The sequence below is a fragment of the Amborella trichopoda genome, chromosome 10, assembly GCF_054954075.1.
Source record: "Amborella trichopoda isolate Santa Cruz 75 chromosome 10, AtrichopodaSantaCruz75HAP2 v2.0, whole genome shotgun sequence".
Taxonomy (NCBI): domain Eukaryota; kingdom Viridiplantae; phylum Streptophyta; class Magnoliopsida; order Amborellales; family Amborellaceae; genus Amborella; species Amborella trichopoda.
This window is the reverse complement of record NC_142345.1, coordinates 13469630-13541718: the sequence shown is the minus strand read 5'-3', so window position 1 is coordinate 13541718 and position 72089 is coordinate 13469630. Positions and strand designations below refer to the sequence as shown.

Genomic DNA, 72089 nt, shown 5'->3' with positions numbered 1-72089 from the left:
GGGAGTTGGTCTTTTATAATATGGACGAGCATTTATTGGTTGCCAATTCTTATTATAATTGATTCGATTAATACTTTCTGGGGTTAATTGTATTTCTGAAAATGCCTTTTGCATATTTTGTATTGTATTGGCAATTGATGGTCCTATAGATGGTTCTATAGCTTCATTGGTTTGAAAAAGCACTTCCTCTTGTAAAGTCATATTATCATGTTCAGGAATTTTTGCTTTTCCTTTATCATTATCTGGGAGAATAGGAGTGGATATTACTATTGTTGGCTTGGGTTCTTTTATCTCTAATTTAGATAATTTAGAAATTAGTTGTCCCATGAGGGTAGTATTATCTTCTCCTATAAGAAATTTTTCTTTATTTAAATCAGGAGGTGGTTTGAAAAATAATTGTTTTTTCTCTTTGTGACTGGGCGGTTGTAATAAATTTTCTATTCTATTAGATTGTTTTCCAAGTGTATGGAGATAAAGATTGGTATAGTTATTTTGTTCAATTATGTGCGGGAGTAATTCTATACGAGGTATATTAGCATTATTGAGTTTGTACGGTGTAGCTACTGTTTCGTATACAACTATTTGAGTGGATGGCTCAGTTTGATCCGAAGATTTTGGTACTGTGGTTGCCATTCCTTGTATTTTTAAACTTTGTTCAGGAGGGTGTATGGATTTAATAGTTTTTCCCTCTGTTGTATTGAATGTAGCGTATTGGGTTTCTACTGTATTTATTTTTTTATCAAACTCAGGAATTGGGATATTATGTTTTTTAAGAGTATCTCTTAACCAATCAAAAAAGCATTTCCCTTTATTACCATTTTGTCTCCATTTATTGAATTGAGAATGAAATAATTCCACTAACCTAGGTTTGAATTCTTTAACATACCATTTTCTAATATTATCATTTTCTGGAGATAGAAAATCATTTATAATATCATCTCGTGTATATGTTTCTTCAAGCTGTAATACTTGGATAAATCCTGATTCAGCTTGTTCATATTGAGGTATGATAATATTATCAGATGTACGTAGGAATCCATCCATCTGTGGTTTTGGAGCTGGAGTAGTTGGTATGTGAGAACTCCGATCATAAGTTGCAATGGATTTTCGTGGGGGTTCTAGATCTCTGAAAGAATGGTTGCCTATGGTTTCTGATATGGATGCCTTATCGAGAAATCTATTATTTGTAGTAAATTGGATTTCAACATTTCCATCCGTATATTCTGAAATTCTGTCTGGGATGTTTTGAATAGGATTTTGTGATGATGGTTGGTTGTTATTGTGAATAGCCCAGGTATGGGGTAGGACTATATCTGACCATGATATTGTCTTTGGTATAATTGTATTTGATTTTTCTATATTAGTTTGAAAAAATATTGTTTGTCCCTTATTATCTATTTGGAGTATATTTGGACATAATGTGTTCATTACCTTATAATATATTCTATAAACAATGGCTATGTTTTGAGAACCTGCCATCATATCAAAACCTTGCGTTTTAAGATTTAAAGATAAAACATTTAATATATTAGGGTCTGTTAATGATACGGAATAATTTGGAAAGCAATTGAAGTATATTGGTCCACTACATAAACTAGTTTCAACCATTCCTAATAACGAATCTGAAAATTTGTTATGCCTAGTATCTCTTAAACAAACTAGAATAGAGTTATTTAATCCTAGCCTAGTCAGAGGTTTAACTGCTACTTGTATTAAACCTATATGTAGATATTTATAATTCTTATTTTGATGAACTTGTAATATTTTTTTAGATAATAATTGAAAATCTTCTTGATTACTAGTAACAGAGAGAGTTTCTTCTACTGTTTTTATGGCATATCCGACTTTGAGGTCGAACGTACCTTTTTTGTAAATATCAGATATGGGAACCTTGGGTATGTTCCAATTCTGGATTTGATTTTCAATATCATTAATAACAAGTTCTTCCTTGTTTTTGATTCTTAGAGTTCTATTAGTTTTACTAGTTGTGGTATCTGTTAGATTCTTAACAAATTTTTCCATTATTAGGTTGCGGATAATGACAACTCAGGACGACCAAAAGTCCAGCGTTTTCCCTAGCGGCTCTTCCTCGGCCTTGGCGGTACTTTGCATAAGACTTTTTCGTCTCGTGTCTTAACACTCGGACCAACTTTCTCTAATGGATAAATTTCTTAAGTTTCTTTGGATAACAAAACTGGTAATACTATGAGATCTCTAAAACAGGGTTGGCTCTGATACCATTTTAGCCCAAGAATCTACCCTTAGGAAATAACTCGTTAAGTACTACAATAAATAAGAAAAGATTGCGGAATTATAAACTATCAATTGTTGAAGTACAGAAATATAATAAAGAAATACAAATAAAATAACAATTATTGGTAATACAGAAATGTCAAAGACAATCCATGAAGTATGAGTATAATCAAAGATTTTAAAAGTAAAGACAAACTTAAATTGCATAACTCACTGATTACATATACAGAGGCTTGCGAATTCCCTCCACTCAGAAGGTAAAAATGAAGGTAAAGAAGAAAGATTACAGTCACACATATTACTCTAAAAAATCATGGAGGTTACCGACTTTAGCAGTGTACTGATGTCGATGTCCTTATGTACTAAATACAGAGTGAAAAGAGAAGAAGGTAAGAAGAGAAAAGATCTTATGAGAAAGTATGAGAAGCTTTATGAAGCTATGCTGCTGATGAAGCTATGCTGCTGCTGAAGGCTATCCTTGATGCTCTGCCTTTCTGTTTGTGAGGAAGAAGTATTTATAGGGGGCTTCGTCTCGGATGAGTGGCTGGAATCGATTACTTGCTGATGAAGGAAGCGTAGGATTGGTGGAAGGAGGTTGTGGCTCAGAATTGATAGCTTGCTGGAGAAGGAATCGTCAGGATAAGGGAGTAGTACGAAAGGGAGACGTGGCGTTCTCTGGCACGCTGGTGGCTGTCGAGGAATCTTGCATAGTAATGGTGCGTGCGATCGATGGTAGGAATATCTCGTTGGTGTTGGAGGAGAAGGAAGGCGGACCGTTGATTATTGATTGATGTGACCTTATGTCGGTGCGGAGCATTCGGTGAAGAGGCGATGTTGTCTTTTGTGCATCGTGGCTTTTGTCCTTTATGGAAAAGGAATCTTTCCTGTATAATGACGCGTCTTCTTTTTTGTCTTTTGTGAAAAGAGGATACTTTATGCTGTAGTAGTCATATCGATGTTGTAGCGGTCATGTCGATGCTGAAGAAGGGAAGTGAACCATCGGGTCGGGTCAGTCTGTGGGCCTTTGGCTGAAATCATCCAACAGGGGATTTCCTGATTGGACTGTTTCTTTTGAAGTTGCTGGTACAGTTATATTGGGGGTGAAAACATGAAGTAATGTTTGCTCTATCTCCTCGAAAGTAGCATTGGGATTTGATTGTTTCAACCTTTTGAGATAGGCTGAGAAAGTAGGGAGACTGACTGTATTATGTGTTGCAGAGTTGAAGGTTGCAGGTTGTGGAGGTATTCTTTTCAAAGGTAAAGTAGCAGGATTAGTACTGAAGATATCCCACCATTTAACCTTTACTGTTTTGCCAAGTTGGGGAATATAGGTATAGTCATGAGTATTATTTTCAGAGATTGAGTATTCCCATTTGAGGATCCAGGGAATCTGGTAAATGGCCATGAAATAAAGATGATAATCATCGGATTCGGTGCAAGGATTATATTCAACAAATTTAGTCTGTAAGGCTTGAAAGGGTTGAGGCATTATTTGGGTTGAAGATCCCCATATTAAAAACCAATGACGGAACCAACTAGGGAATCTTTCAAGGATAGGGAATTTGAATTGGATATACCAGGAGTGTGTATTATTTGGATTTTGGTAAGCAAAGACTTTATGCCATGCTTCAACATATTCACTATATTTATATGATTTGTATTGAAATCCTGGATTGAGCAGCTTTTTTCCCTGGTTGGGATTACAGCCCCAATCTTCATATGAAAGTAATTTTTTGATTTGCAATTTGGAATATGCAAATACCTTAGTATTTTCTTGGTAGAAGTGAACTATGGAAACTGAACCAGTTTCCATGAGTATAGCCTCATACCATTCACGAGTCTTGATTCCATAGGAAGAATTCATATGGTTGGATAAGTATAGGGGAGCTATTTTATGTGGGTCCAGGTCAGTATGATTGTCTGAGATAATAACTTCTGGTAAGAAAGCAGTATCAGTATAAATTGACTTGGGAGAGTTTGAGGTCTGTTTATTTGGATATGATGCTGGAGTAAATGCTGGACTTGGGGTAACAAATGGACTTTGGGGAGGAGATTGTATTATATACTCTGGTACATTTGTGGATCTCAAGGGTGACATTGGGGTTAAGTCAAGAGGAGAATGGCTGGGCATGAGAGGCCCATATCTATTGCTTTGAATGAGATCCATTGGTTGTTTGCCTTTGGAATGAGGATTCATATTTGTATTAGTATGTTTATTTGAAGAAAAGAGTTGCAAACCGTGAGGGAAGCCGTAGGACGAGATGGTCGGGTCATTTTAGCCCAGGTATGGGGTAGGACTATATCTGACCATGATATTGTCTTTGGTATAATTGTATTTGATTTTTCTATATTAGTTTGAAAAAATATTGTTTGTCCCTTATTATCTATTTGGAGTATATTTGGACATAATGTGTTCATTACCTTATAATATATTCTATAAACAATGGCTATGTTTTGAGAACCTGCCATCATATCAAAACCTTGCGTTTTAAGATTTAAAGATAAAACATTTAATATATTAGGGTCTGTTAATGATACGGAATAATTTGGAAAGCAATTGAAGTATATTGGTCCACTACATAAACTAGTTTCAACCATTCCTAATAACGAATCTGAAAATTTGTTATGCCTAGTATCTCTTAAACAAACTAGAATAGAGTTATTTAATCCTAGCCTAGTCAGAGGTTTAACTGCTACTTGTATTAAACCTATATGTAGATATTTATAATTCTTATTTTGATGAACTTGTAATATTTTTTTAGATAATAATTGAAAATCTTCTTGATTACTAGTAACAGAGAGAGTTTCTTCTACTGTTTTTATGGCATATCCGACTTTGAGGTCGAACGTACCTTTTTTGTAAATATCAGATATGGGAACCTTGGGTATGTTCCAATTCTGGATTTGATTTTCAATATCATTAATAACAAGTTCTTCCTTGTTTTTGATTCTTAGAGTTCTATTAGTTTTACTAGTTGTGGTATCTGTTAGATTCTTAACAAATTTTTCCATTATTAGGTTGCGGATAATGACAACTCAGGACGACCAAAAGTCCAGCGTTTTCCCTAGCGGCTCTTCCTCGGCCTTGGCGGTACTTTGCATAAGACTTTTTCGTCTCGTGTCTTAACACTCGGACCAACTTTCTCTAATGGATAAATTTCTTAAGTTTCTTTGGATAACAAAACTGGTAATACTATGAGATCTCTAAAACAGGGTTGGCTCTGATACCATTTTAGCCCAAGAATCTACCCTTAGGAAATAACTCGTTAAGTACTACAATAAATAAGAAAAGATTGCGGAATTATAAACTATCAATTGTTGAAGTACAGAAATATAATAAAGAAATACAAATAAAATAACAATTATTGGTAATACAGAAATGTCAAAGACAATCCATGAAGTATGAGTATAATCAAAGATTTTAAAAGTAAAGACAAACTTAAATTGCATAACTCACTGATTACATATACAGAGGCTTGCGAATTCCCTCCACTCAGAAGGTAAAAATGAAGGTAAAGAAGAAAGATTACAGTCACACATATTACTCTAAAAAATCATGGAGGTTACCGACTTTAGCAGTGTACTGATGTCGATGTCCTTATGTACTAAATACAGAGTGAAAAGAGAAGAAGGTAAGAAGAGAAAAGATCTTATGAGAAAGTATGAGAAGCTTTATGAAGCTATGCTGCTGATGAAGCTATGCTGCTGCTGAAGGCTATCCTTGATGCTCTGCCTTTCTGTTTGTGAGGAAGAAGTATTTATAGGGGGCTTCGTCTCGGATGAGTGGCTGGAATCGATTACTTGCTGATGAAGGAAGCGTAGGATTGGTGGAAGGAGGTTGTGGCTCAGAATTGATAGCTTGCTGGAGAAGGAATCGTCAGGATAAGGGAGTAGTACGAAAGGGAGACGTGGCGTTCTCTGGCACGCTGGTGGCTGTCGAGGAATCTTGCATAGTAATGGTGCGTGCGATCGATGGTAGGAATATCTCGTTGGTGTTGGAGGAGAAGGAAGGCGGACCGTTGATTATTGATTGATGTGACCTTATGTCGGTGCGGAGCATTCGGTGAAGAGGCGATGTTGTCTTTTGTGCATCGTGGCTTTTGTCCTTTATGGAAAAGGAATCTTTCCTGTATAATGACGCGTCTTCTTTTTTGTCTTTTGTGAAAAGAGGATACTTTATGCTGTAGTAGTCATATCGATGTTGTAGCGGTCATGTCGATGCTGAAGAAGGGAAGTGAACCATCGGGTCGGGTCAGTCTGTGGGCCTTTGGCTGAAATCATCCAACAGGGGATTTCCTGATTGGACTGTTTCTTTTGAAGTTGCTGGTACAGTTATATTGGGGGTGAAAACATGAAGTAATGTTTGCTCTATCTCCTCGAAAGTAGCATTGGGATTTGATTGTTTCAACCTTTTGAGATAGGCTGAGAAAGTAGGGAGACTGACTGTATTATGTGTTGCAGAGTTGAAGGTTGCAGGTTGTGGAGGTATTCTTTTCAAAGGTAAAGTAGCAGGATTAGTACTGAAGATATCCCACCATTTAACCTTTACTGTTTTGCCAAGTTGGGGAATATAGGTATAGTCATGAGTATTATTTTCAGAGATTGAGTATTCCCATTTGAGGATCCAGGGAATCTGGTAAATGGCCATGAAATAAAGATGATAATCATCGGATTCGGTGCAAGGATTATATTCAACAAATTTAGTCTGTAAGGCTTGAAAGGGTTGAGGCATTATTTGGGTTGAAGATCCCCATATTAAAAACCAATGACGGAACCAACTAGGGAATCTTTCAAGGATAGGGAATTTGAATTGGATATACCAGGAGTGTGTATTATTTGGATTTTGGTAAGCAAAGACTTTATGCCATGCTTCAACATATTCACTATATTTATATGATTTGTATTGAAATCCTGGATTGAGCAGCTTTTTTCCCTGGTTGGGATTACAGCCCCAATCTTCATATGAAAGTAATTTTTTGATTTGCAATTTGGAATATGCAAATACCTTAGTATTTTCTTGGTAGAAGTGAACTATGGAAACTGAACCAGTTTCCATGAGTATAGCCTCATACCATTCACGAGTCTTGATTCCATAGGAAGAATTCATATGGTTGGATAAGTATAGGGGAGCTATTTTATGTGGGTCCAGGTCAGTATGATTGTCTGAGATAATAACTTCTGGTAAGAAAGCAGTATCAGTATAAATTGACTTGGGAGAGTTTGAGGTCTGTTTATTTGGATATGATGCTGGAGTAAATGCTGGACTTGGGGTAACATATGGACTTTGGGGAGGAGATTGTATTATATACTCTGGTACATTTGTGGATCTCAAGGGTGACATTGGGGTTAAGTCAAGAGGAGAATGGCTGGGCATGAGAGGCCCATATCTATTGCTTTGAATGAGATCCATTGGTTGTTTGCCTTTGGAATGAGGATTCATATTTGTATTAGTATGTTTATTTGAAGAAAAGAGTTGCAAACCGTGAGGGAAGCCGTAGGACGAGATGGTCGGGTCATTTTAGCCCAGGTATGGGGTAGGACTATATCTGACCATGATATTGTCTTTGGTATAATTGTATTTGATTTTTCTATATTAGTTTGAAAAAATATTGTTTGTCCCTTATTATCTATTTGGAGTATATTTGGACATAATGTGTTCATTACCTTATAATATATTCTATAAACAATGGCTATGTTTTGAGAACCTGCCATCATATCAAAACCTTGCGTTTTAAGATTTAAAGATAAAACATTTAATATATTAGGGTCTGTTAATGATACGGAATAATTTGGAAAGCAATTGAAGTATATTGGTCCACTACATAAACTAGTTTCAACCATTCCTAATAACGAATCTGAAAATTTGTTATGCCTAGTATCTCTTAAACAAACTAGAATAGAGTTATTTAATCCTAGCCTAGTCAGAGGTTTAACTGCTACTTGTATTAAACCTATATGTAGATATTTATAATTCTTATTTTGATGAACTTGTAATATTTTTTTAGATAATAATTGAAAATCTTCTTGATTACTAGTAACAGAGAGAGTTTCTTCTACTGTTTTTATGGCATATCCGACTTTGAGGTCGAACGTACCTTTTTTGTAAATATCAGATATGGGAACCTTGGGTATGTTCCAATTCTGGATTTGATTTTCAATATCATTAATAACAAGTTCAACCCTGTTTTAGAGATCTCATAGTATTACCAGTTTTGTTATCCAAAGAAACTTAAGAAATTTATCCATTAGAGAAAGTTGGTCCGAGTGTTAAGACACGAGACGAAAAAGTCTTATGCAAAGTACCGCCAAGGCCGAGGAAGAGCCGCTAGGGAAAACGCTGGACTTTTGGTCGTCCTGAGTTGTCATTATCCGCAACCTAATAATGGAAAAATTTATTAAGAATCTAACAGATACCACAACTAGTAAAACTAATAGAACTCTAAGAATATATATATATATATATATATATTACTGATAATAAATTTATTATTATTGTTATTGCTTATGTTGTTTTTATTATTGTTGTTGTTATTGTTTTTTGTTTGAAAAAATATGGGGGCTGAAACCATTTAAAATATCCCTAAAATGTGAACGATTACAAATTACACTTGAGCTTATGTGGTGCAAAACCACCAAAAAGTATAAATCCCATGCTGATTGTGCAACAAATGACCCAACTTCCTTGATCTCAATAAAGGGAATGAAGAGTAAGGAATTTTTAACCGTAACTATTGCCACTCAAGGTACTCACAATACATAATGATGGCTTTCCAACTCAAGGTGCACAAGGATAAGAACTCTCTCTCTTTATAGTAAGTAAAAAGAAGAAGTTTTTATTTCATTAATACGATTAACAAGAAAGCTAGCCAACTATTACAACAATGTCTCATACATGTAAACCAGTTTTCTTGAACTAAAAAATAACTCAAATACCCGTAACAAAATTTGAAATTAACTAGATTACCCTTGTGCCCCATTTCCCATACTTCCATGCAACCTCCGTACATCCAAGTTCCTATGAATGAAGTCAAATTCCTACCTATTGAAACTACTCAAGTTTGATATTTGGACTTATGAAAACTTTCACACAATAAATTACTTGTTTCTATACCAAATTCCCTAGACTTTAACAAATCCCAAAATGATTAACTAATAGAGAGAAAATGAGAAACTCATCAATGGGGACCCAAAACAAAGAAACAATGAAAGTATAGGGTTGTCTGTATTTTGTTAGTCTAGGTTTGGTCATTTTTTGAAGTAGAATTTGGAGCTTTGCTCCCTCTTTTAATGAAAGTAACCAATTAACATTATATATATATATATATATATATATATATATATATATATATATATATATATATATATATATATATATATATATATATATATATATATATATATATATATATATAATAGTTTAAAATATAAAATATACTAAAAAAATTGTCCAACTTCATTTAGTTGATCGAACCGGTTAAAACCAGTTTATCTAATCAACCAAAACCAATCATATATTGGTTTTGACTGCTCAATTCTTCACCATTTTTTTTTCTAATTTAATTTTTACTTTGGACCAGACCGGCCAAAGTACTAGTCAGACTACCTATTCAATCCACTCATAATCATGTTACAAACTATTATGCAAAGTGATTGCCAACATCCATTTTGCATAAACCAATTCATTTGGAAACGCCACAAATAAACCTCTTTGTGGTGAAAAAAGGAACAACTACTTCCATGAGACTTCAAAACTTTATTACTACAGATTTTGGATCTCTCCTCCTCTCTTTCTATTTCTTTTGTTCATGTTTACAATGAGGCTAATGTAGTGGCAGACTCTCTTGCCAAAGGAGGCTCCTCCCTTCCTTTTGTTTCTATTTCGGACTCTGTAATTACATTTTAGTTCAATAAAGTTGTGAAATATCAAAAAAAATAGCAGAGGTTAGCTTTCTTTGGTTATATTTTGTTCTTTAATGTTGATTATTCTAAGTTCAAATATATTAGTGCATGTTCATTCTCTATTTTTTCTATATAGGTACGCAGATATGGTGGTGTTATGTGTCGATAGAGTTGAATCTTCTTAGACCTTATGTGGAAATATTTGGTATCTTTTGAGATGAATTGTTGATTTGGCTTTTAGTATTTGATAACATATGGGCTGGGTTCTTTTTATCTGCTTGCCAGACGATCTGATCAAATATACCAGGCATGGATTGCTTCATATTAACTTGAACTGTAATTTTCGTTTGGTTTGGCTTTTGATATTTGATAATATATGGGTTGGGTTTCTTTTATCTATTTATTAGATGATCTGATCAAATATATCAAGCATGTATTGCTTCATATTAACTTGAATAGGGATTTTTGTTTGGTTTGGAGTTTATTTTATATTGAATATTTTCCGATACAGATTGGTTCGTAAAGCCTTCAAGAGGAACAAGTAAATACATGCATGCTTTCACTTCCTCTGTGCTGAATATTTTTATTATGAGTTTATTATATGTATCATGTGACATATTTTTGTATTTTTATATTATCTAATTTTTTTATATGTATAGATAGTTAAAAATAATTTTAATTATCTCAATCTATCTCCCTCTCTTTTCCTCTTTCCCTTTTGATAAATATGGAAGGTGAAGATTATATTTTATATCTCTCTTTCTCTCTCTCGTGTCCCTCTCTCCACACTCTCTCTCTCACACATCCTCTCTCTCTCTCTGATTTACAGGGGAAACATCAAGTAAATAATTACATAACATTATCAATTAATTATCAGTATTTGAATTAAAGATTACTTATTCTGTTTTCATCCTATAGTGATAAATAATGAAACTTTTATATTTTTATATTTTATATCCATTAATAGTATTTGTCAAAAATAATCAACATGAATTTAAGTACTTTTTCTTTTTCAATTAAAAACAACTTAATAATCGAATAATCTCTTTTCGAAAATGTTATTTCAAAATGAAAATTTATTTTATTATAACTAAATTAGATCACTTGTAATGCACGTGCATAACACTAGTCTCTTTAATACATCACACACTTATATCTCCTCTTTCTCTGATTTGCCAATGATGTGTTATTTGAACCTGGGCAGTTATTGAGTTTGGTCCATAGTTTCGAAAGCCGAATCAGTGGGATGGATCATCTACCCTATATATCCATGTTGGATTGCTAGATCAGTGACCCAAATAGGTCTAAAATCCAAAAAATATTAAAAAATAAAATAGAGGCCTATGGGGTGGGTATTAGAGGGACCTAAGAAAAATTAGAAATGCTTAGAAAAAGAAAAAAAGAAATACATAAGAGGGTCTTTACTGGGGGAGAACTGGCCCATGACATATACCTTCCCAGAACCAATTCGGTCCAGGCCAATTCTGGGTCCAGATCAGCTGTTCTGGATATGGATCGTTGGGTTTAAAACACTGACCTTTAGTCCAACCAAAATTGGTCCAATTATCTCTCAGACTAATTGAGCTAAATTTTTTTAAAATAAAAAATTTAAGAATAATCGTCTAAAAATATTAATAGATTAAAAAATTATCGACTTGTTTAACTAGTCTAATCAACCAAAAACCAATCGGTATGATAAGCTAAGAAATGTCAAACATTGACTTCAACTAAGTTTTAATTAAATCCGATTTTGAATCATGCAAGCCCAGGCAATCCAACCAGCCGGACAGACTTGTTCAGTCTAATCTTGATAACTATGAGGCAATCAAACACCGTCTCTGTTTATAACAACACTTAGAATGGCATCCCACGGGAAGGGAGATCATATATCGGTAACAGGCAAAGTCAAGAGTTTGTTGGCATTCATGCTTGTTGCTCCTTTCTTCCTCTTTCAAATCCTAAAGTCTTCAAATACTTAGCCTAACTTATCTATTTCCTCTTCTCTTCTGTCTAGTTATGTTAGTTTGGGCAAATTTTATTGTCTTTATGTCATTCGAGCTTCTAATTATTAGTGCAGTCTCTAGTTGCGAATACCGGAAAAATATTAAAATTTTCATAAAAGAATCGTAGTTGGTTTGAATTACTTGAATTACACTGTTAGGTTTGTCTTTTTTTTGTTTATTCAAACTCTTAAAACTAGAAGCTCTTGAAAAGCATAGGCTTTCTCCATCAATCAAGCCCATTTCTTACCCTATAAGACTAAAAACCGTTCACTAGAGTTAGAAGAAAACGAAGACCCAAAAAACACACCATTAGAAGACCTAGAGAACCTTCACTATTAGACGCCTCAAAGCTCCGAACCCAAATCCCAATCTAAAGCCTTTTTTTTTTGGGGGTAGTTTAATAGCGATGAGATGTCTTATATGTGGTAGAAATAGAATTCAAGACATCATAGTGTGAACCTACCACCATGACCACCTAACCTAGAGGCCATTATGATCCTAGTCCAAAGCTGAACATGAAACAGAGACTTGAAGATGACCCAAAGATTGTCAACCTTCTCTTAATCCTAATTAGGCTTTGTGTAAATGGTGAGGAATTCGCAGTGTGCGTTAATAAAAAACAATGATAGAAAAAGAGAGAATAATGTTTCAAGAGAGAGAGAGAGTGGAGGCGTTTTCCTTAAACCCGACACGACCGGGAGAGGCATTCCTTCATTGACAATATATTGAACAAAGAGGAGGAACATGGCCATGCCGTCTTCAACCCAGCGTTATTTTATTATGATTTCTATTCAACGTTCGCAAAGTTGAACTGGAACAGTTAACCAAACATGGGCTTGGAAGTAGTTTAATCGTCAAACTGGTAAATCGGCCGATTCAACCGTTCTAGCAGGACAAGTCTTGATGTTCAAAAAATTATTGAAAAAAAAAATAAAAACACAAAAATATATATATTAAAATATAAAAAGCATATAATACATGATTTAAACAAAAAATATTCAAATGAAGTTAAAAATTAATAAAAAAATGGATTTTAACGAATCAATTTGTGCCTAAGGATATTTTTTAAATTTTTTAAAAAAGATGGAAAAATATAAAAATGATTATTAATAACCAAAACAATTTTTAATTTTTACCATAATGTAAAGAATATTAAAATATACTTTAAAAACAAAATTCTTTATTTTTTAGAATTTATATACATTTAAAAAAAAATTTAAATATAAACCGATAACCAAAATTGCCCAAAACTAGAACCAGTCACTAGGCGGTTTCAATCTAACTGGGCTGTTAACAGTTGGATCGCCCAGTTTTTGTTCCTGTCCACCACAAAATCAGCGTAAAAATTACATCCACGAGCATTGACGACGGTAAGCAGTCGTAAGAAAGGCTTGGACTCAACTTTCCATGAATTGATTGTGGTGCGGATTAGGGTTTTAAACCCCTGGATTAAGAATTTCCAGCATATGGTTATTGGGCAAGATGCTATACCCAATCCCCCAATAGTTTTTCTTTATCGATACTTTTTACCAAAACTTTCCGATTGAATTGATCCAAATCATTGATCCAGGAATTGTTGATCCAGCCAATGCGCATCGGTACAATGGGTGCGCGATCCAAGAGTTCTGGTTTTTACAACAATTAGTACTAACCAGTGATGCGAGTACGGCACAGGAATCATTGACCCCGTGCCAAAACTTTTTACTGATACTTTTTGCCAAAACTTTTTATTGATGCTTTTTACCATAACTTTCTGATTGAATTGATCCAAATCATTGATCCAGCCAATGCGCATCGGTACAATGGGTGGGCGATCCAAAAATTCCGGGTTTTACAACAATTAGTACTAACTAGTGATTTGCGACTGTGTCGACGTGGGAATCGGTAACTCTGTGTCGATTATTTTGTAGGGATGGGAGTCCGTACCAAAATCGCGGTAACCTCGTGCCGATTATTTTGTAGGCGACACGTAGTAGCCAGCGAATGTAATTTTATTTAATTTTTGTTGAGGTACGAATCCTAACCAGCGTGTGTAATTCATTTAATTTTTGTTGTAACAAAAAAAAGCAAAAAATAAAGTTTAAAAAAAAATTAATTAATTTTTGAAATCTCTCTCTTTCTATTCCATTTGAAAGAAAGTTTATTTCAAAAAATTTAATTTTTGAAATAAAGTCGTTAAAAAAAATAAAAACATTTATTCCATTTGAAATTTCTCTCTTTCTACTTACAATCTCTTTTACTAAATTTATTCTAGAAATCTAAAAAATTAAAATTTTGAAAAATTAAAATTTTGAAAAATTAAAATGTTATTTCAAAAATTGTTACACATTCTAATAATTTTTATATTGATAACCAAATCTTTTATTTTATTTATTAATTTTTACATTAAATTTTTTATAAATGAATTTTTATTAATTTATTAATTTTATTGATGTACTATTTTTCTTATAGTTGTCAATAATATATTTTAAATTTGATGATATTATAAAATATTTTGGATTTGTTATTATTTGTATATTAAAATAATTATAAAATGTAAACCAACAACTTTAATTTCAGTATATAATATTATAGTTAGTTAAGTTGTAATAATTTGGGTTTTTTCAATGGATTAGGGTTTTCTGTCAATTCAAGATTTTAGTGGCCATTTTTTCATCGATTTAATCAACTATTTATTGTAGTCCATATATGATTATATATTTTGTCCATGATAATTCTATGATTTTTTTTTTGTGTGATATAAATTTAATAGTTAACATAAGTTTATAGAGGGAAAGAACATCTCAATATTCACAAATTGATGAAAAAAATGAAAGTTAACAATGTAGTATCCTTATTTCTTATTGGATTTATAAAAGATAATATTTATGATGAATTTTAATAATTTTTTGGATTTCTTTTAAAGCTTAATCCGACCAAGTCTACCGATTTTCGATCCAGATAGCCGATTCACTGATCCGAATGGATTTTTGAATTGCCTGATCCGGGACACCCATCCATTTTTTAAACCATTGGTACTAACCCATCCAAAAAAAAAAAAAAAAACAAAACGAAGAAATAATATTATTCCAAAAGTTATGACACAATTGGCCAATGAAAAGTGGCAAAAGAAAAAGACTTGAAGGCCATATTCTTCAAAAGGAAAAAAAAGAACGAAAAAGAATCAGGGAATCCTTAGCAGAGAGCGACATTTACGGGGCCTACAAATACCTCTAAGTCGAATGCATATACCATCTGATGGACCATCCGTCCATAGTTCCCCGTGGCGGATGGTAAGAGATCAACCAAAGCGGGCCCGTGGGGACATTCACATGGGTATATTAATGCTAATCAGATTGGATGTTAGAAGTGTGTCCTTGAACTAGTAGGGCTAGCAATGTGCCGAAACTAGGCTCTCCAGGCCCAGCCTTAGTACCCATATGGCCGTCCGAGGTTGGCCGAGGCCGGGCTGAAGAAGCCCTGGCCCAGACCTCGCCCTTGCTTTAGTTATTTAGGGCAAGGCCACCTGGCCATTGTACCGACCTGTGAAATACTGAATACCATAATCATGTAGACAATGACGTTTTGATATAGTTTCCCTACCTAAAATTTTCAAATAATTTCTCTTTCTAAAATTTTAATATGCTCTTTCTAAAACTTATAATTTAAGATGGTTTCTCTATCTAAAATTTTTAAATAGTTCAATTTTAAATAGTTTCTAATCATCTCAAGTACTTTCTCTATCTAAAATTTGATAGAGCCTCTCTTTAAAGTTTTAAGATATTCTCTTTCTAAAACTTAAAATTTGATATAATTTTTCTCTTAAAAATTTTCTGATAGTTTCTCTATCTAATGTTTGATATAGTTTCTAATCTCTAAAAATTTTATACACTATCTCTCTAAAACTTAAAATTTGAGATAATTTTTCTCTAAATGTTTTGAAATAGTTCCCTCTAAAAAATTTCAAATAACTCCCCTCTTTAAAATTTAATGTAGTTTCTCTCTCTAAAATTTTAAGATTATCTAAAATCTAAGATTTGAAACAATCTCTCTAAAATTTTAATATGATCTCCCTAAAATTAAAAATTTGAGATAGTTTCTCTCTAAATAAATTTGAATATTTTCTCTAAAAACCTCCATATACTCTCTCAATATAATTTCCCTCTTTAAAATTTTAATATGCTCTCTCTTTAAAATTTGAGATAGTCTCTCTTTAAAATTTTAATATGCTTTCTCTCTTTAAAATTTGAGATCGTTTCTCTCTTTAAAATTTTAAATTTTTTTTTGTTCTTTAGCAGTGAAATTGATCATTTCCATGAAATGTCAATTCAACCTATTTTGGTGGAATTAAGATTTCCAAAATTTAAGCTTAAAATGAGTATTCAAGAATCCCACAGAAATCTCGGGCCCTAAAGCTCCATGATCAACAATTCCAAAAAAGCAATTCAGTAAAGGTTCATAAATAAGATGATTATAGATTTTTTCTGTTTTTTTTCTTAGCATAAGCAACTTGCTGCTCTTTTATGTAATTTTTTATGTCTGAAACATTGCCATGCATGACAACCTTGCCATCATCCATGTAGACAGCTCCATCTGCATAATCCAGTTCTTCCAAGCGATGGGTGACCCACAAAGCTGTGACCTTCTCAAGACCACCAATAGTGTTCCTAACAGCCTTTATCACACCCATCTGATGAGCAGAACATGAACTCAATCATCATACTGCTCCAATGTTTGGTATATAGAAGTTAAAGAACATGAATAATTAAGCATAAATGTTCAACTTTTATGGAAATTAACTAGACGGATATATTCGGTGAGAAAGCTTTTCCTCATGTAACTGCAACTTCAAAATTAGAGAGCCATCAAAACATTTGCATCAAAGAACTAAAGTTTTAAACTTATATACAGATGCACTCAAACCAAAAATATATGATGAGATATAAACTGGAGGCGTTGTACAAATTGTCCAGCAAAAAAAACAAACCAGTATGGTCCCAAGTACAAATTGGCCATTTATTCAAAGATATGAAGGGCATGAAGATTTTTTTTACAGCCTTTTCTATTGCAACTTACAGTTAGCAATATTTCTGATGGCAGCATATTGGCTAGCAAGAAAAAACAGAATTTTAATATTGATCCAAAAAAAGGGTGTCAAACAATAGTCAAAAAGCTAAGTGGCATGAAATTTTCAATGAAATGAACACAACTCATTCGGAATTGACTAGAAAAAAGTTCAAAGCTAAAAGAGGGTGTGTGTAATTTTGTGAATTTGTTGAGTGACATGTACGAACATTAATTTTCATGTCAACCAAATATATAAATTAGCTCACATAGAAAGCATTCCAATAGTAGTATTAGGACGTTGATGCATAATGGAAGAGAGCGTCTTACATAAAGACAAAACCATCAAAGATTGAAATTTAAGGCAATTCGTAGGTGTTCTTTTCAAAAGTTTCATTGGAAAATCATACGTTTCTTTGGGAAATCTTATAATACAAATATATTTCTTTCTCCAAATAAGTTTTTAAGTTATTTTAGAAATTATGCCTTTTAAAATGCATTCAATGAAATATTTTTAAGGGAGAAATATGTATCATAAACCAGTGTTACTAGAATCACACCAGCCGCTGAACTAGTGTGGAATTTGGTCCAATCAAAACCAGTCCAATTGTCAGTCAAACGGTTGAACTAGATTATAAAAAGTACATAAAAAAAGAATAATCATTTAAAAATATAGAATGTATTACAAAAATTAGCCCAACTTTATTTAACTAATCTGACCGGTCAAAAAAGGCCAGTTCAATTGGCCAAAACTGATCATACATTGGTGTTAACTAGTTATCGACCAAACCCAGCTTTTGTTTTTGGATCAGAGTGACTAAGGCACTAGTTGGTAATCTGACTAGTTAGACTGGGCAGCCCTGTCTGCTTTTGATAACTATGTTATAAATGGAGTATTGTTAACAATGGTTGTGCCTGTATCTCAGGGTCCAAGAAACATAAGAAACATGAAAAGGCAATATCATGGATCGCATACATACTTGTCAAATGCCAGAGACCAAGAAACAAATTAGTGGTTGCCTTGACATGAATTCTCAACCTTAAGAATAAAGGTCAGGATTGCCTCCAAATATAGTCTCAATAACCATGTTTCAAATGGAGTATTGCTAACTATGGATGTGCTTGTATCCCGGGGTCCAAGAAACAGATGAAACATGAAAAGGAAGTAGCATGGTTTCAACGTATTATTGTCAGATCCGGAGACTAAGACAACAGATCAGTGGTTCAACCATCTCGAAATGAATTTTCAACCTTAAAGCATAAGCTTCAGGTCTGCAAGTAGCAGGTCTCCAAGGCTGGTTTTATAACTAGTCTCATTCTTGTAGGAAATGCAGCAACCTGTTTGTAACCCAATTGACAGACTGGTTTTCTACCCAATATTGGGGAAGACTCTCAAGCCACTCCTGAATTTCAGAGAATAAAATTCCTCTCCTCCTCTTAGGTACTGGATTGTCAATCAAAAGCTAACATGCAGGATTTGCCAATTTTGGGACATTGTGGATGGCATGAACAGGGCCATGATTTTCTTAGGTTGAGCATTTTTTTTTTGGCCATAGTCAGTGTTCAACCGCCTAGGTGGCCAAAGGCCTTTCCCACCCGCATAAGGGGATAGGCGGGCTGCGTAGGCATTTTGTGCCTAGGTGCCCAATGCACGCCTAGGTGGCTGCCTCGAGGCGGGTGATGGAAGGAACCTTCGGGTCTTGGGTGGATCTTGAATTTGCTAACTGTTTTAGGTACAGATTTGCATTCCCCTAAGCATGGCCCAGCCATTGTCCATACTGTGTTAATGGAAGCCCATTGTGTTAAGGTGTTAAGGTGGGTGCCAACTCTTTGCAACTATTGGCATTGTAAAATACTTCTACTACCCCTACATCATTTCAATCTTGTATTTCTTTCCCTGAAGTAACCTATGTCTTTCAATTTTCAAAAGGCAAGTCACCCTGTAACCAATTATGATTAAGATCCCCAAACATCATGTGCCAATGTTGCAGCTACAGCTCTAAACAGCAGTAGATCACATATAAAAAAAGAGAAGTAATCAAATAGGAAAAGAAAATCATGGGATCATTTCCAAGCACGCTACTAATTATCTGGGGCTCACAACAATAGAGAAAGACAACGCATGGCAGATTCCTGTGTAGACTACGGTATATCATACTCCAAACTACATCCACATCTGCTCACACTAATGGATGGTGACAAACTAATTCTACCATAATGAGTTTGCATTTCAGCCCCACTCCAGTCATCACAATAGAAACGGACAAATGGACACAGCCTATAGGATACCATAGCTACACTTTCACGCAGAAACCCAGGATGCAACAGTAGCACAACATTATCAAACTCGTATTCTTAGGAAAATGGCATAGCCACTCCTAAGAAAACATCAAATAAGCTGTACTACCTGCATGGATTCGCCTATGAATCCATGCTGGTATGAGATAGAAAACTTGAATTGTAAGTTTCAAAGGAACACTTCAAAAATAGGAACAGAAAAGAAAAAATCAACCAGTAAACAACTCAGGATTTTTCTAATATGAACAAGTGATATGAAATGGAGAAAATATAACGAAACTATTTTAATTTATCATGACAGGTGCTGGACCTGATCATTTTCATCCAGAAATGTGGTAAGCTCATCTAGAAGCAATACTCTGCTTGATTCAGCCAAAGCGCCTGCAATAGCAACCCTTTGCTTCTGACCACCACTAAGAGTTTGGATTGGCCTCTGGAAAACATACAATCATGCAGTTCTTCAGACTAAACATGCTCCATATGTGTTGGATTAAAGGTTCATCAGTCTATTTAAAATGCAAGATGTATATAACATACCAGCAAATATTGTAGCATGCCAACAGCTTCTAATGATTTCATAACTCGGGATCTCACTTCATCAACAGTCAAATTCAACTTACCAAGCCCAAAAGCCACATCTGCTTCTACCGTAGGCATTACCACCTGCAGAAAACGCAAAAGAAGGAAACAGGACAAAAAAGATAGGAAAAAAAAAAACTCTGAAGGCTGATAGCATAATGACCTACGTGGAAAAATTACAGATCCAAATGTAGTAATAATAATGGGAAAGGTATTCCCAAACAAAAAAATATCTCCCCAAGAACAATTTTTGAACCATCAACTGGATCATATTATCCATATGCCGATCAGAAAAGCAACAAAGGGGATCAAAATTATAGAGTTCCAGGCTCCAAAAGTTGGTAAGCAATGAAGCATTTTAAGGATTTTTAGGGAACTTACTGTCCGGCTTTCACGGATGGAGGAATTTTAAAAATCCAAACAAATACCAAGGATACTATCTTGGGAACTGGATAATTGGATTATCTAATATAACAAAGAAACTTGCCAATTCTCTTCTTGAAGAGATGATTTGGAAATATAGATCTTTCCATTATCCCCTCTTCTATGGAGTACGGACCAGTTAGCAAGTTGGCGAATAATAATATATCGGCCAACCAAAACATCAGTAATAAATCGGTTCTATTTCAAAAGCCAGAGGAAAAAATCTGGTAAAAAATGCAGATTGCCAAAAAATAAGGCAAATAATAGAATCATGTGAATATTTCAAATTTGGCTCAAAAAAAGGAGTGAAAAAATTGGATATGTAACGATGACAAGATATAGAATTATGATTTGCAGTTATTATATAGATACATTAAAGCCATTCAATAATAATTTTATGGCCTGACCTAGTGTCTTTAGAGTAGTTCACAATTTATTTTTTTTGAGCAAAAAAGTTAAGTGTATTATGTATATAAAGTAAAGAAGTTAAAAGAGATTGAGAGATACAAAAAGTAAGCTACCCTAAAGTTGAGTGCCCTATACAAAAACCAGTGTTTCAAAATGCGGCCGCATCATGTAGTATGCGCTGGGCTCCGTATCAGAAATCACCGCATATGCAGTTTGGAGATATATACATCGCATCTCTCCGCATCAGAGCCGCATAGAGCATAAGGCGCATCACGTCGCATACTGAGGGGTATTAAACACCTTAAACAACATTTTTGAGCCACATTCGTGGCTTTTTTGTGATCCAAATGATCAAAGAGAAAATTTAGGTAGAAATTTTTCTGGTGAAGATCTTTGATTTGGGGATTTGTTGATACTTGGATATTGATTTAAACCTTTTGGGTATTGATTTGGGGAAGTTTAAGTGAATTTGTGACGAAAAATCGAGGGTTTCAAAGGCCGTAAAGAAATCGACACTTGCTTCAAGAACCGGTAACTTTTTTTTCCTTCTACAGCAATCCTTGAAAATATGCCAAACATAAAAATCCGAAAGATCGAAATTGTGTGATTTGTATGCTCTGTGGAAATACTTTTTTTTTTTGAGAGAGAAGTTAACTATTTCATTGAAGAAAATAAGAGTTGTACAAGTGTTGGGTCTAGCGTCCCTTACAAAAATTGGGAGCCAAATGAGTTAGCTTAGCAAAAATGGTGGAAGGGTTTATATAGCATCCTATTTACAACATGAAGTGAGTAGAGCACAAAAAAGGAGAGAGGCCCAGGTAGCTTAAGAAGGTCGAAGATTGTCTGTAAGGTCGGCTCCGTCATTGGCCATGATGTCTACGAGTTCCTTGGACATCCTAAATGTATGCCTCCATGAGACGCTGATACCCCTGCAAATGAATTCTCTCATCAAAGATCAGCAGTAGATACCAGGGTGGTATAGACTTTCCGGATGCTCAAGAAATGATGTTGTATGAGTCCCCTTCAACTATCAAGTGGGATCCCCAAGATGGGTTAAAGTGCTTGAGCCGTATCAACAGTGCCTTTGCTTCAGCATGTTGTGAGTCAGTATAGCCAACGGATTCAGCGTACGTGAGCACAATATTCCTTTCATGGTCTCAGAATACACCCCCAGCCCCAGCTGGCCCTGGGTTACCCCTTGAGCCACCAGCGAATTGAGTTTGATAGTTCTTCCGTGGAAATACTTATATGGGTGGTATTTTTCAACAAAAAGAACACTTAGCCGGTATTTCTAGGAATGTAAGAGCATGCCAACAAGTAACCGACGAGATAAAAAAGGAGATTAAAGAATACATGGATAGCTTGAAAAAAGAAAAAGAGAAGAAAAAAATAAAAAAAAAAGAATTGCTTGATGATATTCAATTATTTAATGATGATATTGATGATAATGACGATATATCAAAAGTTGCAATGCCGCAAAGGGTACTCCAATCTCAAAAGAGAGGGTTATAAATATTGGTGATAGTGTTGAAAAAAGAACATCTCTCTCTAAGGGGCCAACGGATGTTTTTTTCAACCATAGCCCCGAAATTGTGGTTCAGGAGAGAGAAAAAAACAAAACAAAACACAATTGAAAATAGATACAAGAATGCACAAAAGAAGTTGGTACGTAAGTATATTTCAAAGAGGTTTTACATGGCCGGCATTCCTTTTAATACTATTACCCTCGATAGTTTTGCATATATGGCCTAGGGCTTGTTCCTCCTTCACTACATGAGGTTAGGGAGCCCTCATTGAAGGATGTTGTATTTGATGTCAACAAAATTTTGATTTCTCAACTAGAAGGGTGGGAGAAATATAGGGCCACTATTATGTGTGATGGTTGGTCCGATGGGAAGTCGAGGGCATTCATTAATTTTTTGGCTAACTACAACAGGTACTTTTTTTGTTAAGTCTGTTGATGCATCAGATAAGTCACATGATGCTACATATTTATGTGGCTTGATGAATGAGATTGTAGAGTTTGTTGGAGAGAAAAATGTGGTACACATCATCACTAACAATGGTATCAATTATGCTGCAGCTGAGCATTTCTTCACTTTGATGAGGACGCATATGTTTTGGACTCCTTACGCAGCTCATTATGTTAATCTTATGCTTAAGGAAATGGGTATAACATCTTTATTTAGTAGGGTGATTTCAAGAGCTATATTTGTTGCTGGATTTATTTACAATCACACCACAGTCCTAAGCATGATGAGGTCTTTTACAAAGAAGAGAGAATTAATGAGACCAGGTATCACTAGTTTTGCCACGTCATTCTCACTCTTCGAAGCCTAGCCAAGCAAAAAAGTGCCTTGAGGACCATGTTTGCTTCAGAGCAATGGAATCAAAGTAAATCGTCAAAGCAGAAGGACGGGAGAAAGGTTGAACAAATTATTTTGAATACATCTTTTTGGAGTCAAACAATTCTTGCATTGGAGGTGGCTCGCCCTTTAGTGAGAGTGCTTAGACTGGTTGATGGTGATGTGAAGCCTGCTATGGGCTACATACATGAGGCAATGACTAGGGCAAGAGCAGAGATAAAAAATGTTTTAAAGGATGATGAAAATAAATGCAAAGCTATACTTGAAATTATTCATAGGAGATGGGATACCCAGCTTCACAGGCACCTCCATTCTGACGGTTACTTTCCAAACCCATCTCTTCACTACAAGAATGTGCAAAATTTCGTCAAAAAGATGAGCCAAGTGCCAAAGGGAAGGGGACTGTGAAGAGGCCCAAGCAATGGTGTTCTTGAATCTCCTTCAATTTGTAGGACATGGCCCCATAATGGATTGAAATTTCTGAGGCCCACGAGAAGGGCTAGGCCTCAACAAAGGTGGAATCCACATGTCCTATAGGGATGGAATAAGACTGGATAATACTGCCAATATGGGATTTGAAAGTTCCTCCAATGCCTAAAGGGCTTGGGTTACCGAGAAAGCAACCATCAAAGTTGAGTTAGATGTTGCCAACCTCTGGTGGTCTCCACAAGGATGATCAAGGATTGATGGGAGAACACAAAAGGAGGAGGGCCTGCCAATTCTGGGTAAGATCAGTGTAAGAGGAGTGTCTAAAAGTATGGTGACACGTGGCCCAAAAGGTGACAATATCTAGAATCTTATCCACGTAGCCTTGAGGTGAACTTTTCTCACCTCTAAAAATTTTGTTGTTCTGTTCTAACCAGATGATCGAAATAGTAGCTGATAGTGATGCTCTCCATAGGGTGACTCAAGATTTGGACCAAGGGGGTAAGAGGGAAGTGCGAAAAGGTGGGGAATGGACTCAGGGGTGAACCAAGTCCAATTAAAAACAGTCAGCAAACTGCTCCAAAGAGAAGTGGCAAAATCACAATGGACGAAAAGGCGGTTGTTGGTTTCTTCAGCTGAAGTGCACATAATGCATCTGTTAGGTAATGGGAGGCCCCTACGTTGAATATGGTCGATGGTGAGAGCTCTATGGAGTAGTGCTAGCCACACGAACATCTGGATTGGGGTAAAGAAGAACCAGGCTTTCATCAATATAGAGGGAGGATTGGAGGGAGGGAAGGGGGGGGGAAGTGATAAAGCGGTACATGGATACCATAGTGAAAGCACCCAAGAGGGCTGGGGTCCAAATGAGCTTGTCTACCCTAGAAGTGGGGAAGAAAGACCTGGTCAAGCAGGGCTGACATGGTGGAGAAGAGGAATAGATTCCATAGGGTCCCTAGCCACTCGATAGAGAAGAGGAATAGATTTTTCAGCTTGGATTGGCCAATCCAAAGGTCTTCCCAGAAGCAAATGCAATGTCCTCAGCATGGATGAAGGCAAATGTTGGAGAGGAATACGTCCCTGCTATAGACAATGGACTATATTTATTTAGAAAACACCACTAATAAGCCTTAGCTAGCCTGTAGGTTTCCAAAGGCCATAGATACGACCACAGGATCTGCATGGGAGGAACCAGTCTCCACTACCAAGGCCATATTTGTGGCAAAGGACTCACCTCCACAGCTGATCAGGTTGGGAGGCATATTGCCACCACCACTTCCCACGCTATAAGATGGAATTTGCGGAACCAGACGAAATTCCTTATTAACTTTTCCAATCCAACCACAGCAGCAGGCATGTGTAATATAGACATCTGAAAAATGGGGATGCTTGATAGGGTAGCCTTAATGAGGATTTTTCAACCCACAAATGAGAGAAACCTACCCTTCCAGCCTGTGAGCCTTCTGTTGAACTTATCAATGATGTGACTCCATTGTTCGAATCTAGGCTTCCCATGGCATAGGGGCAAACCGAGATATGATGAGGGGAGATCCTCAACTACACAACCCCATCTGTTTGCAAAACATTGGACTACTGAGGTCCCAATGCAAACCCCCATCATCTTCGTCTTGGTCAAGTTGACCTTGAAGTCTGTGGCGAATTCGAAGCACTTCAAAAACAATAATAGGAAATCAACTTGCTCCACAAAGGCGTCACAGAATAGTAAAGTATCATCTACGTGCAACAGATGGGAGATAGAGGGGCCATGAGGTGAAGATACTACTTCACAATTATTTATTGTCTAAATTTTTAATCAATCCAACAACGATGCTTAGTATGCTGTCACAGCAAGAAACATAACATATATTTCTTGGGAGCATAAATGAAACAACAATAATAATACCAAACACAAGAACGATATTAGTAAATAGCAAAAACTGTAAACCAAGGTATAGGATTATTGTTTAAAGAAAAAATAAAGACCCTCAGTATAGGATTGCAATTAACTAAAAAAAACAGAGACTCAAATATGTAAATAAGTGGTCCATCCAAATGATAAGATGTATACACCGATAAAATAAAAATATGAAATTAATCAAACTTCACTATGTATAAAGAAATCAACAAAATGCTTAAGCAAAGTCGAATCTTATACTGAACTCCTAGCTGCTTGACTTCCTCTTTATAGGGAAGTCCCAGGTTTATAGAAAAAAAAATTCATTAGATTACTCTTCTTCTAACTCTACCTATTATTTTGTGATATACGATTGTTTTGATACCTTATTTTGGGAGAATATATTGCTTGTATTTTTTGTACAATTTTTTTTGGGGAACTTATTGGTCAAATTTTTTATGGAATTTTTTGTTAAAAAAAGACTCTTAATTTATCCCCACCAGTGTTTAAAAAAACGCCGAGTCGAACCTGACTCGCCCGGTTCGACTCGGGAATCGCCATGGACGGATCGAATCGACGAAAAAAACGGGAATCGTCCGGTTCTAGAGAAAACCGGACGATTCTGCACAGTGACTCACCGATTCACTGTACGGAATCAGCGAGTCCGTACAGTGAATCGGCGAGTCCGTACAGTAAATCGGCGAGTCCATACAGTGAATCGGCGAATCCCGTAAGGATTTTTTTTTTTTTTTTTTTTTTTTTTTTTTTTTTTTTTTTTTTTTGGAATTCATGATAGATTTTTTTGTAATACTTGATCGATTTTTTGTAATCCATGATCGAATTGTTTTTTGTTTTTTTTGTAATCCATGATCGAATTTTTTGTTTTTTTTTTTTTTTTTTTTGTAACCCATGATAGAATTTTTTGTAATCCATGATCGAAATGTTTGTTTTTTTTTTTTGTCATCCATGATCAAATTTTTTGTTTTTTTTTTTTGTAACCCATGATAGAATTTTTTGTAATCCATGATCGAATGTTTTGTAATCCATGATCAAAATGTTTGTTTTTTTTTTGTAATCCATGATCGAAATGTTTGTTGTTTTTTTTTTCTAATCCATGATCGAATTTTTTGTTTTTTTTTTTTTTGTAACCCATGATAGAGTTTTTTGTAATCCATGATTGAATTTTTTGTAATCCATGATCGAATTGTTTTTTTCTTTTTTTGTAATCCACGATTGAATTTTTTGTTTTTTTTTTGTTTGCTTTTTTTGTAATCCATGATTGAATTTTATGTAATCCATGATCGAATTTTATTGAATCCATGATCAAATTTTTTGTAATCCATGATTGAATTTTTTGAAAATTTGTGATTTTTTTTTTTAATCCATGATCGAATTTTTTTTTGTAATCCATGATAGAATTTTTTGAAAATTTGTGATTTTTTTTTTTTAATACATGATCGAATTTTTTTTTGTAATCCATGATAGAATTTTTTGAAAATTTGTGATTTTTTTATTTTAATCCATGATCAAATTTTTTTTTGTAATCCATGATAGAATTTTTTGAAAATTTGTAATTTTTTTTTTTAATCCATGATCGATTTTTTTGAAAATTTGTTTTTTTTTTTTTTAATCCATATTATTCAAAAAGAAAATGAGAGAGATGATGATTCTGAGGCCACCCTATCCCAGCCATAATATTCCCATATCGAGTCCCAACGGCAACAGTGTAGGGATGAGCACGACAGTGCAGGTGAGCATGAAGGGTGGACAATCTTCGGGGATTTTAGATTGGGAACACAACAAAACACCAACACTCAGGGATTTGGAAATAATCGATGATTCGTTTTTAGATCGAATCACTGAATTATTAAACGAATTCAATCAACGGCACCAGCGTGCCAAGAAGAACAATAACGTCGTCTATCATTTTATTTTTAGATCATATGTTACTAAGTTTATGCTTTATTGTAGTCCATGTATGTTGATATACTTATTCCATAATAATTCTATGTTTATCCTTTTGTGTGATGTAAATTAAATGCTGAATGGCGCTTCATGCAGGGAAAGAACATATCAATATTCGCATATTCATTCAAAAACATAAAAATTCTTAATGGAGTACCCTCATTTCTTATTGAATTCTTAAAAAACAATATTTATAATGAATTTTAATAATTTTTTCAGATTTTTTTTAAGCTTTATTACGACCGATTCACCCGATTCCCGATCCGGATTGCCGATTCGCAAATCCGGATCGATTTTTTGGGAGCCCGATCCGGGTCACCGATCCGTTTTTTAAACCATTGATTCCCACTGTTAATGTGCTTATCTTTAAACCGAAATTCAATAACATTAAGTTAAAAAGTGATTGTTGAAGATCTTTGGAAATACTCAGAGTTCTTATGAGAGATTTTTTTGAAAGAATCATGTTTTAAATGGACACTTGCTAACTATGGTATGGACTAGTAGTGAAGGACATGAGGGAATGTTGGATGTGAGGTTTGAGAAATGAAACCAAATGGACTTTCATCTATCCTGCACAGTGCTCTACTTGGGTACCAGACCTTAGTCAAATGGTCCAAAGTGAAGAGTATCAATCCAAGTCCTCAATAAAGCCTTCTAATCCCTTCTCTAAAGGAATGTTCTTTTTAACAGAATCCTGTGCCAATTGTGAAAACCAACTTGGAACAGAGTGAGAACAGGCATAGGAGAAAGAAAAAAAACAAGTTTTAAAGAAAGAAATATGGGGGCCAAGAATTAAAGAAAGGAAATAAAAGATAAGGGAAAAAAAGGGACTGTTGCAAAAAAGGGGAGAGGTTAAAAATGGGTAGGCGCAAGAAAGGGATAGGAAGAAGTACACATTGATAGAATCAAGGGGAAAAGGAGAAAGGTGTTATAATCGACAATATGAGAAATAGTAGATATATCTAAGCACAACACAAAAGGTGCAATGAACATGGACAACATGTGGGCCCATGCTCATCTTTCAAAATGGAAAAAGAAGCAGTGATGACATATGGTTAAAGTCTACTGGCTCGGAAGATATGGCTAGAATCCACTGGTACATTTCAGGTGTGAAATGCATGAATAGGTATCACAGGGTCAAAAATTAAAACCTCTCACAGCTATTGAGGGACATTCTTGCGACAGACAATTCCATTCCATTTATCCTTTCTGATGTTACTCTGAATATTAAATGAAGTTTGACACTTCGACCAGATGCTAACAATCATTTCAAGCAATTGCATCTTTCCAAAATATCCTTTATTCAGTGATGACTTAAAAATGTATGCTTATTTCTGTTCCAATTTTAGGGAAGCAAATAGGGATAAAGTCGGCATCGCATTAAATGACACTTTATGAGCTCCATTCCTCTCCATTGAGCAAGAATCCCCAATACTTTTGGGAATTCTTTTGCCATCCAAATTACTGTTTCGTTTACAGCATGGGCAAGGAGTTCTCAATGGCAAATTGACTTCCATTTTGCATAGAGTATAACAGTTAATCCAAAATGGTGGACAATTTATTTTCAAATATTGTTAAATAATGAAAACCATAGGAGCACAGCTTTAGGAGGAACCTTTGACATAAATAAGGGCGAAGGTTGTAGTTACATTCTCAGGATTAGGAAATCTGAAGTGAAAGAAGCTTTGAGAAAGATAAAGATAAGAAAGGCTTTAGGACCAGATGGCAACCCGATAGAGGTTTGGAAGTGCATGGGAGAGATTGGCACAAGATGTTGAGAAAAAAAAAATGCCAGACAACTGGAAAAAAAGTATTGTGGTACCTATCAGTGTTTTAAAATGCGGGATGCAGCCAAAAGCGTTGGGGGGGACCGATGCGGCTCGATGCGGCTTGATGCGGTCCGGATGCGGGTGCGTCGTGACGATGCGGTTCATAAATATAAAAAAATTAAAAAAAATCTAAAAAAAAAGTTTGTACATAAAAAAAAATATGGAGGTGATATACGTGATAGTAGGTATTAAGATTATTCATTAACTCCAAAAGTATTAGCTGTCAGAGATTTTGTATCAACTATCTCTTGACATAAACCAGAAACTTGAAACTAGCTTCATAAAACATTCAACCATCGACAATATTAAGCACAAATCTGCAACCAAAAACTTTAAAGTTACAAATTTTATAAACTCTTTAATCTTGAAAAGAGTCCATGAAGTCCATGAAGTTCTTCGACTCAATTTGCAAACTTTTATAAATTTATAAAAATGTTGTAACTTTATGATATCAGAGCATTTATGAAGATCAATAAATTTTATAAACTCATTAATTGTAACTTTATTGTATTAGTCCATGAAACTCTTTAAATTTACAAATTTTATTTGAAAAGTACTGGGAAAAGTTCTTCGATTTGTAACTTTTAATCTTTATGGACATTTAGTTTGTAGTATCTTGTATTACAAATTGAAGAACTTCAACAAATGAATTTTTCGCCCAAAATTTTTTTTTATTCAATCGATCTAGTAAAAGCCATGGATGTGGCTGAAAAATACCGTTTAGGTGGTTTAATACTCCCCCAACCCTTCCCCACATTTTCAAAGGTCAAAATGACCTTATTGCCCCTACCCGAAGGGTACAGTTTTGAAAAAAATGGCAGACAGATTATGCGGCCTGATGCGGGATGCGGCTCTGATGCGGAGCGATGTGGCTCTGATGCGGGCGCATCTCTTTCAACCGCATATGTGCGATGCGCTGGGTGGCGCATAGCACCTGATGCGGCTGTATTTTAAAACACTGTTTAAAATGAAGCGAAATCGCCGCATATGTAGCCACATCAGGCGTTATGCGATCGCTAGCACATCAAGAATCCCTGCATATGCAGTTTGGAGAGATGCGCCCGCATATGCACCGCATCTCTCCACATCTGAGCCGCATCCCACATCTCACCGCATAATTTTCTACCATTTTTTTTCTAAACTGTACCACTCGGACAGGGGTAATAAGGTCATTTTGACCTTCAAAAATGGGGAGAAAGGGTTGGGAGGTATTAAACCCCCAAACAACATTTTTTTGCCACATCCGTGGCTTTTATTGGATCGATTGAATCCAAAAAAAGTTTGGGCTAATATTTTATTTGTTGAAGTTCTTCACTTTGTGCATTTGTTGATGCTTGATTGTTGATTTGTATCTTTTGGGTGTTGATTTAAGGAAATTTAGACGAACTTGTGAAAACAAATTGAGGGTTTCAAGGGCCGTGAAGAAATTGATACTTGTTTGTTGAATGTTTTATGAAGCTAGTTTCAATTTTCTAGTTCCTATCAGGGGATAGAGGATACAAAATCTCCGACAGCTAATACTTTTAGAGTTAATGAATAAACTATCTACCATCATATATATCATCTCCATATTTTTTTCTATGCATTAACCAATTTTTTTAGATTTTTTGGAATTTTTTTATATTTATTGATTGCTTCGACATAATGCCCCCGCATCCAGGACGCATCGAGTTGCATCACCGCATCAGCCCCCCCCCCCCCCCCCCCCCCCCCCCCCCCCCCCCCCCACAGCTTTCGACTGCATCCCGCATTTTAAAACATTGATACCTGTTTACAAGAACAAAGGAGACGTACAAAACTGTATGAACTATCTAGGGATTAAACTTATGCGCCACACGATCAAGCTGCGTAAGAGAATGGTTGAGCAACGACTAAGGCGTGAAACTAGTGTAAGAAAATCAGTTCAGCTTTATATTAGAGAGGTCAATTATCAAAGCCCTTTTCCTGCTCAGGTAAATGATTAAGAAGTTTAGGGCAAACAGAGAAGACCTCCACATGATCTTTATTGATTTGAGAAAAGCATACGACAGGGTACCTAGAGATTTAATTTGGTGGGTGTTGGGAAAGAAAGAAGTCACCAAAGGCTATATCGACATAGCGAGAAATATGTATGAAGGAGCGCTAACTAGTGCGGTCAACTAGTGGGAGATAAGTGAGTTCTTAGTGATAATGGGCCTATATCATGGGTTAGCAATGACTCATATCTCCTTGTTTTGGTTATGGACGAGTTAACCAAGGGACCTACAACATGAGGCACCATGGCGTATGTTGTTCAATGTTCACGAATGATATAATTTTGATTGATGAGACTAGAGGTAGCATCAACGCAAAGTTAGAATGTTGGAGGGATGCTCTAGAATCTAAAGATTTTTAAATTAGCCGGATTATGACATGATTTATGGAATGCAAGTTTAGTAGAAACGAAGAAGTAGTTAAGATTGATAGTCAAGAAATACTTGAAAGAGATTGTTTTCGATATCTAGAGTAGATGAGAATGGAGATATTGAGAAAGATGTCACGCATAAAATTAAAGTTGGGTGGGCAAAGTGGAAATGTGCATCCAAGGTTTTATGTAATTGTTGCATACCATTGAGATTGACGGGGAAGCTATATAGGACGACCGTAAAACCAGTCATGCTTTATGGGATGGAACATTGGGCAGTCAATAAACACAACATTCATATGATGAACCTAGCTGAGATGAGGATGTTGAGATAGATGAATGACAAGACAAAAATGATAGAATTTGGAATCAATACACACGAGAGAACTTGAGCGTGGTTTCAATAAACAGTAAGATGAGCAAAAGTAGATTTAGCACCAGTTAGGAGGTGAGACTTGGTTCAAGTGGAAAGCTCTCAAAGAGCATGGGGAAGGCCCAAAGGGACATAGATAAAAGTCGTGAGAGACGATATTGTGACTTTTGGTCTTACTGAGGGTATAGCCCTTGATAAAGAAGAATGGAAGAACGGGATCCATGCAGCCTATGTGAAATAAGGCCTGGATGTTGTTGACGATGATGATAATCCAAAATAGGTACATCATCATATGACCATGTCCTAGTTATGGCTGTCATTCATGAGGGTTCCAACGAAATCAAATGCAAGTGTATTGTGAGCTTTGCCCCATATGGATGGATCCTTTCTGTTGCCTAAGGATTTTATAAAGATGCTTACAGATGTAGGTATATGTTACATACATATGCTCATTCTTTTCAAATTCACCTCGGAAATGGAGTCAAGAAATATTTAGACCCCACTTTCCCCCTCTTGATTCTTGGGAGCCAACCTCAATCTCATCTCGCATCACATCTATAAATCCTAATCTGTTGTGTTTTAGTCCTTCATTTTGCACTTTATGTTTATATTTTGTGCTTTGGCTTTATTGTATTTTTTAACTCTCAAGCTTCCATAAATTTGTTGTCAGTAATTCTTACACTTACACACCTTCATTGTCTTTTCACAAATACCATCCAACTTTGGGAGATTTATCAAGGTTTCATAAAACGCTAGGAGACCCCTAGGCGGCCTACCTGGCGACCAACGCCTAGGCAGGCGCCCAGAACTTCAAGCCCCCCGTAGGGTTTTCACTTTTGAGGGTTTTCATATATTGAGAGTTTTTTTTTTTTTTTTCTTTTCACTTTGGGGGTTAAAAATAAACCCCATAACGTTTTTATACAACCTTGGGGGTCAAAATGACCCCTTTGCCTTTTCGGACGATTTAAAAAAAAAAAAGACGCCTTACGGCCCTGGGTGCCCACCCAGGTACATCCGCCCGTGTAGGGCCGCCTGGGTCTAAGTCTTCAGATATTTGGTCCAGGCCGCCTAGTAGGCGGCCAGGCGGACCGTTTTTAAAACATTGAGATTTATCATACAAAGTAGATTTATTTTATGAATTCTAGTACTCAAGACAAAACGTTCAGATAGGAAACACGTAATACAACATCCAGGAATGAACTTTACTGCTACTAACTTACAAGGAAATGAAGTTCTCAATAATCAAAGTATCTTAAACTGCAACTCATGAGCAAGAGTAGAGAACTTCAAATCAAAGTTAATGGAGCTCCATAGAAAATCCATGTATGAAACATTAGCAATTCCCAAAAGAAACCCAATGCAAAAAAAATAAGCATGAAGCACCTGATGATCTGGATTTTGGAAAACATAACTCTTGGGTCTCTTAATGTGCACAGCTCCATCAGTTGGAATTAGGAGGCCTGCCAGGACCTGCACTCACATATTACAATATAGAAGCACTATACAATCCTCAAAATCAAAAGCTTAAAGACTAGTATACTCAATAGATTTCTCAAATAACATACTTTAAGAAGCCCAGGGGGAGATCATATCAATCAGAAAAAGGAATAGGAAAGGCACCCTAAAACATATTCATCAAATCATTCAAGCTATGGTTAGATGGACAAATTTTTGGTGAACTTATGGGAGAATGACAAAACAGTTTAGGAATCTGATGCAGGGAGAAAATAATAATAACCAAGAAAAAAATAATAAAATGAAAATTTAAGAGAATATACCCTCTCTCAAGGTCTGCAAGGAAATCCACCCCAAAAAGATCTTTTCACAAGATCAACTTTACTCAATTCCAATATCGGTTGTTTAAGATAAGGCACTTCCTCCCTTTAAATACACCTAGAAAAAAAAATACATAAATAACTAAAAAAAACCCACAAGAAAAATAACTCTCGCACTTTCACGTCTTATCTTTTCCTTTTCTCTCTCTCTAAGAGTTGTAAATCTCCTTTCTACATTATCTCTCTCTATCGCTTCTCCCTTTTCTCTCTCATGTGAATAGCCTTCATGTCTCTTCCTATATTTTTCACTATATGATATCCTTATCAATCCATTAAGAGATAACAACCTCAACTCCCACATAAATAGAAATTATATCCTCATGAAAATATATCTTAAAAAACTCCCACAAATAATCTACCTTTCTACCCTTTAAATCTCTACAACTAAATAAGACAAAAATAACCCCTTAAGAAAACAAATAACACTTTTTAAAATTAAAAAAAAATGTAAAAAAAAAAATTAAAAAACCGCGATTTTTATTTGCATCATTCTCCCGGGGTTGGGAGAAGCTCGACCTTGAGCTTACATCCTTTAGAGGTCAATTATTATCGAATAATTGGTGATGTAGTCCCACCATGCGCCTCGGCATTTTTTCTTCAATAAACTGATTCATAAAATACTTTTTGCTCAGCTTTAAGTAGAATACAAAGATCTCGAGCTCAATAATTTCTTTTTCAAGTTCCTCATATAACTTGGGAAGCACCATCTTTTTCAAGTAAAACCTGGCACCAGATCTATGTAATTGCAAGCACCATCTTCTCCAAGAATAGTGTTCTCTAACCGTTGTAGCCGTTGATTCATTTCACGAACTTCACTCCGAACATCCTCCATGACTTTGGTCAAACTTTCACAAACAACCTCTATGACTTTAGTCAAACTTTCTAAAGCTTGTCCGAGGCGATCATCCATAGCAAGATTAGCTTTCGGTGGCATTACAAAAAGCTGGATTTGCTCTGCTACCAACTGATGCAGGGAGAAAATAACAATAAACCAAAAAATAAAAATAAAATAAAAGTTCGAGAGAATATACTCTCTCGAAGGTATACAACGGAAGCCACCTCAAAAACACAAGATCAACTTTACTCAATTTCAATATCTGTTGTTTATAATGAGGGACTTCTTCCCTTTAAATGCACTTAGAAGAAAATAAATAAATAATTAAAAAAAACCACAAGAAAAATAAACTCTCTCTCTCACTTTCATGTACTATCTTTTCCTTCTCTCTCTAAAAGTCATGTAAATTTCTTCTTTCTCCATTTATCTCTCTTTGTAACTTCCATATAAATCTCTTCTCCATATCCTTCTCTCACGTGAATAGCCTTGATATCTCTTCCTAAATTTTTCTTTTCATGATCCTTATCAACCCATTAAAAGAAAACAACCTCAACCCCCACAAAAATAGAAACCATATCTTCATAACAATCTATCCTAAAAGCTCCTATAAAGAATTTTACTATTTTACCTTTTAAATCTCTACAACTAAAGAAGACAAAAATAACCCTTGAGAAAACTAAAATCTCAAATATTAGTTTTTCTAAAATTTGCAAAGAACGACACAACAGTTGGCTGTCCCATTGGATTGCTTAAAAATAATCACAACGTTCAACAATAATCTGAACAAAATTCAGGAGTATTTTGATGAATAGATATTCCTATATGTTGGCACCTTTGGCTAATCTGTCGTTATTCACAATATCATTGGATCAAGGCACCAAATTTTATGTGGATTCCTTCATATGTCTTTCTGTAAGAAGTCCCAAGAATAAGAGAGCAAAAAAACAACTATAAGAGCAGAATTCTATTGAAAAACAGTAAGGGAAAAACTTACAGGCCACTTCGAGGGGGCAATCCTCCTAGATAACAATCCCAATTCTCAAGCTTATTCCATTCCCCACACGACTCACTTATATAGACCTCCATAGTCATCCTACATTTACTCCTAGTCAAGAAACGCCCAGTCAAGAAACTCCCAAATTAATAACCATTAACTCAAAAACTCCCACCCATTATTGAATTTCAACTCTTAGTCAACATTCAAATGAAACTGTCCTACCATTTATTGAGTTTTAATCCTTGGCCAAGGAACTCCTAAAAACTCCGAATTTATTAAAAACCTCTAAGTTAAATCCAAAAGATGCATTGCATTCCACTCCCCTTAGGCAAGCCTTTTCCTCAAAGCTGGAAGTTGGGAAAGCGTTCAATGAACCTTGACCACTTCCCCCAAGTGGAGTCCTCAGGTTCCATGTCCTTTCAATGCACCAATGCTTCGGTAAGTGCTTTGTTTTGGTGCTTCCGAATTCTACGGTCAAGTATAGCTAAGGACTCCAAAATAAGTGTTTCATCTTCTAGTTGTTGGGGAAGTTCAGTTTGGACAGTTACATTCGCCCCAACCACTTTTTTAAGGCATGATACGTGGAATAGTGGTGATGATTCTGGCAGCTCCAGCTCATAAGCGACCTTGCCACTGCATTCAATAACTTTGTGAGGCACGTAAAATTTCGGAGCAAGCTTCTTAGGCCCATGAATTGCCATTGACACTTGGTGACATGGTTGCAACCTTAAGAAAACCATGTCCCCTATTTGAAATTCCCTTTCCACTCGTTTTTTATCAGCTTGTTGCTTCATACGATTCTGGGCTAAGTGCAAGTTTTCTTTTAAAAATTGTAAGATGTTGTCGCGGCTTCACAATTCTGAGTCAACTGCCAGGACATTGGTGGTACCCAAAACATAGGATGTAACTGTGGGTGGTGGTTGCCCATATACTGCCTCATAGGGAGTCATTTTAGTGAAGCGATGGTAAGTAGTATTGTACCACCATTCAGCCAATGGACCACAGTTTAGGTTGGTGTGAAGTGAAGCACCTCAAATAAGTCTCCAAGCATTTGTTTACCACCTCAGTTTGGCCATCTGATTGAGGATGACAAGCCGAACTTATGTTCAACTGTGTTCCTTGTAACCGGAATAATTCACGCCAAAAAATTGCTAAAGAAAATAGGGTCACGATCACTTACAACTGTCGCAGGCAACCCATGTAGCTTGAATACATTGTCAAGGAAAACTTGAGTTATTGAGGCAGTTGTAAAGGGGAGTGCGAGGGTATAGAAGTGGGCATACTTGCTCAAGCGGTCCACTACGACATAGATAATTGTCTTCCCATGGGATTTAGGGAGGCCTTCAATAAAGTCCATTGATATATCACTCCAAATCTGTGTGGGAATGGGAAGGGGTTGTAATATCCGAGCAGCCCAATGGTCTCCCCCTTTGCCTCTGACACACATCACATTCTGCCACATACTTCTTTATGTCTCTCTTGATCCCCTTCCAATAAAAAGACCTTAGGATTCTCGTGTATTTTTTGAGGAATCCTGAATGACCTACAATGGGGGGCACATGTAACTCCAACAATATTTTTTTATACGTGGAAGTAGGTGCCAACACTATTCTGCCCTTGTAGTACAACGACCCTTCCCTCCCATTATAATTAGCCCATTCTTCCTTAATGCCCTTGTAGTACAACGACCTACAATGGGAGGCACATGGGGTCTCTTTGGAGATCATCTATGAGGTTCCTTATAGTTTCATCAGCTGCCCATTCTTGCTTAATGTCCTCCATCCATTGAGTTCGAGGCATCGATATTGCAAGGAAAGTGGTGCCTCTTCATATTGTCGTAAAAGGAATCAGCCAAAACATTCTCTTTCCCTTTTCGATACACAATATCATAGTCATAGCCCATAAGTTTCACCCACTTTTGTTGCTCTGGAGTGGAGATTCTTTGTTCCAAGAAATATTTTAGCCTTTGATGATCTGTATGAATAGTGAATCATTGCCCAATCAGGTAAGGCCGCCATTTGGTAACTGCATGAATAATAGCTAGCATCTCTTTTTCATATGTGGAAAGTGCCAAATTCTTACGACAAAGAGCCTTACTAATGAAAATACAATATGAAAATACAATGTTAACCTTTCTCACAAAAAAAGAGCCTTACTAATGAAAGCCAAAGGTCACCCTTCTTGCATGAGTAAGGCACCTATACTTGTACCTGAGGCATCCGTTTCTATGATGAATGGCTTTGAAAAGTCCAACAAGGTTAATACAGGTGTTGTGCTCATTGCCCTCTTTAGAGAATCAAAGGCCAATTTGGCTTTGGAGCCCATACAAAGGCATTCTATTTTAGTAGACTAGTGAGAGGAGAGCTAATTTTTCCATAGTTTTTGAAAAATTTCCTATAATATCCAGTGAGTCGCAAGAAACCACATAAACTTTTAATGGTTTTAGGGACAGGCCAACTTACCATGCTTTCAATTTTTCTAGGATCTGCTTCGACTCCTCCATTGCCTATGATGTGACCACCCCAATACTCAACCTCTTGCTGCCCAAATGAGCACTCAGAGCGCTTGAGGTAGAGGTTATTCCTTCGAAGTATTTGAAGAGTGCAAGACAAGTGGTCCAAGTGGTCTTCCCAAGTGGTACTATAGATGGATATCATTAAAAAATACCAAAAGAAATTTTCGTAAGTAGGGTCTGAATACCTCATTCATCAAACTCCGGAAGGTTGATGGAGCATTGGTGAGCCCGAAGGGCATAACTAGGAACTCATAATGGCCTTCATGAGTACGAAATGCAGTTTTGGGAATATCATCCTCCTTCACTCGGATTTGATGGTATCCAGATCATAGAACAAGTTTGGAGAAGTATCGAGCACCATGGAGCTGATCAAGTAATTCATCAATCACTGGTATAGGAAATTTATCCTTGATTGTGACTGTGTTCAATGGTCTATAGTCTACACACATTCTCCATGAGCCATCCTTTTTTCTGACCAAGAGCACTGGTGATGAATACCGGCTAACACTCGTGCGGATAATGCCTACCTTCTTCATTTCTTGGACAAGCTTTTCGATCTCAGCCTTTTGCACAAATGGATATTGATATGGCCGAATATTTGGTGGTCGGCTTCCCGGAATCAAGGGAATTGAATGGCCATGGGAGGGTTGGGGAGGTAATTCCTTTGGTTCTTCAAAAAGGTCCATATATAGCTCAAGCAACGAAGCAACCACAGGTTCCTCCATCTTTTCCTCCTTCACAAACAAGGAGAAGAACCGAGTCACCATTCTCGAAGACCCCTTGCAAACTAGTCTCTCCATGCAATAGGAGTTGCCTATCTTTATTATGTTGGTTTGTACCCCTTGCAAGGTGTATTGCTGCTCCTCAACAGTAAATTGCATCCACAACTCAAAAAAGTACCATAAAATGGGTCTTAGTGTCCTTAGCCACTGAGCCCCTAAAACAATGTCACAGCCCCCTGATGGTAGAGAGTACATATCACACTTACAGTGGTAGTTTGCCATAGTTAAGGGTACATTCCTGGTCTTACCCTTTCATGCCAACTTCCCACCATTAACTATCATGATTTCAAAATTTTCACATGGATAAATATGAAGTTCAACTTGCTTTGTGATATTATGGTCGATAAAGTTATCGATACTACCTGAATAAATGAGTATGGTGACTGATTGTTTCTTTATGTACCCTTGAACTCGTATGGTTTGGGGCGAATTGATCCCAGCTAGGGAATGCATTGAAATTTCAGGGTTATCTTCCTCGTGCTCAGGTTAGTCATCTCCCTCTTCTTCTGCCTTGTTTTCATCAATGGTATTTCCATCCAACAAATAGAGCTTTTGATCTTTCCATCGATGTTGAGGGCTATATTTTTCATCACAATTGTAACATGGCCCTCTTTCTCACCTATCTCGCATTTTGGCTTGCATCACCCGTTTGATTAATGGAGTAGTATGTTGTGTAGGAGTACCGACTACAAGGATTCCACTTATCCTAGGAGGAATTTCCTTACTTTGATGGCGTTGGGCCATTATTTTATCCTCCTGAAGTCAGGCTAAGTCAATGGCCTCCAGCATGGTTTTAGGCTTAAACATGCATACATCATGTCTAATTTCTTCTTTAAGCACACTAACAAAGCAACTTGTAAAAAATGCATCATTAAGGCCAATGGTACAATTTGCTAACCTCTCAAACTGAGTTTGATGCTCACGAACAGTGGAAGTTTGATGTAGCATAATATGGGCTCCAGTGAAGTCCTCGAATTGGCTAGGGCCGAGCTTGGTGTATAGAGCATTGACAACATCTCGCCATGTTGGATGGCCATTGGTTCTTTTGTACCATTGGTACCATTGTACTGCTTCATGCTCTAAATGAAAAGAGACTAAATTGACTCTTGTTCTTCGGGAATTTGGTTAAAGGTGAAGAACTGCTCCACATGATACACCCAACTCGTTGGATCCTCACCATCAAATCACGAAAATTCAACATGTGGTGAATGCATTGGGAATATTGCACCGCTGTTCATAGAGATGTGACGCGAGCTTCCCGAGTATCCAGATTGTTCATTAGGTGACTTGAAGGTCAAGACCTCTTCTTGAAACTTTGATAAAGCGGTTGAAATCTGGTCATATTTTCGATCCATGGCTGCTATGAGAACCCAGATCTCTCCCAATGCTCGTGATTGCTCCATAGAACCTTCTCTAATTTGTTTCATTTCTTGCTATAACTTTTTTACTCCTTGCAATCTAGTTCCCTCGGCCATAGTTGAGAAAATTTGCCAAGGGCTGGCTCTGATATCAGATGTAAGAAATCCCAAGAATAAGAGAGCAAGAAAACAACTATAAGAGCAGAATTCTATTGAGAAACAGTAAGGAAAAAGCTTACAGGCCACTTCGAGGGGGTAATCCTCCAAGATAACAATCCCAATTCTCAAGCTTGTTCTATTCCCACATGACTCTCACTTATATAGACCTCCATAGTCATCCTACATTTACTCCTTGTCAAGAAACTCCCAAATTAATAACCATTAACTCAAAAACTCCCACCCATTATTGAATTTCAACTCCTAGTCAACATTCAAATGAAACTGTCTTGCCATTTATTGAGTTTTAATCCTTGGTCAAGGAAACTCCTAAAAACTCCTAATTTATTATCAACCTCTAAGTTTAATCCAAAATATGCATTGCACTTTCCAAGTTTCAGATATCAGAGAACAATTTGCAAGATGTGGAAATTATCAGATAAAATTCTCCAACCATGTGGAAATCACCTAATAAAATTCCCAAAAGAGTTCTCAAATCAAAAGGAACGAAATTGTTCTGGACCAAACTAAGATTACCCATGGAAATTGCAAGTGAACATGATCACATACGGGCTCCAAGCAAGTGAAAAAGAGAGAGAGAAATCAAATTAACACCATGAGTTTTCACCAGAGTTTTACAATAGAGAGAGATGGTAGAGAAAGAGAAAGACCTTGAGAAGGGTGGACTTGCCACACCCATTGGGACCGAGAAGCATCCATAGCTGGCCTTCAGGGATGGTGATGGAGCAACGATTGAGCACAGGCACGACTTTGCCTTGAAGCGTCGTCACAGAGAAGCTCAGGTCTCGACCTTGTATCGCAAAATCCGATGATGCCCTAACTACCAACCTCCTCCTAACCAACAAATGTTTTTGGTTCACGAATGAGAGAGAAAAGGCACAAGAATGTGAGAGACCATCGCTCCTCATTTGATTCTAACGATCAGCTCTTCACCCCATGAAAGAGTTTGTGTTCGTCCAGGTTAAGTCCCCCTACCAATTATTCGTCTTAGACATGGATTCTAGGTAGAAACTTTTCTTGAGGCGACAATCTCAAGCTCTGTATTTGGAAAAATATGAATTTAAACCTCAAATATGAATTATTTTAAAAGAATTAAAATGAACTATCTTATCAAAAAAAAAAAAGAAAAATGAACTATTAAAAAATGGTTGAAAGATACATTTCAAATCACTAATTTTTCAAAATATATCATAAAAAGGGATGAAACCCTTAAAATGTTATTTAGGAGTCAAATTATCCCTACTTACATTTGAGGATATACATTTTTCTTTTCTTTTTTTCATTTCAATCAAATATTTCATTAAAAAACTCTTTTAAAAATAACCAAATTACCCTTGTCCAATATTTAGAACAAGGAACAATGAGAGGCATTTCAGTAATTTGACGCATGAGGTTTACCCAAATGATCGACAATACATGCTACTATGATCCCACATTCGCATACCATCGCAAAAAAAGAACTTGATAGCAAAAACACAAGGGTAAAGGGGACCTTGTATACAATGAGATAACCATCAAGCCATAAGATGTACTGAAAATGGTTTTTATTCAGATTAACAACAACAAGATTGTGAACTTTGCTGATGCTTTTTAGGAGATGAAGTTCAGGGGATGTTTTCCCATTGAGAAGACAAAAAGGTCATGGAGGCCCATTCGGCTCTCAATGGCTCCCTGATTATTTATCCTTGAAATAGCAATTGAAACTTTCATCATACAAATAATTAACAATATTTAATAAGCAAAGTAACAACATTAAAACATAAAGAAGAAAAAAAGTACCCAATAGAACTTCCATATATCCAATGAAGTAAATGACTTGAAAGAATTAAATGGAAGCTGTTTTAGAGATGAATTTAACCATTCACTTTGTATACTCTTGTTTTATGTGAACTACACATCAATTCTGCCATGAAAAGCAAGCCAAATGGCTCCAGTGAATTCAAGAAGGAAATAATGAAAAGAATAACTAAGATTTCATCTACAAATCAAAAATCCAAAGAAAGGTAACACCCAAAGAGGAGCCAATTCCACTAAACAATCATCCAAATAACTCCAAGCCCATCAAAATAGCTAAACCAGATACATTGCTTAAACCAAATAACAACCCAAGTCAATCCAATAAAATAGTAAAACCACAACAAAAGAAACATAATAATACCCTAAAATCGATTTAAATTCATAACCCCAACTCTATTAAGCTTGTGATGCCAAGACATTTACCTGGTTGGCAAGATTTCCAGTTCCTGTTGGTATTCACAAGGCAATCCTGTGAACAAACATAGGTTCAAAGCAACTTGGTTCTTACCCCCAAGTTCTGAATTCCACTGCTAAACTGCTGGAAGAGAAAGCAGTGCCTTCTAACAATAGCATACCACAATAATGCTCCAAGTTGCATCCTTAAGAAGGAATAGCTACTTGAGTAAGAATTACTGTGCATTCCTAAGAAGGAACAGCAACTAGTCATAAACAATCAATCCATTGATCTAAATTCTAAAGTTTCATTGATTACAATAGTGTCAACCACATTCGATCAATAATATCAACGTTCAGATACTGTTCTAGGTTTGTAGAGCATTTGATCAGAGATCTTGAATGAAGAAACGGTAAATGAAAAATAAAAAAAGCTTAAAGCAGAGATTTACAGAGCTACTGATGTTACATGAAAAATCAAAGCATCACAGAGAAAGCATTAAAATCAGAGCACCACAGAAAAACAAGGGCACATAAGAGAGAGAAACCAAAATTGATAAGAAATCATAACAAGTGAAAAACAAACCAAAAACCCAAACATCCATCATTTACAGATAATCTACCCAAAAAGAAAAAAATGATCTAAAAAATCTTCTGCAATAACCCATCAATCCAAATCCTTTTTGGATTGATGAGAAAAATTAAAAACAACATAAAAAACATACCTGAAATAGCTTCAAGGGCTTGAAGAGTGAGGACATGATCATACGAGAGTTGGTTCAAATGAGGGCTACAACCCAAATTGGAGTAGAGGGATTTGCAGAGAAAGCGCGCAGGGGTGTGAGCTCTATCTAGAGAGAGTACAGAGGTATGAGAGCCCTAGTGCAGAGAGAGAGTGCAGGGGTGTAAGAGCTTTAGAGAGAGAGTGCAGAGGTGTGAGAACCCTAGAAAGATTGAGGCGATCGGGGATGCGAGAGAACACAGGAGAGAGAGGAGAGCCCTAGTGCATAGAGAGAGTGCAGGGGTGTGACAGCTCTAGAGAGAGAGTGCAGAGGTGTGATAGCCCTAGAAAGATTGAGGTGGTCGGGGATGAGAGAGAACACACGAGCCAGAGGCATAAGAGAGGACCTAGGCACGAGCAGTGGACCGCAGCGAGCACGCTTTTTTCACGGGGGCAAATCTTCCGCACGGAAGATTTTTTTTTTTTTTTTTGTGAATAATCTGCCCTTTTCAAGTTCCGTTGTTTTCCACGGAACATTTTTTTTGTGAATAAAAGTGGCAAGAAGAATAGTAAAAAGGAAATTCCTTATTATCTTACTTTTTTATATCAAACATAACGTAAAAGATGAACGAGGTAACTTCCAATTTTTAGGAAGTAAGTTTCCGTTATCAAACACACCCTAAAAATAAGAATATTTAAGTGGTGTTCTAAACCATGTTTCTAGCTTCCTGCAAAATCTCTTATTTTTTATAATCCCAATTTCTCTCTATGATAGTCTTCCCCGATTGGTTCAATTTGAATCCCCAAAAATCATAATCCCAATTTCCTCAATTGGTTCAATTTGAATCCCTCATAATTATATATGTATATATATATATAGGGAAAACTTTTTATATTCTTCCTATACAATGTAGAAGTTCTATTCTCCCCTCCCATCCAGCCGTCCATTTTTTATCAAGAGAGCCACTCACGGTTTAATCTTAGATCCAACATCTCAAAGTATTTTATTTTTAGTTTTTTTAATACAATTTTTCTGAATATGAAATTTGATACGTGTCATCTTCTCATTCGGACACACTTATAAAAACTATTAACAATAATTTTTCGATAAAAATAAGTTTTGAAGGGTAATTTGGTCATTTTATTTTATTGAAAATATTTTTTTTTATATTTTTCGTTAGTACGAGTTTGATGGAGGAATAAACGTCCAAAATTTGGTATCAAAACAGTTTATAGAAAAAAAATTAAAAAAAAAACAGTGTAGAGATGTGATATTGTGATTGGGGCAATCTTAGCCCTCCATTAAAAAATGGACGGTTGGATAAGAGGAGGTTAGAACATCTATGTTGTAGGGGAACATAAAAAGTTTTCCCATTATATATATATATATATATATATATATATATATATATATATATGGCTAACTCCCATAAAAGCCGATGGTGATATTAAGGAGGGAAAAGTTTTTATACGAAGCTCTAAACAATCAAAGTTAAGCTTATCTCAAAAAGTTTATTAGAAGAGGTTGTTTTGATGCTCAAATATCTTCAAATTGATCATCTCAACATCAAGATGTATGGACATGAGAAAAAATTGGATTTCAAGTTTTTGAATAGTGTATTTTATAATGCATTTTTAGACCGTCAATTTTCAAGATTTTCAAGTTTTCATAGATATGTTGATCAACCCTATTTTTTGAAGCTCTGAACTCTATAAATAAATATAAAAATGTATTTTAAAGCTATCACAAAGATTTTCAGTACTAAAACCACATTTCTCGACATTATTTGAAAGTAGGCTCTAATTTGATTGTTTAGAACCTAGGCTCTATACAAACCGCACCCGTGCACATCAAAATGACTTAAAAAACCCTTATCGAGAATTTGTATCTATCAAAACTACAAGGAAAATTAGTCTTATTCAAAAAATTTACTTTTTGGAGCAAAAACAATTAAGCTTTTGGAGGAAAAAAACAAAAACAAAAAGGACGCTATTTCCTCTCAAGTTTATCTCCCTATTTCCTCTCAAGTTTATCTCCCTATTTCCTCTCATGGGAATCTCTATCCTGTCTCAAATCCTTCCACAAAGATTAGTTATAATCTATTCCCCAAAATCTCCCATTGAACAAGACGTATAAAAAATCCTCCCTCGTCCTACTTAACTTTATCCTTATCCTAGCTCTTTTTTTATCTCTAATTAAAGATAAAATAAATAAGTAAATTTTAATTTTTATTTGTATCATTCTCCCTAGGTTAGGCGAAGCTTGACCTCGAGCTTATAGAACTCAAATATTTTAAATGCCTTCTCGAAAGTTAATGATATAGTCCACTATGTACCTCGATACTTTTCTTCAATTTCTTCATTAAGCCGATTCATTGAATGCTTTGTGCTTATCGCGAATGGAACACAGTGATCTCAGGCTCAATCTTGATTTCTCCTTCAAGCTCACTTAGTTGGATTTCGAATACTGCATCACACATATCTTCTTCTTCATAATTGATTTTCAAAATTTCTTGCACATTGGGGTTATCGACATTGTATTTTATATTGAGATCTACGTCTTCATATTCTTGTCCCTTTTGATTGCAATCTATAAAATAATTCTCGTAGATATTGTTTTACTCCTTTGCTAATACTCTCTTTTAGGTCTTCTTTGAGCCTATCCAATCTTTGATCAAAGCTTTCCATAAATAGATCAAGAATTTTAAGATTCTGATACCAACTGATGCAGGGAGAAAATAAAATTGGAGCAATAAAAAAAACTAGTTGAGAAAATATATTCTCTCTCAAGGTCTGCAAAGGAGTCCACCTCAAAAATGATCTTTTCACAAGACCAAATTTACTCAATTTCAATCTTGGATCATTTACAATAAACGACCTCTTCCCATTAAATACATTTCAAATAAATTAAATAAATAACTAAAAAAAAAAGCAAAAAAAATAAAATCCTTAAAAAGTATGTACTTTATCTTTCTTTTCATGCCTATCTCTCTATTTCCCCGCAAGTCTCTCTCCCTATTTCATCTCACGTGAATCTCTTCTTCCCCCGAAATCCTTCCTAAAAGATTAGTTATACTCTATTCCCCAAAATCTCCCACTTAACAATACGTACCAAAAATCCTCCCTCCTCCTGCTTACCTTTATTCTTATCATAGCTCTCTTCCTATTTCTAATTAAAAATAAAATATATAAATAAACTTCAATTTTTATATTGTAAAGTACCCTCATGTGGTTAAAGTGGTCACGATTTTAGAAATTGCCCATTGAGAAAACTTGGAGATGGAGAAGAAGGTTCATTTGTAAAACTTCCAAGTAGGCAAAAAACTTCAAAAAATAAAACAAAAAAAAAAATCTTGAACTTTTTTTTACCATGTTGGATCTTCAACTATAACTCTTGCAATATCTTTTAGAAGGGCCACTGTCTTTGTGGTTGTATGCCATGAGGGTATTTTTTGGGACTATATGGGTGTGTTTTGTTGAAGAAGATGTCGATTTGTATTTTTTGGATCATAAACATGTTCTAATGAAAATTTTATTTATGCTCCTTTGACAACCCTCTCTCTCTCAGTCTTTCTCGCACACACTCTCTCTCTCCAACTAAATTAAAAAATGTCATGCAATATATTTTGAAACTCTGAAAGAGCATTTTTCAATCCAAAAAACATTACATTCCATTCATAATATCCAAAGGGGATATTTCAAGCAGTTTTATATTTGTCATTTTCAACTATTTAAATCTACCAATAACCGGATTTTAAATCGAATTTTGAAGACATAGAAGCCTCAACCAATCTATCAAGCAAATCTTTCTTGCTGGGAATTGGATATCTCATACATTTTAGGGCTTTATTTAGAGGCTTGTAATTAATAAACAGTCTTGGGGCTCCCCTTTCAATTTCGGAGGCTTTTTCAACATAAAAGCCGAACAACTCTAAAGAGAAGAACTTTTCCGAATAAGCTTTTTATTAAGAAAATCCTGAATTTTAATTTTGCAAATTTCTAAAGGCCTACTATTCAATTGAATAGGCCTAGCCTCAGTAGGAATATTACGCTCATTAAAATTAGGCTCATAAGGGAGTTCAGCAATATGTTGTTTCCTGTTCCAAAAATAATTTGGAATTTCTGCACAGACTTCTTTTTTAAGAGTGGTTCTAAAAATATCGATATCCTTTTGAAGTTTTGGAGCAAACATTTTTTCTTCATCTGTTTTGTCTTTAATTTCTTCTTTTAAAGAGAATAATTTTTTTTCTTTTGTAGATATTATATCTTTTATGTTATTTATCTCATAAACCATTGGTTTCTCAATAAAGCCAAATTTAGTTTGGTGTCCTTCAATTTAAGCTTCAATCCCAGTATTATCAATTTTTATTGGTTATAACATATTTAGGAAAGGAGTTCCCAAAATAACATGTTGGCTTAAACCTTTTACCATAATGAAAGCGAAGTTCAAACATGCTCCATTATTACAGACAGCCGCATATGAAAGTTTATAGTTTATTAACATTTTACTGCCATCAGTAGTATTCAATACTTAGGTAATTTGCTAAAATATTTTGTCAGAATAAGACCTTCATTTATACAATTTAAATCTGCTTCAGAATCAAAGAGAGAAGTGGTTTGAAACTAAATTCCTTTTGAACTATAATATTTATTAAAGTAAACCAACGTTGGGTAATAACCTTATCGATAAGGTTTATATTTTGAAAAAAATTATCTGAGTTTTCTATAGGGTATTATAACCCTGTGACTCTTTTTTCAATATGTGGAAGAGTATCTTTGGTATAAGAGTCTGCTGATAATCACCTATTCGGTTTTCAAATTCCCTTTAATTAGACAAGTTTTTCTTTTTCTTTTAAAGAAATAAATTCTAAGGCTTGGACTCTTGATTTAAGAGTTTCAAGTTCGTTATGAACCTCATTAAGTTCATGTTTGAGTTCAGGAATAGAGGGTTCCTGAGTAATCTGATTTTTATCCTATACTCTTTTCAAGATTTCAAAGAAACTATGGTTTTCTCTGGTTGGCACCAAAGAGGGTTTAGGAGAAGCAGGTCTATATTGAATTTTAACAATATTATATATTGGATTAAATCTTCTTTTTTAGCTTCAAGGTCACTGATTTTATCAATTAAATCAATAATTATATTTTCTTCTTTTGTAAGTACGTTTAAACTCAGACCATTCATATCAATAATGGCTTTATAATAATTACAGTGACAGGAATTTTCGTTAGCATCACCAGAGTCAGATTCAAAGCTTGAAAAAATTAACTCTTTGTGTCCAATTTCTCCGATCAATATATCATTATCAGAATAGATGAGTTATCAGAAAATTCTTCTATTATGAACAAAATATCGAGAAGTTGGTTTTTAATTTCATTTGCAATTTCAAGAGAATTTATTTTCCTTTTAACTTTGCACTTATTTTTATAGTGCCCTACTTTTCCACAATTATAACAGACTAGTATTTTTCTCTTTCTTTTTTGTTTAAAGGATTGGTCTTTGACAAATTTCTTGAAAAATTTTCTTTTCTTAGGAGAGGAATTATGCCTAGACTTATGGAAAGTTTTCTTTTCCCTAGATTTTTCTTTAAAATGGGATTTTGTAAGTAAGTGAGTATTAAATCCAAATTATTCACAGAAATCTCCAAGTTCTTTCTTTTCGTCATTCTCTGCTTATCCAATTGTCTTTTAAGTTTTAGATTAGTACATAGGACAAGGCTTTCAATACAGATTTTTGCTAAAAGTTGACCTAGAGTATATTAGAAATACGAAATGATTCCACCATGGTTATTTATAAGCCTAGTCTTAACCTTTTCTGCAAAGAGGTTTGAAAGACCGGAAATAAACTTCTCTTTCCAGTCATCAGCTTTCCTATCCTCTCTTGATAGTAATCTGGAGTAAAAAACAAACTTATACTATTTAAAATGTGAAAGGGTTGGACAACGAAGGTTAGATAGTAAATCTTCTGATCTAGCTGCTAAAAGAGCAGTACTTCCTACAAAGTGAAGAGTGATCGTGTAGATGAATGTATTAACTGCATCTCCTTCATCAACAATAATTTCATGAATCTGTCTTGAACCTATTTTAGTTCTAACAATCCATTGCTTAGTAGCATTCAAAATTTGGTCTCTGGCAGTTTCATCAAGGTGGAAATCCCACCATCCTCTAAGCCAGTCAGTAAAGCCACAAATTATTGCTTTGGCAATCTCATGGTTTTTATTACCACTAGTTTTGCACATTGTAGCGTACATTGACATATGCTTCATTAATCAAGGATTTAATTTTCTGACATTCTGTCTGTATTCCAATTAACAATAGACTTTCTAGAGTATGAAACATAATTAACAATAAGATCTTCTTCAATTTGAAGATCTACAAGAATAGGCCTAGGGTAGTACTTCCTAGTTTGGGACACCGGCGGAACTTTTCCCCCATAATCAATTCGATTAAGTTCCAAGTTTTCAACTTTAGAAGCATTTTCAATGTCATTTATTTTTTGATCAGTATAATTCTGATCTTCTTGTAGGACCTGGACATTTCCAATAATAGGGGTTTTTCCCTTTTGTTTCTCATAAATATTTAATTTTGAGAGTCTTTTAACCAATTCATCAACCAGTTCTTTATTATCTTTTTTTTTTTTTATTCCTTGAAGACTAAAATTTCCTGTTTCAATAACAGGTGGAAGTTTAAATAATAAAGCCTCTTTAGGTTTTTCTTCTTTTTTTCTCCATGTTCTAATTATTTTTAATATTGTTTAATGTATTTTCTATTATAGGGGTTTGTTTACTCAGCGTTTGTATATATATATATATATCTGAAAATGATCCTGTGAGCCCATGGGCTCACAAGAAAAAATGAGCCCAATGGTCAAGATTGAATCTGGGGCGATCTAATGATCACAGATGTCCGATAGTGTTTGAATTTTAATTTTTTTTCTACAAATCCAAATCACTTGAAATTTTAGATATGTATTCTTCTCATCAAGCCGCACCTAATAAAAAATATAAAAAAATAATCTGTAAAAAATAAATTGATCAAAATACCCTCGAAACTTTACGAGAGTATTTTGATCAATTTTTTTCATGTAAAATATTTTTTTGATATTTTTCAAATATTCACCTATTTTTGATATACACACGCTTAAAATTTTAAGTGATTTAGATTTGTAAAAAAAAAAATAAAAATTCAAACACTACCGGACATCTGTGATCATCAAATTGGCCCATATTCAATCTGGGCCATTGGGCTCATTTTTTCTTGTGAGCCTACTAGCTCACAAGATCATTTTCCTATATATATATATATATATATATATATGGAAAAAGATGGGATTAGCCCGCTCGCGCATCCCAATGAGCTGCGCCCAACGGTCAGACTGGCTTGGCGTAGTCCAGCCTTATTTCATTTAAAAAAGACTCTTTTTAATGATGCCGCTGACACATCGGTACACGAAAGTACTGACATGAGTAAATGATAACTTCTCTCTCCTATTATCACTCTTATTCTCTCTCTATTCCAATCAATATGTTCTCTCTCTCCTCCCTTGTTTTCTTCTTCGTTGTTGTTTGAGGTCATCTTTCATCACTTGTATCCCTGGTGCGAACAAGGAGAGAGCAATTCGCGACCTAGGTACCAAAATGCCTGTAGACTACAGAAGTTGTAGGTCAATAAGCCATGATCCAGAAGTGAAATTTTTTACAGTATCAGAATGCCTCAATAAGGTTCAAGATCATGACTAACGGTCTCTTAAGAATACCTGCCAAGTTTTATCGCAATCCGACGAGTTTTAGGCAGTACAGACGATAAAACAGTTTCGACATGCTGAAAATGGACTCTGAACTACAGCACCATTATCGAAGCTTCAAATAGTCTCTTGACCATCGCCATTGTACTCAGAACTTTCAAAAATCGTCGGGTAACAATTTTTGACACATTTGGACGCTTTTGGAGTAAGTTATGGCCACATTACCCAAAATGGGAGGGTCGTACACTATTACGGTGAACCCTCGGTGAATAAGTTTCCATTAACGAAAATTGTGCATCACAATTTCAGGGGCAAACTGTTTATGACCATATCTTCCACATCCCAAGTTGGATCGAGCCCAAATTTTGGGAGCATGTTCGTCTCAACGACCCGGACGATTTGATATATGGCACGCATGATGGCATGGCTTGAGCCAGGAAAATCGAAGAGAGAGGTTCATCGAAAAACTTTCAAAAGTAGCAGAAAATTTCTAGCAACACATCTCTTTGATCAAAAGCCATATCACGACGCTCGTGCTTCGGATCGACCTCAAACCAGACGCATTACGAGTGCAAGGTCATAGGCTTCATCAGAGCCAAACCTTGCACATGATGGATGGTAAGATTCAACGCATGATTTGTCTGAAGTTGCTGCAATTTCGGCCACCGGAATCCAAACTTTGGCCAAAGTTTCCTAATTTGGAAAATGGTCATCTGGGCACCAAATGGAGCCATTCTTTTTGCAAAATGATTGTGGCAACATGCTCGTTACCCTATAATGAAGAAACCGGTGAAAAACATGGAGAAATAGGTTGGATCGTAAATCTAAGGTCGCATGTTTTCCCATATTTTACCACGTCAGGATTATGGCTCGAGAGTTCGATCCATGGTTCGAAAAGGGTATCAAAATGATCATCTTCCTGACCCCAATCAAGAAAAGGATAATCTTTTGGCCGGATGAAGACCAGAAAGACCCCGAACGGATCTTCAAAGATCATGAAGATTGCATAGCCATTACAGAGACTGATTCAAAATTCCACAAATTGTTGGTGTAGGCGCAAAATCGTCATTTTGTCCCTATTTTCTCAATTTTCTTTAATTCATTTAATTGTTAATTTTCATCAATTAGGTCAAAAATTGATTATCCACCCATGTTTGGGCCCCACTTCTATATAAGGATGTACTCTCTATATTTAACCCTTCATTGGACCAATAAAAAATTCTCCTTTACTTGAGTTTTGGGTCACGGCTAGGAGAGATAGCGAGGAGAGAGGAAATTTGGATGGGTACCCCTTGGTAATTTTCTCTCTCCTCTCTTCTTTCTCTTCTCTCTTCTCTCCTCTCTCTTCTTTCTTTCTCTTCTCTCTCTTTCTTTCTCCCCTCTCCTTTCTGTCTCTTCTTTCTTCACAGATGACAACAAGCGACCGTCTGTGGCCTCTTCTTTCCCTCTCTCCTTTCTGTCTCTTCCTCTCTTCTTTCTCTCCCTCCTTTCTCTCTCTTCTTTTTCTCTCTCCTTTCTATTTCTTCTTTCTCTCTCTTCTTTCTCTTCCTTCTCCCTCATCTTTCTCCCCTCTCCTTACTCTCGCTTCTTTCTTCACAAATGGTAGCAAGTCGCTATTTGTGGCCTCTTGTTTCTCTCTTTCCTCTCTTCTTTCTCTTGCTTCTCTCCTCTCTCATCTTTCTCTCGCTTCTTTCTTCATAGATGGCAGCAAGCCGCCGCTTGTGGCCTTTACATTCTCTCTTTCCTCTCTCTTCTTGCTCTTTCTTCTCTCCTCTCTCGTCCTTCTCTCTCTCCTTTCTCTCGCTTCTTTCCCTCTCTCCTTTCTCTCTCTTCTTTCTCTCTCTTCTCTCTTCTCTCCTGTCTCTTATTTCTTACAAGCCACTGTTTGTGGCCTCTTCTTTCTCTCTTTCCTCTCTCTTCTTTCTCTCTATTCTCTCCTCACTCCTTCTCTCTCTTCTTTCTTCACATACGGTAGCAAGTCGTCTGTGGCTTCTTCTTTCTCTCTTTCTTTTTCCCCTCTCTTATTCTTTCCTTTTCCTTCTCCTCTTCTCTCCTTTCTCTTTTCCTCTTTCCTTTCTCTCTCTTCCTCTTTCCTTTTCTCTCTTCTTCTTTCCTTTTCTTTTTCCTCTTCCTTCCTTTCTCCTTTCCCCTTTCCATTCTCTCTCTTCTTCTTTCCTTTCTTTCTTCTTCTTCCCATTCCTTTCTATTCTCTTTCCCCGTCTTTTCCTCTCCACAGGGGCAGCGATATGGGCTTACCCTTTTTGGCGGGCTTCGTCGTGGTCTCTGTATTTTATCTCTATCTCTCTCCTCTCAAAGGGGTAGTGACGTGGGCCTACCCTTTTTGGTGAGCCTCACTGCTGTCCCTGTATTCTATCTCTACTTTTTCCCTTTTTTCACAGACGGCAGCTAAGCTGCTGTTTGTGTGCCCTCTTCTCCTTTTTCTCTCTTCTTTCCCTCTCTCGCCTTTCACAGATGGCAGCTAAGCCACCGTCTGTGTTCTCTTCTCTTCTCTCTCTCTTTTCACAGATGACAGTCAAGCCGCCGTCTGTATTCTCTTTCTCCCTTTATCTTTCTTCGCAGATAGCAGCAAGCCATCGTTTGTGTCTTCTCTCTCTTTCTTCCTTCTTCACAAATGGTAGCAAGCCGCCATCTGTGTTTTCTCTCTCTTCCTTCTTCACAAACGGTAGCAAGCCGCAGTCTGTGTCTTCTCTCCTTCTTTCTTTACATATAGCAGCAAGCTGCTGTCTATGTTCTCTCTCTCTTCTCTCTTCACAGACACCAGCAAGCCACCGTCTGTGTTTCTCCTTCATTTTTCTCTCTCTATCCCCTTCTCTTTCTTTCTCTTCTTTCTAAAGTCTCTTCTTCATCTAACCTCTTTTCTCTTCCCCTTTACTGTAACATATGTATTAAGAGTCCCTTATTAAGGAGACGCCGTAAGGTTGTCGAATCGTTACAGACTCAATCATGTCATTTTCTATTGTTCTTTGAGTACACATGTATGTGTGCACTCACCCTATAACAAGGTGGGGTCCTCTGACCCACTTGTTTGTATTCTAATGTGTGTGTGTGCGTTTGCAGGTAAGAAGAAATTAGCAAAGGGAGATGATTCCGAACTAGGCCACAAGCTAGGGGGCATTCTACGTGATCTAAAAGGGCGCCAATGCGAGTTAGCCCGAGCATGTCATGGACCCACATGAGGTAAGTCCCGCCTCACGACCCTAATTCCTCTCTCACCGGTTGGTAGTCTTGCTTGCGTTTTCTTAATGCGGTTCACGAGAGAGCGGTCTCAGATCCCGGGTCCATCTCTAACTTGGAGCCACGCACCAAGTCATCCCGACCTGAAGGCGAGATCGAGGCATCTAACCTCCTGTCTCTCTCTTTCCCCTGCTCAACTCCAAAGGCCGCTCGCTCTCTCTGCCTCTCACTCGCCTCTCGCTCCTTGAATCCTTGCTCACTCAAAGGCCGCTCGTCTTCCCTATCTCTTTCGCTCGCTTAGAAAATCCCAAAGGCCGCGAACTTGATCCCTGGTGTGGCCTCCCCACTCTGTCTCTCTCTTTCCCCTGCTGCTAAAGAATACCCCAAAGGCCACTCGCTCTCTGTCTCTGCCTCTCGCTTGCTCGATTCCTGATTGCCCTCCCAATTGCAGCTCACCCCATCTCTAAAGGTACTCTTTTTCTATATTTGACTAAGTTAAAATGAGTTTATATCACATTTTTGTACTATCCATTAGGGTCTTTTCAATATTTTTTTTCCCATTGAGGTTTTTCGCCCTTGTTGCATTGAGTTTACATCACAAAATCTGTAGGAAAAATCGGTTACAATTTTTGCATATGTTTCCATAGGTTGAGAAAAAATATGGTTGGTATTATTAAAATTGAAATAAATTGCGTTTTTTATTTCAGTGTAAATGAGTTTATAGGTACTCTCTCTCTATATTTGACTCAGTTAAAATGAGTTTATATCACAAATCTGTAGTATCCATTGGGGTATTTTCTGCATTCTTTTTCTCCCATTGGGGTTTTTTTCCTTTGCTACATTGAGTTTACATTACAAAATCTGTAGTATCCATCTATTGCAATTTTTGCATATGTTTCCAAAGGTTGAGAAATAATATGATTGGTATTATTAAAATTGAAATAAATTGTGTTTTTTATTTCAGTTTAAATGAGTTTATGGGTTCTCTCTCCCTCTATATTTGACTCAGTTAAAGTGAGCTTATGTTACAAATCTGTAGTATCCATTGGAGTTTTTTTTTTTTTTTTTTCACCCCTGCTGCATGGAGTTTACATCACAGATACAGTATCCTTTTGTTGCAATTTTTGCATATGTTTCCATAGGTTGAGAAAAAATATTATTGGCATTATTAAAATTGAAATAAATTGTGTTTGTGATTTTTGTGTAAAAGGTACTCTCTTTGTGTGTATTTGACTCAATTAAAATGAGTTTATATCATAAATTTGTAGTATCCATTGGGATTTTTTCTGCATTTATTTTTCCCATTGGGGTTTTTCACCCTTGCCGCATTGAGTTTATATCACAAAATCTGTAGTATCCATCCATTGAAATTTTCGCATACGTTCCTATAGGTTGAGACAAAATATGATTGGTATTATTAATATTGAAATAAATTGTGTTTTTGATTTCAGTGTAAATGAGTTTATATGTCCTATCTCTCTGTGTATTTGACTCAGTTAAAATGAGCTTATATCATAGATCTTTAGTATCCATTGGGTGAGAACAAATATAATTGGTATTATTAAAATTGAAATAAATTGTGTTTCTGATTTCAGTTTAAATGAGTTTATAAGTACTCTCTCTCTGTATTTGACACAGTTAAAATGAGTTTATATCACAAATTTGTAGTATCCATTGTTTTTTTAGCATTTTTTTTTATTGGGTTTTTTCGCCCCTGTTGCATTGAGTTTACATAATCTATAGTATCCATCTGTTGCAATTTTTGCATATGTTTCTATAGGTTGAGAAAAAATATAATTGATATGTTAAAATTGAAACAAATTGGGATGCGGTTTGTATAGAGCCGAGGCTCTAAACAATCAAATTGGAGCCCACCTTCAAATAGTGTCAAGAAATGTGGTTTCAATACTAAAAAGTTTTGTGAGTGCCTTAAATTACATTTTCATCTTTAGTTATAAAATTTAAAGCTTAAAAAAAGTGTAGATTGAATAGATCTATGAAAACTTGAAAATTACCTGTCCAAAAAGGCGTTACAAGACGCACTATTTCCAAAACTTGAAATTCATTGTTTTTTTCATGTCCATGCCTCTTGATGTCAAGATGATCAATTTGATGATATTTGGGCATCAAAATAACCTCTTCTAGTGAAAGTTTTGAGGTAGGCTCTAATTTGATTGTTTAGAGCTTAGGTTCTATATAGACTTTTCCCAATAAATTGTGTTTCTGATTTCAATTTAAATGAATTTATAGGTACTCTCTCTATATTTGACTCAGTTAAAATGAGTTTATATCTCAAATCTGTAGTATCCATTGAGGTCTTTTCTGCATTTGTTTTTTCCCATTGGGGTTTTTCACCCTACATTGAGTTTATATCACAAATTTGTAGTATCCATCTGTGCAATTTTTGCATGTGGCAAGGTGGGTTGAGGAAAATATGATTGGCACTTACTTGGGCCTATTGTTCAAACCTATTGAGTTTTAAAATAATTCTTTTCACTTTAATGGATGATGTCGTCCATGGATATGATAGAGTGAGTATAGGGCTTCTGATGTCATCTGATCATTTTAAAACAAGTATTCTTTCAAAAATTTCCTGAGCTCTTTTATGTTTATTTTTATACATTTTGATATATCATATGTTATCCATGTCCAATATCTTCATGTGGCATATGATGCACCATATAATGAATCATTTTTTCTTGGAAATTAAAATACATATGTTGTAAAAATTTATTTATTTTTTAATTGTCTTTCTCCACCATTTTATTTCCCTATTTGCTTTTTTTGTTGCATTTTTTTTTTTTGCCCATTATGTTTGTTAGCCCATGCTGCATTGAATTTATATCACAAGTATGTAGTATCCATTTGTTACAATTTTTGCATGTGGCAATGTGGGTTGAGAAAAATATGATTGGTATTCTTAAGATGAAGGTTTGAATATTTTTGTAGTTTGCAGTTTCACCTTGAGTAAGTAAAAAAACTGAGATGGCATTTATGATGAAAATAAGAGAGATCTCAAGATAAACAAGATCCGAACCACAAACTGATTTTTTAAAAGTGATAGAGAGTGGGGAAAATCAAATTCTGATATGAGGCCAGATCTATTAAAAAACAAATAGATCCGCTCTCTGATTAGTAGCAGAGCCAGCATCGATCCAAAAAGCACGAAAGAATAAAAAATAGAATAAAATTATAAATCTAACAAAATAAATGAAAAATAAAAGAAATATAGATGATGAGAAAAATACCTGGCCAGCCCAGTTGGCCCGGGGCACCCGAGGCTTCGAGGCCTCGCTCGTATCAGATCGAAACCACGACTGTGCACATATATTATTTGTTGTTTTCTCTTCAAACTTGACCAAACCTTGGCTTAATTGAACTAGAGTTTTGCTGATGTAGGCTAAAATTTGGTTGCAGGGGACTAAGTTTTAGTCATAAGTTTTCTATCTAGGATCTCCCTATCTCTCTCATGATCTTTTCTCCTTTTCCCAGCTTTGTTGTTTTTTTTCTCTCTTCTTTCCCTTTTTCTTGGCTCCCCCACGTAAGAGCCTCTCTCTCTCTCTCTCTCTCTCTCTCTCTCTCTCTCTCTCTCTTTTAAAGGCCCCAAAACATGTGAAATGATAACCTTCTAAAAACAACCAAATCTGCTAGCTGAAATTCAATTTTGCGGGTCCAAAGGGCTGGGTAAATCTGACCAAAATTAGCAGGATCTGATCTATAAGTGATTCACTCGTTTTTGTGATATTGCTTGTCAAAAATAAGGTAAAAATAAGTTGTTTTGTTATTTTTACTTCATTTATTATTAAAACAGTGGTCCTGCAGGATTATGGATCACATGATAGGGATCACGGACTATGATAGTCTATGGTTCGGGGGTTTTATAGAATAGTATTGTCCTGAGGTTTATCTAAGGTTAGGAAAAACATGGAATTTGCCAGTTTCTTAAAATGAGGTATTTACAGTTGCCCCTCTTTGGGGCTCCCTGTCTTTCGAGGGACATGTGAGTGGCAAAAAAGGAGACATATTTTGACGCTCCCTGTCCTTCAAGGGGCAGGTGAGTGGCAAAGATAATGCATACATTTTAAATTTCATCCTGATGTTTCGTGGTCAAAAGGCACACTAACTATCCCTCCAAAACATTGCACTCCCCGCTCACCTACCTAGGGCATTTTCATCCTAGGGCTTTTGGTGTGAGATGTCGGTGAGTTACACAAGCTTGAAACTCGAATTGGATTTTTTGGCCATGCCACTTAACTTCAGGGGTTTTCACAATTCCAAATTCTTAAACCTAGCATTTTCTTTGATTCCCTTTGGGTTTCTTAAGGTCTTCTATAGGCTTTCCTTTTTCTTTTTTTTTGTGTATTATAGCCTTTGCCCCTGTTTTGGGGATTTTTATTTTTATTTTTAAAATTGGTTGGTAGTTTCTGCTCGTGTCACCAAAGAGCATTTGAAATTTTTTGAAAATTAATTAAATGTCTAAAAATAGTCTTCTTCTTTTTTGTGTATTATAGCCTTTGACCCTATTTTGTTTTTTTTGTTTTTTTGTTTTTTGTTTTTTTTGTTTTTTTTTAATGAGAAAAGTTTTCATTTGAAAAGTGGTTGGCAGTTTAGGCTCGTGCCACCAAGGAGCATCAGAAAATTCTCGAAAATTAATTAAATGTTTGTTTTTCTTTTCTTTTTTTTCTTTTTGGGTATTATAGACTTTGCCCCCTGTTTTGGGGATTTTTTATTTTTTTTTATTGAAATTGGTTGGCAGTTTAGGCTCATACCACCAAGGAGCATATGAAAATTTTGAAGATTAATTAAATGTTTGAAAACAGTTTTTTTTTTGGGTCTAGTGCCCCAATTTTGGGGTGTTTTATTTGTTAATGTTTTATGTGTAATTGATTCATCGAGGTAGAGAGGGACATTTTATTTGCACATACTTTTCAGACTAAAGTTTAACAAACACTGGCCCCCTAGTTATAGGGTTGTTGTGCCAAAATTCCAATTAATGGACCATCATACACACACATGGGGGTAAGTTTGCCTCATTTTTCCTCAGGGGATCTAGCTGAGAGAGAGAGAGAGAGAGAGAGAGAGAGAGAGAGAGAGAGAGAGAGAGAGAGAGAGAGAGAGAGAGAGAGAGAGAGAGAGAGAGAGAGAGAGAGAGAGAGCGGATACTCTTGAACTAGCCAATGTCATCATTAGCAAGGTTCACTCATCTCCGATATGTGGCAGTTGGCATTTATACCCATACAACTGTGGAGTTACTGGCTAGTTTCGATCCTTCATAATAGTCATAGGAAGTTGGTTCGAGAGCAATGCCAGATCGACTAACAGTTTAACCTCTTGTAATGATGGAAGAAGTCCTTTCTAAAAAGAAATTTTTGAAAATGGATGATTTTAACTGTCAATTTGAAATGCATTTTCAAAGAGGGACGGGCCTTATAGTTTTTGCCACCTATGGTGGTGGCCATTTTCTTTATTTTTTTATTCATTTATTTAAATATGATAAAAGGATTTCCTTTTGAGATCGTGAGGTCTTAAGAGGCTTGACGTTTTCCTTGGCGTTTAGAGCTTCCATCATGTGTTTTGCAGAACCATGAGGAGTTCTTTGGGTTCTTTCCGGGCTTCCTTCTTAGAGAGGTCTCGACGTTCTTCTCGGGATTGGTTGAAGTCTTTTAGGTCTCCAATTCATGTCACCTTCCCATATCTTCTAAGGTGGCATCTGTTGGGAACCTGTAGGGACTAGGAGGAGTCTTCATCCTTAGGGTCTTCTTATGCAGTTGTTGTAACTTGCAAGTATTTGTTTGTACTTGAGGTTTTGGATCGCAGGCTCCCTTTTGAAGGTTTTTTTTTTCATGATTTATTTTTACATGTGGTGCCCTTTTTGGGTTTTCACCACGTCATTCATTTTTTTCTCGTGATGCCTTTTCCAGGATTCACCACTTTTTTTTTTTTAAGCCTGTTACGGGTAGTATTTTTTGAGATACATTGCATTAATGGGGTCGTTCAGTTCATACCCCTCCTAATTTTTTATTTTGTAAGAATTGCCTATATGCACTCGGGTTACAACGAATGGCCTCTCCCAGTTAGGCTTGAATTTTCCTAATGGGTGTCGATTTGCAGAACTGTGGAAGATCTTCTTGAGTATCATGTCTCCTTCTCTGAATTGTCAGGGAACAAATTTTCTTTGGTATGCCCTCTCGATTCTACGATGGTAAGCTACGATATTTTGTGTTGCTTGTAGTCGTCTTTCATCTAGAGTATCGACGGCAACGACTCGTGCTTAGACATTTTTTCCTCATCTAAATCTTTATGAATAAGCACTCAAAGGGACATTATCTCAACTTCAATGGGTTGCAGAACCTCCATACCATATACTAATTAGTATGGGGTCATGCCAGTGGGAGTCTTCTCAGTTGTTTGGTAGGCCCATAGCGCGTTGTTTAGCTTTTCGTGTCAATCTTTTCCACCTTCTATTATTTTGTCGATAGTTCTAAAAAGTCATTTGTTTGTGGCTTCTGCTTATCCATTTCCTTATGGGTATTAGGGTGTGGAGAATTTCTGCGTTATCCCAAACTTTTTGCATACTTTAGTGATACTTTCATTTTTTAAGTTGGTTCCATTGTCAGTAATGATTGACTCAAGAATGCCAAATCTGAATACAATGTTGTGCTTTATGAAACGGGCAACATGTTGTCCTTCAATTTTGACAAATGATGCAGCCTCTACCCATTTTGTAAGTATTTTGTAGCCGTTAGTATGTAACGGTGGCCATTCAAGGCTTTTGGTGAAATCATTTCGATAATACTAAGACCCCACATGGCAAAAGGCCTTACGGGCGGTGTTGAGTTAAGTGGTACAGACGGTGCATGAATGCGGTCTCCATAAAGCTGACACTTGAGACACCTCTTAACAAATTTCCAACAGTCTTCGACCATAGTGATCTAATAATAGCATTGGGGCCTAATTTTCTAAGCTAAGGCAACTGCCCTAGGATGATCTCCTTCATTGTGTAATTTTGTCAATACTTGGTCGATTTCTAGTTGATCAATGCACCGCAAGATGATGTCATCAAAGGATTTATTGAACATGAGGTCATCTCTTATTAAGAAACCCATAGAAATCCTTCGGATGGCTTCCTTATCTTTTTTGGTGGCTTCGTCGGGGTATAACCCATCTTTCAACAAGGAAAAAATATCGTGGAACCATGGTTTTGTCTTAACTAGCGCATCTGAGGCCACGAAAGACATTTCCTTATCGTTCTCAGTTTCAAGTTCTTTTTTTTTTCGATCCTTGGTGGAGAAGGGATGTAAAATGGCAGTGTGGTGACTTCTCGACCATCGAAGCAAGGGTCATAAGGGTGTAGGCGAACCGATTGTTTTACCTAGTTACATGCTGGAAGATGATTTGCTCAAAATTGAGCTTTTCTTCTTTAACCTTCCAAATCCCTTGAACATGGTTTATGACGAACAAGGAGTCACCAATGACTTGTATTTGCTGGATCTTTAGTTCCATGAAATTCTTGATCCTGACTATCAAGGCTTCATATTCAGCAATGTTATTGATACATGAGAAACTCAGTCTGATGGCTGTTGGCATTAAAATCTTTTCAGGTGAGCATAGTATAACCCCAACACCCAACCCGTATTCGTTCTTTGCACCGTCGAAGTATAGCTCCCAAGTTGATTCCTCAATTGTGAAGAGGTTCTCATCAGGGATATCTATGTTAATGGGAGTGTTATCTGTCAGTGCGTGTTCAGCTAAGTAGTCGGCAATGGTTTGTCTTTTGACCGATTTTTAGTGACATATTCAATCTTGAACTAGCTCAATAGCATTCTCCATTTTTCCAAATGTCCATTAAGGAATGGTCTTTCCAATAGGTACTTGGGTGGATCTATTTTGAGATGAGCTTAACTGTATGAGATAAGACATAGTGTCTTAATTTTTGCATAGCCCACACAAGTGTTAAGCAATGCTTCTCCACGTTCGTGTATCTTGCCTCGTAGTAGACCATGGTTTTGTTGATGTAATACATGGTTTGGTCTTTTCCATTATCATCGTATTGTCCTAATATTGCCCCCATGGTCTTGTCTTTCACAAATATGTATAAGGACATGGGTTTGTCTGGATTAGGATGACTAAGGATGAGAGGTTTGGTTAGGTACTCCTTAATTTGATCGAATACCTCTTGGTATTTATTGTCCCATACGAATAGGATATCTTTATTAAAGAACCTATAGTAGGGTGCACACTTGTTTGGCAGTTGTGAGATAAAACGGCCTATGGCTTGTATGCGACCTTGAAGCCCACAAATTTCTCTAATGTTCTGGGGAAGGGGCATTTCGGTGATGACTCGTCCCCTTTGGCTTACTATAAAGCCAAGTATTTGCCGGATTCAACTCCAAAAGTACATTTTTATGGATTGAGTTTGAGTTGATGTTTCTGGAGTTTTTCAATAATGGTTCATAGGTTAGTGATGTGATCGAATGTGGCCTTTGACTTGACCAGGATATCGTCGACATAATCTTCCATGATGGTGTGCATTAAGTCATGAAAGATGCTAATCATTGCCCGTAGATAAGTTGCCCCTGCATTTTTTAGGCCAAAGGGCATGACATGGTAGCTGTAGGTATTCCATTGTACTATGAAAGATGTTTTAGTCTGGTCTTCTTTTGCCAAGAGGATTTGATTTTATTCCTAAAATATGTCCATGAACGACAACATCTCAAGCTCCATTCTGGAAAGCCCTCTTTACCACAAATGGCCCTTCCCATTTTTGTTCAAACTTGCCCTTGTGTTGACCATGCATGACGATTAGTCTTCTCACTGCCAGGACCGATTCACCACAAGTGAATGAGCAAACTTTGACAGCCTTGTCGAAAGCTCGTCTCATCCTGCCCCGATGGATTTCAGGCTTTGCTGGGCTTCGAACCTCTTCTCATCAAGCGCATCCAACTCCTGGTAGCGAAGCTTGGTCCGCACATTTCGGTCATGTCGTGATGTATGAAAATGCGAAGCGAAGGGAGTTGAACTTCAAGGGCAAGACAACTTCGCACCCGTAAACCAGGGAATAGGGAGTGGAATCAATAGCGTTCTGCATAGTGGTGCAATAAGGCCACAAGACCTCAGGAAGCTTGTTGTGCCAGTTTTTCTTTACCTTCAAGATTGACTTCCACAAGATACCGCAGAGGGCCTTGTTGAAGGCCTCGGTCAGACCAGCTCGAGGGTTGTACATAGTAGAGTACTTCCACTCAAAGTCGGAGTGGTTAGCCAAGCGATTGATGCACTGGCTTTTGAATTGGCAGCCATTATCCGACGTGATCTTATCGGGTATGCCGAATCGGTAGTTGATGTGATGCCGCACAAAATTAGCTACTACCATCTTGTGGACATGTTCTGAGAGGGATTTCTTCAACTCATTTAGAAAAATGGTATGTGGCAGCCATGATGAAAACGTGGCCTAGAGTTGAAGGGGGATCAATGGGTCCTACAACATTCATGCCCTAATGTGAGAAGGGCCATGATGCCATTATAGGGTGAAGAGGTTCTGGTGCTCGATGGATGAAGTTCGCATTCATTTGGCATACTTGACATCTCTTGACATAAGCTAAGGAGTCTGCGACCATTGATGGTTAGTAATACCCCAATCTACGGATCCACTCACAGAGCTTAGGGTCAGACTGATGGAGTCCACAAATCCCAATGTGTACGTCTTCGAGTACATGCCCCGACTCTTTCACATCGATGCATCCAAGAAGGATGCCATCAAAAGAGAATCCAGAACAAATAACAAAACAAATAAACCCATACCATATGGGAAGAACTGCCCTAAAGCATGGCACTTGGCCGCTAAACAGGCCTAATTCTGACCAACGAGGTTCGTACAAAATCCTCAGCTGCCAGAAGCACAAATAGTCCCTTGAGGGTGAGGACTTTGATAAGATCCCTCAAAAAAGTCTCTTCTCCCCCTAATGTCTCCATGGATGGACCTGTGAACAATGCATCCAAACGTCTGAGCATCCTAGTTACAGCATCGCGTGGATCTCCTCGGCGTTCACGTGGTCTTGTGGCTAAGAAGAAAAAAGTAATAAAGCCGAAGGAAATTTTTCTAATGTTGTCCTTCTCACTTCTCTCGAAGCACAACATCCAGCGGGACAAGTTGTTTGAACATATTTTTCAAAACTTTGGTCCCTAATGCGGAATAAGGAGGAAGCCGATCAATAAAGCATGATTTACAATGGAATTTTCGACAGTCTCAAAATTTCCCCATAACAAGTAGAAATCTTCCTTCGCATTTCAAAAGGCCACTTGCCATGCTTCGTCGCAATTCGACATGTTTAAGGCAACGTAGATAAAGAAACAATCTCGGAAAAATCAGTTTATAGCACCCTAAAATAGATCCCGTAACTAGACATCTATTTTTGGTGCATCAAACAGTTGTGGGATCACTGCCACTAGATCCAACACGATCGAAAACCCTTATGGGTCAAGTTTCGACTTAAACAGTAGCTCCAAGACAAAGTTATGGGTAAAAGAACCAAAAGGGTAGGCCTCCCTGCACCAAATCACCATTAATGGTGGCTGTTTTCATAACTTCAGGCAGTGACTTTCGGGAGCCATATCTCACTCATCCCGAGTCAAATTGAGCTCAAATTTTGTGAGCATGTTTGTCTCGTCAAGCGAGCATTTTGATATGTGGCATGCCCCATGATGAAGCCCGAGCAGGGAGAAAATTTAGGGAGAAGTTGCTAATTCGTGAAGAAAGTTGTAGGAAAATCAACAACAACATGTCTCGCTCGAGTGGCTAAATCACGAAGCTCACACATTGAATCGACACAAAACTAGTTCCATCAGGTATGTAAGTTCCAGGGCTACCATTGGTCCAAATGCCATGCATGATGAATGGTCTGATTTCATACACGAAGCCGATAAAATGGCTCTAATTTTCGGTCACTGAAATTCAGATTCCGGCCAAAACCCAAACGATGCGAAATCTTCATCTGAGCACGAAATGGAGCTGCGTTTGTTGCCACGCGATCGTGATAACATGCTCAGTGCCATACAGTGAAAAAATCATGAAAAAAATCAATAAATGAGTGCATTATTGATCAGCAGTTTCTAAGATTCATTTAAATTTCAAGTCTCATGATCATGGCTTAAAAACGTGATCCGCGACTCGAAATTGATATGAAATTGATCGCTATGCCAAGCCCAACAAGAAAACAATCATCTTTGGGTCAAATGGGCACTAGAGCAACCTCGGATCATACATGGAAGATCACAAACGTTTTGGGGCAGCAGTAGGGCTGTTTTGAAATTCCATGTATTGTTAGATAGGGGCAAAATAGTCATTTTACACCCATTTTTAGAATTTCTTTTAATTTAAAATAACTGTAATTGTCATCAATTAGGATAATTTTTAGGCATCCACTCATGTTTGGGCCCAATTCTATAAATATCTGCTAAACTTAATTGTAAAAGGTCCCCCTTCATTCTCCACGTTCATCAATAAAATTTGAGTTTTCACTTTGAGATTGTGGGTGCATCTTGGAGAGAGAGAGAGGAGAGAGAAGAAAAAGTCTAGTACCCCTCGATGAAGTAACTTTCTCTCTCCTCTTTCTTTCTTTCTCTCTCCTTCTCTTTTTCCTCTCGTCTATCTCTTTTTCTCTTCCTCTTTTCTCTCTCCTATTGTCTATCTCTTTCTCTCTCCTTCTCTCGTCTCTATCTTTCTCTTGTCTCATCTCTATCTTTCTTTCTCCTCCTCTTCTTCTCTCTGTCTCTCTCATCTCCATCTCAAACATGGCCAACGGTAATCATTGTTGTGCATGTCTCTTTCTCTCTCTCTATCTCTATTTGCTTCTTCTTTCATCTTTCTCCATGCTTTCTTTCTTTTCCTATTCCTGCTCTTTCTTAATCTTCTCCTTCCTTCTCTCTCTACTTTCTGATCCTCTTTCTCTTCCCTAAACCCTCTGTCTTCCTCCCTATCTTTCTGTCTTTCACTCTGTTATTTCTTTTCTCTCTCCTCTCTAGTAGTGCATGGCGATGCTCATCGTCGGGCACGACATTCTCATTCTTCCCTTATTCTCTGGAGACATGCCTAGTGCGTCGGGTCTTAACCCGAGTGGCGGGCCGGGCCTCTGTCCAAGTTTCCCCTTTCCCATGTTGTGCATGGCGATGCTCATCGCCATGCATGACCTTTCTTTCCTCATTATTTAACAAGGACACTAAACCAGGCCCTTCCCTGAGCGGCAGGTCGGGTCATGTCCGAGTCCCTTATGACACAAATGGCGATGTCTAGCATCGTGCATGTCTTTCCCTTTCTTGTTCCTGCCTCGCTCTTGACATGGACGGTGAAAGCCATCGTCGTTCATATTCTTTCTCTCTCCTCTTTCCTCTATTATGGATGACGGAAGTCCAACACTGTCCATGTTTTTTCTCTCTCCTCTTTCCTTTATCATGAACAACGAAAGTCCATTGCCATCCATGTTCTTTCTCTTTCCTCTTTCCTCTATCATGGATGATGAAAGTCCATCGCTATCCATGTTCTTTCTCTTTCCTCTTTCCTTTGTTATGGATGGCAGAAGTTCATCGTTGTTCATGTTCTTTCTCTCTGCTCTTTCCTTGGTTATAGACAACATAAGTCTATTGCCGTACATGTTCTTTCTCTCTCTTCCTTCCTTCATCATGGACGGCGGAAGTCCATCGTTGTCCATGCTTCCTTCTCCTTTCTCTCTTTTCTCTTCCTTCTCCTTTCTCTCTTTTCTCTTCTCTCTCCTTCCTCTCTCTTTCTTTCATCTACTCTCTCTCTCCTTTCTTTCTCTTCTCTCTCCTTTCTCTCTCTGCTTTCTTTCTTTTCTCTCTCTTTCTTTTTTCTTCTTCTTCACTCTTCTCATCTCTTCGCTTCTCTTCTTCTTCCTTTCTCTTCTCTACTCTATTCCCCTCTTCTCCTCCCCTTCTCTTCTTCTATCTCCTTTTTCTTCTCTCTCTATTTTTCCTCTTTCTCTTCTTTCTCTTTCTTCTCCCTCTCTCAATTGACCAAGGGACAAGTCTAGCATTGTCACAATAGTCTCGTTGTCGAGCAGTATTACCGTTGTGCTAGTCTAAGTTATCGTGCCATGTCGAACTCGTTGTTGTGCCGGGCTGGTTGATATTGGTATTATGTAGTTGACTAATATTGCCGCCGTGCCGGTCCGCGTTACCGTGCCCGTCTTGGTATCACATCAGGTCAATCATCAGGCTAATCTAGCCACTGTGTTAGGCTAGCCACCCGGTCAAATGTCTATTTATTTTCTTTTCTTTTCTTCTCTCTTCTTCCTTCTCTCAACCGTCGTCTCATCATTTCTGCTCTTTTTTCCTTTGAGTGTGCACGCTTGTGTACATTTGGCCAAAGACAAGGTGGGGTCCCTTAACCCACTTGTCTTGTAAAATTAACCATGTGTGTGTGATTGCAGAAACAGGAGAGTACAGGCTAAGGGAGGAGATTTCGAACCAGTTGTACGACTTGGGGGTTTTCTTCATGATCTAAGAGGGTGCCCACGTGAGCCAGCCCGAGTAAGTCCCGAACCCACCTTAAATTCATCTCTCATCGGTTGGTATACCTGCCCTTATTTCTCAACAAGGTTCCTGAGAGAGCGATCTCAAGTCCTGGGTTCCCTAAAACTCGAGACACGTGCTGTCAGATCATCTAGATCAAGAGGGCGAGATCGAGGCACGTAACCAAGGGGTTATTTAATCTTCACTCTTACTTGGTTCAACTACTTATAGTCAATACACAGCCTTAGGGACCCATCCTTCTTCTTCACGAACAGGACCGGTGCACCTCAAGGTTACACGTTGAGTCGGATGAATCCGTTATCCAACACTTCTTGTAACTGTTCTTTCAACTCCTTCAACTCTGCTGGAGTCATTCTATACGGGGATTTGGAGATGGGAACAGTGCCAGGGACTACATCTATCTCAAATTCAATCTCCCTTACTAGGGTAGGAACGGTAACTCTTCTGAAAATACCTCGGAGTACTCTCTTACTACTAGTATCCCTTCAAGCTGAGACTGAACACCTCAATTTCGACCTCATAGGCCAGATATCCTTCACATCTCTTAGTTAAGAGGTGAGAGGCCCGGAGAGAAAAAATAAAGTGTAGAGGGAGAGTATCCCTAGTGCCCTCAACGTGTAGCTCAATTTGGTCAGGGCGCTAAAAGTCATCATCTTTTCATGGAAATTGACGGTGGCATGGTGTGTGTACAACCAATCCATGGCTAGAATAACATCAAAATCTTGAATCTCTAGGAGGATCAAGTCTACAAGCAGGTCACACCCATCAATTGTAATTTTACATTGTCTATAAACCCTATCAGTTTCCATGGGATCCCCCACAAGCATGCATACTACTAGAATATAACCAACACATGCAGGCTCAACATTTAAATAACAAGCAAAATGCGGTGCAACAAAAGAGTGAGAGGAACCAGGGTCAAATGAGGTTCTAGCTTTAACACCACAAATGGAGAGAGTACCTCGGATCACTGAGGTGGATGCCTTGGCTTCTTGTTTAGTGAGGGGAAACACTCATCCTTGCGTCTTTGGTCGGTCATCTGTCTTTGTCATAGGACAATCCTTAACCCAATGGCCGGGTTTGCCACACTTGAGGCACACGTTCTACTTCTTGTAACATTCGACGGCAGTGTGGTTGTCCTTCCCAAAATGGGGACAGACCGGGTGTTGGTCATTCTCCATGTTGCTCGGGAAATTTTTCTGGGCCCTCTGGTTATGCTGGTAAGGCCTTCCTCTAACATCCCTCTTTTAAAACTGTCGGGGCTTCTTCCCAAAATTTCATGATGGCACAAGTTTCATTTTTCCTTCCCTCCTTGATCTGTGATCCTCGTAGTCCCTCTCAATCTTTAGGGTGAGGTCTACTAATGGGGCGTACTACTTCAGGTTGGGCAAAAGTACTCTTCCTTTGATGTCCGGCCGAAGGCCCCTTTCAAATTTAGTTGCCTTTCGTGCCTATGTGTTAATGATGTGAGGCGCGTATCTAGAAAGCTCTGTAAATTGAACGGTGTATTGCTCCACTGTCATACCCCCTTGCTGAAGCTCAATGAACTCTACTTCCTTTCTCTCCCTGACGGATTCTGGGAAGTACTTCTTGTTTAATGTCGTCAGGAAGTTATCCCAAGTGGTCTCGGTTCCCGACTCTCTCCAAGATTGCTTTACCAAGTTCCATCAATATTCAGCCTCTCCCTTCAGCATGAAGGCCACTAACCTGACTCTCTGCTCATTCAAGCAGTGTAACACTTCTATAATCTTTTCTATCTGTCTCTTCGACCTTCGGCTTTCTATATCGCTCCTTGCCCTAAGAAGGTTGGGGGTGCCAATCTTCTGAACCTTTCGATCACGCTATCGTCATTTTGTTATGGGGTAAGGGTAGACCGGGCTGGCATTGACTCTTTCATCATTTGAGTCATTGCCCCCAAAGTTCTATAAAACTCATTGAGCGCCTAGGTGTTCTCATTACTGGAACTCGCATTGTTCGAACGAGTCCTTGGCATCTTCAACCTAGCACAGGAGCACCCTGTCACTAATCTATTCTAAAACTATTCTAAGGACTCTTTTAAAATCCCCCTAGATCAAGAATCCTATCCTGGCTGCTCTGATACCGTAACTGTCACGACTCCGCCCCCGATACCTTTACCGTACGTGACGGAGGGTGACCGAGTGCGGGTTCGTGATCCCAAGGTAGTGTATGTCACTCAAGTCGAAGTGGACCCAACGCCTTTATCTCGGTAATCAAAGCAAACCATGGAAAATAACTAAATCAATAATTCTAGGAACAGGTGAATAATTAAAATTTGGAGAACCCATACATATAAAAAAAAGGCACTATTTAAAATTCTTTTTAAAAATATTACACTTGAGTCTGGGGCACCAGGGCCCAAAAGTACATATTTTCCAAAATAAACAAAATTCAGGGTTAAATTGCCTAGCCACCTACAAGATCTGAGTTTCTTCTCAAGTGAATAAGACTTCAACTCTCAACTGCAAATCACAAGCTTCTGGCCCTGGACTTAGCGCTATCAATCTACAATATGGGAGATAATAGGGGGATGAGCTATAAAGCCCAGTAAGCAGATTTAGGTGATATTACCATTAATGAGTCTATTCATGCATCATAAGAAGTTCTTCCAATCATAAGAAGCCATAATGCAGCAGTCATGTAAATTAGTAATCAAATCAATGCATCAATTACAGGCATCATATTCAAATGTTAGTTATCATTCAATCATTATAATCATCAACATTCACATTCACTATTCAAATATTACGCACTCACTCCTTAGTTCACCTACTCTTGAAGTAGTGGTCCTGTCCATCGGGCTAAGCCAATCCCATTTCTTAGGATCTCTAACATACCGCAGGAGGGAGGCCAATGACAAATGAGTAAATCCACTTCGTAATGCCCTCATACTCATGCACACGGTTCCCAATGTGCATTGGGGTTTTCGATAGGCACTTACCTTGCAAGGCATCACTCACTAGTCTCATCATATAAATTTCAGGGGGGTGCGACTCTCCCATTCCATTTTCACATAACGCTATCTTATCATTCAGGGAGTTAGGGAACATTGTCGGCATTACTTTTCTCAGTGTAACAGTATCCACTACTGATGGGTGTCCCATCGTGTAGCGTGCAGTATCACAGTACCATAACATAACAGTACCCACGACTAATGGGTGTTTCATTGCGTAGTGGTCATTATCATGGCATCATATCATGCTCAAGAATTTAATTCATTCATGCTAAATCAGTGCATTATGAAAGATAATTTAAATTTTCATCATGCAAAGTTTGAGTCTTACTCAAAACTATGTAGCAATCACATAACATTATGACACCTAGCATGAAATACCCATAATATGAGAGCTATCACATGGCATTTACGCTTATTAATCAGCATTAGTATTACAATAATTGTCATGTAACATTCGTCATGGAACTATCACAGTAGCATGACAGTTATCAATTTTCACATAACGCATAGCTGCATAGCACCATCCACAAAACACTATGGCATCTAGTATTCATCACATGAAAATTATCACATAGCACTCACGCTTATCGCTTATCAAGGATAACACTATGCCACTTGAGTTGGTTAGCGAGTAATCCAGTAAAAGGTAACACAATACGAGCATAGAACTAAAATTTTTGTGACAAGTAATGGTGACGTACTCCTCTTTTCGGAGGCGTAACTCCTAATCTAGAGAGAATTTCAAAATGGTTCAATCTTAAAATGTTAAGTTTACACATGGGTCTTTAAGAAATGACTTTCGTTTGAAGGTATTTAGACGACGTTTGATAGATCAAAATCTCGGCACAAAGTGAGTGACAATACTAGGATTTCCTGCAACTATGAACAGTGACAGACCCTCATATTTCAGGGCATAACTCTCAATCTATGGGGAATTTCAAATTGAGGTTACATGAAACTTTAGGCTCATTCATAGATCTTTCAAATGGTGGCTGTTTTGAAGTGATTGGACATCGTTTGATAGGCTAAACGCTCGACGCAATATAGGTGACAGTTGCTGGAAATTCCAGCAACTATGGGTAGTG

At 36.9% G+C, this 72089-nt stretch overlaps 1 protein-coding gene across 14 annotated transcripts; it reads right to left on the bottom strand.

Annotated features, from left to right (window-relative positions):
- Positions 1-16487: 16487 nt before the first annotated feature.
- On the bottom strand, positions 16488-43967 carry ABCI10 (ABC transporter family protein). 14 transcript variants are annotated; one of them, XM_011626826.3, is made up of 7 exons: positions 43557-43967; positions 42862-43080; positions 41292-41679; positions 33526-33612; positions 20034-20159; positions 19807-19929; positions 16488-16824 (listed from the first exon to the last, which is right to left on the bottom strand). In XM_011626826.3, the coding sequence occupies exons 3-7, from the start codon at positions 41547-41549 to the stop codon at positions 16606-16608; spliced, it is 813 nt and encodes a 270-aa protein (XP_011625128.1). In that variant the 5' UTR covers positions 41550-41679; positions 42862-43080; positions 43557-43967; the 3' UTR covers positions 16488-16605. The 14 variants fall into 14 exon arrangements, with proteins under 14 accessions (XP_011625128.1, XP_020525793.1, XP_020525794.1 ...); XM_020670134.2 differs by having other exon boundaries at positions 41292-41612; XM_020670135.2 differs by having other exon boundaries at positions 42862-43070.
- Positions 43968-72089: the final 28122 nt, after the last annotated feature.

Bases quoted from the DNA above. Each gene is read 5' to 3' on its own strand.
- ABCI10 (XM_011626826.3), bottom strand. From the start codon at position 41,549: ATGAGGAGCGATGGTCTCTCACATTCTTGTGCCTTTTCTCTCTCATTC. The intron at 33,613-41,291 runs GTCTTTCTCTTT...ATGTGAGTGCAG, and splicing joins GCAAGTCCACCCTTCTCAAG to GTCCTGGCAGGCCTCCTAAT. The intron at 16,825-19,806 runs GTCCAGCACCTG...TCTGCTCATCAG, and splicing joins TTCTGGATGAAAATGATCAG to ATGGGTGTGATAAAGGCTGT.